The sequence below is a fragment of the Mytilus edulis genome, chromosome 6 (genome assembly GCF_963676685.1).
Source record: "Mytilus edulis chromosome 6, xbMytEdul2.2, whole genome shotgun sequence".
NCBI classification, from domain to species: domain Eukaryota; kingdom Metazoa; phylum Mollusca; class Bivalvia; order Mytilida; family Mytilidae; genus Mytilus; species Mytilus edulis.
The window spans coordinates 72,012,982-72,085,070 of NC_092349.1; the positions used below are offsets into that span (position 1 = coordinate 72,012,982).

The window sequence follows — 72,089 nt, forward strand, 5'->3', positions numbered from 1 at the left end:
ATTTTCTACTTTTTCGCTTGGCACTCGACATTAAGGAGTAGGAGCAAAGACAGGTCGGCTATGTGTCAGAATAATGCGTCTTCGCCATGTAGCATGTGTTCAAGCTGACAGTTTGTGAAAAAAAACACTATTAAAAAATCAGACTCTACCAGCGTGTCGGTCAAATACTTAGCAAAAAAATCACTTAGCGTGTCGGTCAAATACTTAGCCAAAAAATCAGACTCAGCGTGTCGGTCAAATACTTGGCAAAAAAATCAGACTCAGCGTGTCGGTCAAATACCTAGCAAAAAAAATCAGACTAAGCGTGTCGGTCAAATACCTAGCAAGGTTGGTATTCATATTACATAAACATGTTATTGCTCCGAATATGCATTTATTTCGGCGCTGGACGTTTAACACTACAGCAATCAATCATTAACACCATTTGTCATTTTGTTAATATAAAATAAAACAATTGTATGATGCATAAGATAGTTTACAACTTGTGTTTTATAACATCATGAGGTAAGATTTATATCAAAAACTTTATAAATTATTTAACACTAGAAAATCAAAACAGAAGGTCGAACCGAATTTATATTGGCTAACCTTTTTTTTATGAATGTTTCCATTATATTATTGGAAAGAGTAATAGTTACTTCGCTTTTAGGGTAACACAATTTCATATTATTTGCTAATGTATTTTTTTGGAACTATGAGTTTTCTAATTAGTTTGTTTCAACTCTTTTGATATTTATCGTGTTTCCTTATTCCACCTGTTTAAATTTTCACAGCTTATAAGAACAGTTTAGAACTTGATGAACATCCCTGTGGAATTCCCAAATTTCTTTTTTAGCGGGCTAGAATTTCACCTGTTATTGGTGACACTGATCTATTTAAGCATAAAATGATTTATATAAATTTGTTAACGGATTCAGTGTTTGCGCACTTGAATTTGCCATTTGATTAGGGACTTTCTATTTTGAACATTCCTAGGAGTTAATGTTTTTGTGATGTTACTTTTTACACGTTAAGTCCCTCTCATTCAATAGAAAAAATTATTGGGAGAATTTTGCATATGATATGCCTACTTCAAAATATTGCTGCAAAATAAATTATATCATATTTTTGTGGTGAATGATTTTGTAGCTATTCATTATAATTTATTCTGGTCGTTATGTTAAAAAAAATTCTGAAAAAAAAAGAAATGTGCAATTTTCTTGGAAACTGTTTAATTATTTTTCATAATATCTATTTATCATGTTTTGTTACTATAAATACGAACAACGATATATCTATGTATAATAAAGATTGCATATAACAGATGGAGTTTTTGATGGAGTTTTTGGAATAACATCATGAGGTAAAACTTTTAAAAGTCGTAAAATATTTCAAACTAGAAACTAAACACATTTCTATGTGTCCTTGAGGCTTCGTTTTTAAAAGATGTTCAACTTTTTCTATCAAAAGGACTTTTTTGACAGTACTTCGGTGTTGCGTGAGCATTTATGGAGTTACAAACATTATATTTACATTTTAAAAGAGAGGCAATATATATACGAAAGGGTCATTGAAACTCATAAGTAACAAATGAAACGGACAACACCATGGCAAAAAAAAAGAAGAAAAAGACCAAAAGACAACCAAGAGTATACAAATTCAACATAAAAATTAAAGACTTAACAAAACGAACCGACGGCGATCTCATGTGCTCCTTATTTTAACTGATCAAAGTTTAACCATATGTTTTAAAAATGCAAAAGTGGAATTCATGCGGCCGCCATTTGCATCGTTATTGTTCAATTGAGGCAATTTGATTTCTTTAAAGTCGTATCAAATCAGTTTAATGCTTATCTCTTGGGTTTCAATAATTTAATATTGTAATCTTTATAAATACGGGATATATATCTCCCAATTTATACGACATTCCCGTGCTTGCATTTCCTATCATGATTTTCTTGATAGAGGGTTGCTGCTCACAAGGTAGCTATTAAACCAAGAGTTCCAAATGGTGAAGTTGAAATCACCCCATCGTAAATTTTACGGACGCCACCACGAGTTGGTTGACCGTTATGGAATAACCGTTTCACAAATTATATCGGATATGTTCCTTACGTCGTAACTACAACCCCCTTCCCTTTCATGAATGTGACCTGCCGAATTAAAATTGAGAATGGAAATGGGGAATGTGTCAAAGAGACAACAGCCCGACCATAGAGCAGACAACAGCAGAAGGTCACCAACAGGTTTTAAATGCAGCGAGAAATTCCTATACCCGGAGGCGTCCTTCAGCTGACCACTAAACAAATATGTATAATAGTTAAGTAATAGACTATTTACCGGATTTGTTATAACATAAGCAACACGATTGGTGCCACATGTGGAGCAGGATCTGCTTACCCTTTCGGAGCACCTGAAATCACCCCTAATATTGGGGGGGGGGGGGGGGGGGGGGTGTTCGTGTTGCTTATTCTTTAGATTTCTACGTGGTGTCATGTGTTCTATTGTTTGTCTGTTTGTCTTCTTTCATTTTAGCCAGGCGTTGTCAATTTATTTTCGATTTATAAGTTTGACTGTCCCTCTGGTATCGTTCGTCCCTCTTTTAAGCTTTAAAAAACAAGGATTTCATAAGATTTTAAAAAAAGTGGCTTTTTGTATTACATATTATAATGTAGTAATAAAATTATGAAAAGTAGGGGTTAGTGGACAACATTTTTGATAGCACTTCATGGATAAAAGCAGAGGATTCCGAATAACTGACAAAAAGTCAAAAATTAAGACTAGCGAACATCATTAACGCAACAATAACCAAAAAAATTCGGATAGCGAAAATGGAAAAAAACATACTATAAGCAAAATCTGATTGGCGGGATTGCGGAGCCCCGCTAGGGACATATAAAGAAAAAAAATTATATTGTGCGCACAACTTAAATAAATTGTGCGCACAAAATAATATAGTATGCGCACAAAATAATATATTGTGCGCACAATATATTTACAACTTAAATATATTGTGCGCACAACTTAAATATATTGTGCGCACAACATAATATAGTGTGCGTTAAATTCTTTGACTTTACACATGATACGGGGCTTCAATGTCTTCTTTTTAAAGTGACAGAATGGAGAAATGCTTAAGGTTTTCTTTTGAAATGGGGCTAGATTACATGAAAATACTATAGCAAAAAATCATCAGTGCATTCGTATCTACTCCTGACATGAATACTGAATTAATTACGTTTATTTCGTCTGAAACTTGATTTACTAACAGATGCGTCGGAAACCTCCACTTTATATCAGAATTTATTGGAACGGTTTGAAACAGACTTGGCAATAGAGCGAGGACACTATCGAACCTATGTAGACTTTCTTGTAAAAAATATACAACTACTATTTGCACTCATGCACTATACTTTATTTCTGAAAATCTCAAGATTTTGTTTTGATTGACACAAGACTGACATGTTCCTCAATTCACGACTTTGATTTTGTTATGCTCCGTCAACGATAGAGATGGCCATTATATTTAAAAGTCTTTACGTCCGTTCATCCGTTCGTCTCTGTTTAGGTCCCTCTGTTTATGGTAAATGATTTGGTTATAGTTTATGATGAAGTTTTAGTGTCATCAACTTAAATGAATAATGTGGTTTCTCTAAACATATTGTAAAAGTGTAGAGTAAGTCAAATCCACTGAAAACTGAATACATGTACACAAGGTTTTTTTTATCATTAAAGATGACTATGTTTGTTCATGATTAAGTACAGTTTTGACCCAAAATGTACTGTTCGTTATTGAAATGTGACGGTGTGTTCAGTCTAAGAAATTCACCATGAAGTTGTGATCAAATAGAGATAAAACTGAGTACATATATAAATCAAAATATGCAATATGAGTGCCAATGAGACAGCTCTCCATCCAAATCATAATTTATTAAAAGTTAACAATTATTGGTTATAGTACGGTCTTCATTACGGAGCGTTGGCTCACACCTAACAGCAAACTATAAAAGGCCCAAAATGTCTGTAACAAAACGATTAACATATATGAACCACTCCAATAAACGACTACCACTGAATAACAAGTTTCCGACATAGAACAGTAAGCTAATTATGATTTAGAATTTTTTTAAGAGTTGTGTACAAATGTTTCAGGCCAAATTATAGATTCATTCTGATTAAAAGAAGAGTAGAGGGCAAGAGGTCACTGATAGTATCTATTTTTGATCGATTTCATTATACAATTTTACAGAATATTGTTCGTATTCATAATAATGAAACTGAAATGTTACGAAGCAATTTAGGAATAGTCAATGAAAAAGTATTCCTCAGTGGTATATTTTGAAAACAAACGAAACAATTATGATTCAATTTTTCCAAATATGGTCCGTTGGGGCATCATTTATTCAAAAACTTGTGGATCGATTGATCGCGATCGATGCGAGTACCAATGAGACAACATAATACATATACACCATAGTTAATACAAATACGGGTTATATTCTTCTCATATATTTTATACTGGTATGATACGCAACCCCTAACTAGAGCGATTGTGCTTGATATTCAAATAATTAAGACAGTCATATCTTTCAATCAGTTTAATTTAATTGAGGTGTGGAGCTGGCATGTCAGTAACTGCTAGTAGTCCTTTGTTAATTTATGTATCATTGTCATTTTGTTTCATCTGTTACTTATTCTGACATCGGACACGGACTTCTTTTAAATTGAGTTTTACTGTCGGTGTTGCTGTTTTTTTTTATCTGCATTGGCTAGAGGTACAAAAGGAGATTGAGATCTCACAAAACATGTTTAAATCCGCCGCATTTTTGTGTCCGTCCAAGGTCAGGAGCCTCTGGCCTTTGTGTTGGTCTTCTATGAATTATGATTTTAGTTTCTTTTATATATTTTTGATAGATAAAGAGAGATGTTGTATGAGTGCCAATGAGACTACTCTCCATCCAAGTCATAATTTATAAAAGTAAACCATTATAGGTCAAGGTACGGTATTTAACACGTAGCCTAGACTCACAACAAACAGCAAGCTATAAAAGTTCCCCAAAATTACTAGTGTAAAACCATTCAAACCGGAAAACAAACGGCCTAATCTATATAAAAAACGAGAAACAAGAAACACTGAAGAAGATTAGTATGACGTCCATTATCGCTGTACTAGTATTTTTGTTTATAGGCCAGTTGAAGCGCACCTTTGAATACGAGATTTTCTTGCTGTATTGAAGAACCAAATGTATCTGAGAAACAAACCTTATAAAACATGCGCGCCTTATAATTATTTTGTACATTAAATACAGTTAAACTATACCTTTATTATCGTATCTAAAAAAATAGACCAATTCTGAGATATTTAAGATTGACCAATAAACCCTGAAATAAAGTCAAGGTCAGACAAATATATATACATTACAATCATTCCATAAAACAAATAAAGTTCACTTATTCCTTATAGTATCTGAAAAACAGACCAAACAAGAATCAAATAACACGAGCCATGAATATAAAATCCAGGTCAGATTAATATTACTGCAAGATAGACAATTACACCATAAAAACATTCTGTACATCAAATATATCTAGCTAAATGCTTATAGTATCCGAGAAATACACTAAAACACAAAAAAATACTTTATCGGACCACTTAACCCTGAAAATGAGGTCAAGGTCAGATGACACCTGTCAAGTTGACATTTAGACATTAAAATCTTTTCATACAACCAAATATAGAAGAACTATTGCATTTGGTATCTGAGATTTCGGCTAAACCAGGAACATTTAACCTTGTTGAATGATCAATGAAATGAGTTCATGGTCAAGTGAAAACTGTTTTCCTAATTTTGGGCACACAATATGTTTAAGTTGTGCGCACAATATATTTAAGTTGTGCGCACAATATATTTAAATTGTGCGGACAATATATATTTAAATTGTGCGCACAATATATTATTTCGTGCGCACAATATATTTAAGTTGTGCGCACAATATATTATTTTGTGCACACAATATATTATTTTGTGCACACAATATAATTAAGTTGTGCGCACAATATAATTAAGTTGTGCGCACAATATATTAAGTTGTGCGCACAATATATTAAGTTGTGCGCACAATATATTTTTTTTTCTTTGCATGTCCCTAGCGGGGCTGATTGTAACACGTTTAATAGGTTATTTATTTCTTTAATCAAAAATACTATATTTTGAATTGCTTCTGATACGGATAGGATTTTTGTTCAAACTATAGCAGTTTTAAAACAAAAGGTTTTTTTTATTCTATAACATTGAATTTCCAATTTCCAATTTTAAAATTTGAACTTCAGGTATATAATCTCAAATGTCGTCTTACAGATCTGCAATCTATTTTTTTTTGTCAACAAACATTATTAGACACCGCTTATTGTTGCTTTTTGACTTATTTATTGCTTATTTTGTGAATGATCTTAATGAATTAAGACAATAAATAATAACACTAACAAAGAGATATAATCAGAACAGTCATAAACTAACTGTTAAGGTCAATGTAACTGTTTATTGCAGACAAATTAATGGTATTGGTGTTTGGTCAATTATAGTACTGTTTTGCCTTCTGAGTGAGATTTCTGAGGCTAATCGAAGAAGAAAAAATGTGTACAGTCGTACTGTGCAAACCAACGTAAGTATTTTCAATTGAAATTAAAAGAAGTTAACCCTAGCCTTAAAACATAACGATTGAGTCTCTTTATACAAACCCGAAGTTATACTGATTTCCTATCATATTCAATCTAACTAAAATATGCATCTCTGATTTCGTTATGCTTATTCGACGGAGCGCGCGAGTCCAAATATAGATCTGAATTCTAATCAGATTGTATTTGATTATTACACAAGACAATAATTTGTGAAGTATAGTGAAAGTACCGAATTAGACTATTTACCGGATTTGTTATCACATAAGCAACACGATGGGTGCCACATGTGGAGCAGGATCTGCTTACCCTTCCGGAGCACCTGAGATCACCCCTAGTTTTTTTAGTGGGATTCGTGTTGTCTATTCTTTAGTTTTCTATGTTGTGTCATGTGTACTATTGTTTGTCTGTTTGTCTGTTTGTCTTTTTTATTTTTAGCCATGGCGTTGTCAGTTTATTTTAGATTTATGAGTTTGACTGTCCCTTTGGTATCTGTCGTCCCTTTTTTTTAATATGCAGAAATGTAGTTTATGCATAAAAGAGACATCAATAAAAATACTACATTAAACCAAAATATATATTGATGTCAAAAACTTAAATTGCTGGCAGCTTCAGTTAAATGTCCTGGTAGGGTGAATATAAGTTTGAGCACAAGTTACTGAAACCTGTTTGTTGCTCAATGCCGTCAACTTCCAAGCAAGGACCGAAGCTCATAAACTCGGCAATCTGTGTTAAAAGCAGGACTTCGGGAATGTCCGGAGAACCGACAACCTTGCTTCGGAAGTTGCAATGTCGTCTGTTGACCTCTGAATGTCTTTGGGTTTGCGTCGTTTTAGAGCTAAATCATTGACGTATTCTCCAAATCTGTTTTTTTCCATATCATCTTATAAAAATTAATTGTGAAAGTTTTGGAATAAAAACTTGTTTTATATTTCATTGTTGTATATTTTAATTGCATAATACACCATTGATTGATTCTACCTCGACCATAAATGACTAATGATACATATATATGTACCTTCTAGGCAGGGACGACGAATAGAGAAAATTGTGCAAACATAGTGGCTTCATCTATGTTTATAAATAGTAAGTATAGCCGATCTTACATCATCATGCATATGTATTATGTAACTATGAGTAACATCATCAGGATATATTTCATAGAGATTATGTACTCCTGTTTCTGTTATAGGTATGATGGTATGTAAGCTTCATATGAGCCAACACAAAGCCTGTAGTTTGGAAGAAATTATGTGTATTGGTCTCAAAACTATAATTATAAGTGTGCAACACAATCACAAATTGTCATGGTATTTCTACAATGTTCTAGGAACTGACCACATAGTTTTGAGCTATTTTATTCAGTGTTCGTGAATAGACGAAATCAGTTCACAATCGTATATAAAAACGTTGTGATAATTTAAAAAAAAATCAATTCAACATTTAGGTTTACGGAATGTTTAATTTATCATAGCTTTTTTCGATTCTACAAAGTCTAAGGAATTTCAATTTTGAATCACTTTAGACTTTATATTTTTTTTTGTCACCTGTATATTGCAGACTTGACGAACATTTCTTAGTCAGGCTTGATAAACTCCTCTGAAGCCAAACTTGATACAGAAGAAAAATCTATGACTAAAAGTAAGATAACAATCAAGATATTTGCCATTCTGTTTGTAAAATGTCGTTTGTCCTTTTGAAATTATAACATTGACAATCTTTAAAAATATAGTTTACATGGTTTGTTTAAAATTCATTCCTTGTAATTGTCATCAGAAAATGTTAGCAAAGTAGCGGTGACGTCTGTGAAGATCTGCTTTCCCTTCCGGAGCACCTGAGATCACCCTTAGTTTTTGGTGGGGTTCGTGTTGTTTATTCTTTAGTTTTCTATGTTTCTATTGTTTGTCTGTTTGACTTCTTCATTTTTAGCCATGGCGTTTGTCAGTTTAATTTTAGATTTATGAGTTTGACTGTCCCTATGGTATCTTTCGTCCCTCTTTTAATCCTAGTACCTTTGATAATTATTTACTTAAGTACTATTTTTTCAGCAAATAAATCTATTGGAGTCTGTGGAAGAAATAGTGAGAACCCTTATGGTAGAATTAACACGAATGAACCAAGGTATCCATCTGTTTTTAGTGACCTCACAAGGAAAGAAATGAAAGGGTTACTTGACTATTTGTATTCAAGTAAAGAACTAAATCTCACCAGATTTAGAAATGCGACTATAAGGAGTAACTATCTTTACCTAGCAGAAATGTTTATGCCATCTAAAGCAGCAGTGTTGAACTATATAGATGATGGTTATAGTAAACCACCACGAGAGGCTCATGTTGTCTTAATAAGAGGTGGAGATCCTAAACCAAATGTTCTTGAAATAGTTGTTGGACCACTTCCGTTTCCTAACGGGCACCGACTGTATCCGTATCGACGACAGCCAATACCATTTTTTCAAAGACCATTTACATCAATTGAAAGCATTTCTCAAAATCTGAAAGAATACATAGACAAAGAATTCGGAAGACCACTTTATGAATTATACGGAGGTAACCTGATCAACTGTGGGAAAAAATGCTTAGATGTGGGTCTTTTTGCTGAAGTTCCGATATCAAAGAATGATGAAAAAAGCTTTGCCTGGTACAGTTTTAATCAAAACTCGGAACATAAACTTTTGAGACCAGTTGATTTTTCGGTATATGTAGAAATCAATTTTAAAATGTTCAAAATCTTAAAAATTTGGTTTAATGGAAGACTTTTTCAAAATTGGAAGCAAGTGAGAGATTTTTACATGCGTAATAAACAAAGAATTAAGAAAATACGTTTCCCTGAAGAATCTGATAATATTTCATTAAGTATGCGAAGAAGGGGACAACCACCGTTCTCTAAACCATTACGAAACCCGTCACAGATTTCACCAGATGGAAAACGGTACAACATCAAGGGGAGACAAGTGAAATACATGTTTTGGAAATTTGATATAAGTATGTCAATATTTACTGGACCACGTCTTTTTGATATACAATTCAAAGGTCAACGTATAGCATATGAAATTAGTATACAAGAGTTAACATCGTTTTATTCAGGATATAAACCAATGGAACATTACTTTAATTTCTTTGATGTTAGACTATTGCTAGGCTTGCAATCAAAGTATTTAGAACCTGGCGTAGACTGTCCCATTGATGCAACATACATCGGTTCATACTTTGTAGACAGAGGGTCAGGCATCCCAATTTATAATGCACGTTCATTTTGTGTATTCGAACTTAACACTGCAATGCCGCTGAGACGTCACCACTCGGAGTCCTCCCACAGATTTTACGAGGGAATGGTTAGCGTCGTTTTAACTGTCCGAACCATTATAACTGCTGGTAACTATGACTACATTATAGATTATATGTTTTACCAGACTGGTGCAATAGAAGTGAAGGTCAGTGCTTCGGGCGTTATAATAGCAACATATCATGGAGGACAAAATCCGTACAGTTTTGAAATCAGTGAAAATTTAATGGGTCTAATTCATCAACATTTATATCACTTTAAAGTTGACATGGATATAAAAGGAAGGAATAACAGATTTGAAACTCTTGATATTGAAAATGATGTCGTTGCTAGTAATGAAAAACCAAATTCAAAAATTCATCAAATTAAATTTGCAAGAAAATTGAAGGCTACTGAGAAGCAGGCAGCATATAAACACAACTTTCAGCAACCCAAACTTCTAGTGATATCAAATAATGACATAAAAGATAGATTCGGCAACACACCCGGATATAGGATATTGAATACAGGATTGACACATAATATACGACCGCCAGGAACGGGAAACGAACTAGGAATCAGTTGGTCAAACTATCAAGTTGCTATAACCAAACGAAAAGAAAGCGAACCGGTAAGCAGTTCTATCTACCAGCACACCAATCCAGAACAACCTATAGTAAGGTTTCAGGATTTCATAGACGACGATGAAAACATTGTTGATCAGGTAAAAAACACATAAAAAGTAATTTAAACATGCTCAGTATTTTAAGACACAGTTGGTTTTTTTTTAATTTTTTTTTTGGTTTTTTTTTTATATAAAATTACTTTTTTAAATTCGCTATAAGCACTTTTTTTTACAATTAATTGATTAACAAATACTTTCAACAGAAAAAATATTAATAAATTTGGACAATTATGAAGATTACATATTTGTGCTAAAGATGTCTCTAATTATGACTATAACTTTTTTTCTACAGGACATCGTGGCATGGATTACAATGGGGTTTTATCATATTCCTACAAAAGAAGACCTACCAATGACACATACTCCTGGAACAGTACAAAGCTTTTTCTTACTACCATTTAATTATTTTGATGAAAATCCAGCAATGTCATCTCGAAATGCAATTAGAATTGACCCTATAGATGTTAAAGGTGAAACAAAGTCAGTGAAGGTTGAACGCTATGGTGTACGAAAAGCAAACGCTTGTTCATGTATACCTCCAAAGAATTACAATGACAAGGTGATTATGGACGATCCATGTCTTGTAGTGCAATGTTTGTAGCCAAATAAATAAACAAAAACTTTTTTTTTTCAAACGACACGTACTGTTGATTCATTTATTTTCGTGGATACCAATTTTCGTGGATGAAGGAAAACTTGAATGTTCGTGGACATTTAATTTCGTGGTTTCACCGAAGTCTTCATACAAGCCTTTAGAAAAATTTGTCATTCGTTGAACAAATTAATTCTGTGGTACACCTTTACCCACGAAATCCACAAACATTGGTATCCCACGGATAATAATGAATCCACAGTATTGTGTTCATATGTGATTAAAAGTGAACGTCATTATTAAAAAATAATATGCAAAACGTAGAAGTAAAATACGAAAAAGACAATTAGATCTTATAAGTCAATTAGACTCAGACAAGATAATGGCTACTACAAGAAAATAAAATGACAGGGAAAAAAATAACAGTCTACATAACACTTAATACAGATAATAAAATCATCCCATACTAGTATACCAAAATTTCAATTGCACGTCATGAGCACGTTTGGTCTACTTAAGACTCATTTGCAACGCTCGGCGTTTAACAGGTCGAATTTAAGAGCAACGAGGAACCCTTTATTCCAAAAAGATTACCAATTACAGCTTGTCATGTAGTAGAGAAGAATATAAAATAAAAACCCACTGATGAATGACTATTTCACATAGTAAACTACACTCAAAAACTCATTACTATATCTGCTTGGAACATGAAGTTTCAATTCGCTATGTCAATCAAAATGAAAGATTCATGTTTCACGTGCATATGTTTTCATCAAACAACTGACTAGCGCAGTCTGAAAAGCATTCCTTAAAAAGGATTTTCATCAACTTGTTTTGCAATAATGCGGAATAGCTACTTCTATATACTTCATCAAAAGGTCATGCAAAGTCACTGACAAGCAGAATCGACACAGAGGTATGTCTAGACATTGGCAGACATATCTAGCTTAAAGAGAGTTATTGGTTATTCAAAATCCAAACACAAGGAACACATGCATTAGAATTAAGAGGCACATAATGAGTCTGTCGCACGAGGAGCAGACACAAACCGAGATACACACATTCATAGTAGTTCTATAAATAAACCCAATCACTACAAACCATTAAAGTCTGAAATGGCCTATATCTGTACTCGACTGTACTGATTTTTACTCGACCAGTCTGAATTGGTCTGACTTTTACTTGACATTACTCGACCCCAGTCTGAACCATACTTGACTGTACTGAATCGTACTTGACCCTTATCTTTGCCGTTGAAAATAGTCTGCACTATTACTCGACCAGTCTGAAACAGTCTTAACCCATTCTCGACTTGTACTCGACCTATTTTTCCAGTCTGAACCATACTTAACCAAAGGTCTGAACAGTACTCGACCAGTCTGAACCATACTAGACCAAAAAACTCTACTTTTTTAACTGTTAAAATAAATTTCTATTTAATGACATATATAACAACAGCCAACAAAATTTATAAAAAATTTAACCTTATATTAGAAATATATCTATGATTATATTTAGGATGAAAAAAAATATATTATATAAAACTTATATCAAAAAGGGATAATATTAAATAAATAAATAAAATTGTTTTTCTGATTAGTGGTGAAATATAAAGAATAACCTCTGCTTGTGGCAAACTCATAAATAAGATCACACCTGGTCAGAGGTAATAAATTCTAAATAACATTGATTCAAAATTGCAACATCCTGTTTAAGTTAAATAACAAGGCCTTTAAAATATACATGTATGTACTAGATAAGTAATACACGAATTTAAGAAAATAGGGCTTTCTTTTTACCTGTAAAACACACATGTATTGAGGTAATTAGAACATATTAAAGTGCTTTCTGTATGCCATGTTAATTTGACCAAAAAAAATACTTAAATTAATTGTAATAAATTTTTACTGTTATTTTGGAATACATTTCTTTTTTTAAAAAGGTTATCAAGGATTGCTATGGAAATTCTATTATCATGATTACATTAAATTCTTGGTTTAATAAAACAAAACAATTAAGCTCTCATTTTTTTTAATTTATTCAGTTGTTTTATATACTATTTTATATATAGATTTTTACGCATGTGCAAGAAGTGAAAGTCATAGAAATATTAGTCTTAAAAAAAATTAGTTTTAAAGTAATTTCGTGCTATTTCTGTGGATTATTTTCTGCTCTGAAGGATTATTTTAGTTTTGGAGACAATTTAGCAAAAGAAGTTTGTAGAAATATTTTGTCTTTGTGCGATATAAAGTGAGTTGAAAATACACAATGCAGGTGAGCGACGTCAATAAAATAAACATGATCAGCCAAGTAAATCCTACTCATGATCAACTGGATTATAATACTTCAAACAGTGACGGCAATACACAACCAGGTACGTCTAGAAAAAGGCAAAACTCGGAAAAGGACGATATCGAAAATAAAAAGCTGAAAGTAACTGAACAACTACAAATCCCTGTAATGGGAGAGTCCGAGAAGTTTCTTTTTTCTGCAATCCAGAATTTGGCAACCAACATAACAGTTAGTTTTAATATGCTGAGTGATAGGATGATCCAAATGGAATCGAGTATTGAAGCGAAAATATCTGCCAAAATCGAGTCTGCATTGGAAACTAAGGTCAAAGAAGAAGTTGGGAAATTTAAAAAAGACATACAACAAGATTTTGATCGTATAAATGAAAAAATCGACAATGTACAGAAATCATACGACGATCTTGCCAAGAATAAAGACAATGGAACCATAAACTCTTCAAGAGCAGCCAACATTGTGATTAAGAATTTAGAATATGATGCCCGCGAGAAAGATGACCATCAAATAACTGTACACAAAGTACAAGCACTTTTTAGAGATGGTATGGCAATTCCCGACGTTAAGATAAAGTCCGCCTCTAGAAAGCAAGGAAGGGAAAATCACAATGGCATAATCATTGTTGAATTAGATGATGCAGCTCAGAAGAAAACAATATTTAGCCAGAAACGTAAACTAAAGAACAATACCGGCTATAAGAAAGTTTATATTGACAATGACTTGCCTCTAGAAACAAGAATTGTCCAAAACAACATGAGAACAATCATCAAAGAAATGGGAAAGGAACAAGATATCGTATTTGTCGGTAACAGATTGGTACATAAACGGCACTAGGACAGATTGCGGTTAGGTGTGTGGAACTGTCGAGGATGGTCAACGCGCAGAAACGACAATTCGACGTTCAGAAAGTTAGTTCTCGAACACTCTAATTGTGATATTCTTGCGATTTGTGAATCGTTTCTACGAGAGGAAGAGCAACTTTGTGTCCCAGGATATAAATGGTTAGGTCATAACCGTACGAATCTGCATAGAAACGCAGTACGAGGATCTGGTGGAGTGGGTGCTTTTATTCGTTCAGAGTTGTTTAACTCATTTGATATTGAAATAATAGATAAAAGTGTTGAAGGAATATTATGGATATATTTTAATTGTAAATATAGTGATCTTACTTTTTCTCTTGGAATATGCTATTTACCACCAAGTATATCGACACGACTGAATGATCAAGAAAAATTCTTTGAAAATCTTTTACACCAAGTCTACTGTAATCAATTGAAAGGAAATACGATTATTTGTGGTGATTTTAATGCTAGATGTGGATTTAACACGGATTATATTGAAGGTATTGACGATGTTATACCTAGATCGGTCATTGATTCTATCGAAAACCATAACGGAGATCTATTTAGCGATTTTTTATCAGATGTCAATTTTGCTATGCTAAATGGTCGTTTAGGCGTTAACGATTATACATATATATCACCAGCCGGAAAGTCTGTTGTGGATTATTTTTGTGTGCCGTATGAGCAATTAAACCGTATTTTAGATTTTAAAGTATTACGAATGTCAGATGTAATTGATTCTGTGAATTATCACCCGGAAAGTATCCCAGATCATTCCATCCTACTATGTGATATTAAATGTGTTATGAAACAAAATAGTGAAAACTACGATTGTAAAGTCAGTAAAAGGATCAAACGCAATACCAAAAACGTTCAAAATGATTTTCTTACCGACGAAAGTGTGCAACAAATGGTTCGAGACACAATTGCGAAAATAGAAAATTTTATTCACGTCGACCAGGATATCCAAAGTGCTTATAATGAATTTCAAGAGCTTGTCCAACGTGAAATGAGCAATAGATGACCAGTGGTGAAACAAATACAAAACAAAAGGTCGAAATCCTTTTATAAACCGTATTGGAACGAAACACTACAGAAACAGTGGAATACTGCTTGCGAATATGAAAAACAATGGCTGAAATTTCATGGATCTCCACAACGTAAAAAACTCATGAAAGATAGATACTGCTACGAAAGGAAAACTTTCGATAAACTTAACCGGACATTTAAAAGAAAATTCAACATTCAGAAAGAAAGAGATTTACAAGAGCTGCTGAATTCGAATTGTAAGCGTGATTTCTGGAGAAGTATAGGAAAACTGGGTATTGCAAACGAAAGAACAGAAAATATACCATGGGAAATCGTGAACCCGGATGGTACGGTAAATACAGACAGGGATGACGTTCTCAATACTTGGAAGTCCGATTTTGAAACATTGTACGCAAGAAATGATGACAACGACGATCTCGATAATTTAGTCAATGAGGGAAACATAACTGATTTACCTGATCTTAATAATAACATAACTCGTGATGAAATAGTTAAAGCCGTTGAACATACGAAATTACGCAAAGCAGCTGGATATGATGAAATTCCATCAGAGGTGCTAAAGAATGAAAGTGCGATTGACTTACTGCATGTTATATGCAACGGTTGTTTTGAACTGGGTAAAGTGCCTGAACAGTGGACATCTGGAGTTGTAAATCCCATATTAAAACCGGGAACAAACGATAAACGCCTTCCAACAAACTACAGGGGAATCACGATTACATCCGTACCGAGCAAAATCTACTGTAGTGTCTTGAATTTCCGTTTATGTAAGCAGTTAGAGGACAACGATATCCTGTGTGAAGAACAAAATGGCTTTCGTCCAAAACGCAGCTGTGAAGAGCATATATATAGCCTTACTTCAGTTATAACAAACAGAAAAATATCAAAACAGTCTACATTCGTCAGTTTTATAGATATGAGGAAGGCGTTTGATTCTGTATCTAGAAGCCTTTTATGGTATAAACTACGACGTGCAGGTATTCAAGGGAAATTCCTATCCGCCATACAGTCACTTTACGAGAATGTCAAATGTACAGTCCGCGTGAATGATAGATACACTCCATGGTTTGATGTTGACTGTGGTGTGAAACAAGGGTGTTTGTTATCACCGGCAATGTTTGCGATCTATATTAATGACTTGGCCGAACGCATTAACAATCTACAGTGCGGCATTCGTATAGGAGATGATCTTTTAAGTATCCTTCTTTACGCCGATGATATAGCGCTTATTGCACCCGATGAAGATAGTCTGCAAAAAATGTTGGATGTTGTCTCCGATTGGTGTAGTCAGTGGAAGCTTGATGTTAATCCGTCCAAGAGTAACGCAGTGCATTTCCGAAATCCATCTATCGATCGTAGTAACTTTAACTTTACTTGTTCCAGACAAAACATTGCCTATGCTACATCATATAAATATTTAGGCATGTGGTTAGATGAACATTTAACGTTCGACAAAGCCGTACGTGAACTATCAAAATCAGCGAGCAGAGCACTCGGTGCGTTATATGGCAAATTTATAAGCGCAGGTGGAATGACACACTCTGTATACTCCAAGTTGTACTCTTCTATGGTTGAACCAGTGTTATTTTATTGTTCGGGAATATGGGGCACAAAAGTGCATTCAGTAATAAACTCTATTCAGAACAAAGCAGCTAAATTTTTCATGTCTGTTGGAAGGTACACTGCAAATACTGCGATTCGAGGAGATATGGGTTGGACCTCGTGTTTTACGAAACAAAGAACTGCATGTATACGATTATTAAGTCGGATATTGCGATCTGATGATACGCGTTTAACTCGAAAGATTACCGAGTGGACTAAAAATCGACGTAAAGGATGGTATGTTAAAGTGAAACGTTTTGCGGAAACCGTTGATGCCACTGCTATTCTTAATGATACATTAATTTCTACAAAAACTGTTATGCGAACAATAAAGGAACGCTTTGATGTGGTTGATAACGATGCATTCAAACAAGCGTTATTTGACGATTCGAACAATGTAAACGGAAATAAATTAAGGACATACCGTTTATACAAAACAAACGTTAAAACTGAGCGATACCTTAAGCTACAACTCCCCAAAAATGTGCGTCGAACTGTTACCCTGTTCCGTAGCGGGTCTCTGCCGCTGGCGATCGAGACAGGACGATATGCCCGACCGCGAACACCAGTAGATGAAAGACTATGCCGACTATGTAATAGCAACGATGTTGAAAGTGAAAAACATTTTTTGTTGTTTTGCCCATTATATGACGATATTAGATTTGAATTGTTTGCTAAAGCTAGAACTTTAATTGATAGCTTCGATACTTTGGATATGGACAGTAAATTTATCGAAATAATGTCTTGTGAAGATATACAAACTTCTTTGTCATATGCAATTTTTAAATCTTTTCAGAGACGAAAACTATTTAGCACATGAGAATTTATCAAGCAAAAATATTTAATGTTTTTCTATTTATATTTATAAACAGTGATTTTAACTCAAATTATTTAGTCATTTTGGAAAAACTTTTACTTTTTTGTAAGTTTATCTGTGATAATTAATATTTTTCTATTGTTATTTCTTATTTTTAAAGCTCAGTATGAAGATAAGTTTATCTTTTTAAATCTTTTTAAAATTTTTAGAATTGGAATTTTTGAACATTTAGACTACAATGACTTGTTTAATGAAACCTTTTAACTTTTTGATTTTAGAAATGTTTGTACATAAGTGTCTCGTAAGTCTACATAAGGCTGGGTATTTGATCTTTTTATTTTGTGTTGTTTATGAAATTGTGTGTATATATGTCTGATCAAATATGTGACACTATAATAAAATAAATCATTATTATTATTATTAATAATAAAAAAAACCATTCACTGCATTATTAATTCAACTCAACTGAATCTTTACTAGGTTTAAGTTAATGGTGAAAATAGTCCAGTTACCATAAAATACTTCCGAAGTGTTCATAAAATTTTGAATAAATATTGAAAATATTAGTCATTTGTTAGTCACAATTCATTTTTTTAGATTATGTGATCAGCTTGTTTTATTTATATTTTAAAAGTTGATATATATTTTTACTTAAGTGTTGATTAATATTGTGTTGACGTTATAATATGATTGATTATTACTGTTTTGAATACATTTTTAATTTCAATTTGTTGTTCAAATTTCATTTTTATTTAAAAAAAAATCCTAAATTGATAAAATTCAGTTGATAGATACAAAGAATAGGTCTAGGTTGGTTAAGACTTGGTCGAGTATGGTTCAGACTAGGTCGAGTATGGTTAAGACTTGGTCGAGTATGGTTCAGACTAGGTCGAGTATGGTTCAGACTAGGTCCAGTACGGTTCAGACTAGGTCGAGTATGGTTCAGACTAGGTCGAGTACGGTTCAGACTAGTATAAAATGGTTAAGTACTGGTCAAGTACACATTCAGACTGTTAAGTACGGTTCAGACTACAGTCGAGTATTATCAAGTAAATCTCAGACGAATTCAGACTGGTCGAGTAAAAATCAGTACAGTCGAGTACAGATGTAGGCCTTTTCAGACTTTTAATGGTTTGTAGTGAATACAAATAAAGAACGAAAAAGATAACTGCTATGATTTTTCTTCCGATAAGTACGTTTAAGGTACAGAAACAGTTAATAGTCTATATTTTAGCGAGCAAAAATTATGTATTACTGAAAAATTATTACACAAGGGTTTTCGATATCACAAACTAGTCAAAACATTCACTAAATTTTATCATCGGTATAAGGAAATCATTCGTAAATATAACTCAACATGCAGACATCTTATACGTTCAGGTATTTCAAATCCAATCTTTTATGGTAATATTCTTTACAAAGCACAAACATGTCAGTATTCACCTCAAAAGTATAAACAGACTTATTAAGAAGGGATAAAGTTACGATACTGTTGTCAGGTCATTAACGATTGCATATTTTGGCTTTAATATTGATTCACTTATAGGGTCTTTGCATTGGAACTAAACACATTTATTTAAAAAACAGTCGTTGGCATGACATGGGTTATGTTCTTCTCATATATTTTATGATAGTATGATACTAAACCCTTAACGGGAGGGATTGTGCATGATTTTCATATGATGAAGACATAATCTTTCAATCAGTTTTATTGAGGTCTGGAGCTGGCATGTCAGTTAACTGCTAGTAGTCTGTTATTATTTATGTATTATTGTCATTTTATTTATTTTCTTTTGTTACATCTTCTGACATCGGACTCGGACGTCTTTTGAACTGAATTTTAATGTGTGTATTGTTATGCGTTTACTTTTCTACATTGGCTAGAGGTATAGGGGGAGAGTTGAGATCTCATAAACATGTTTAACCTCTCCGCAATTTTGCACCTCTCCCAAGTCAGGAGCCTCTGGCCTTTGTTAGTCTTGTATGATTTTTAATTTTAGTTTCTCGTGTATAATTCGGAGTTTAGTATGACGTCCATTATCACTGTACTAGTATACACATTTTTTAAGGGGCCAGCTGAAGGACGCTAAGGGTGCGTGAGTTTCTCGCTACATTGAAGACCCAATGCTGGCCTTCGGCTGTTGTCTGCTCTATGGTCGGGTTGTTGTCGCTTTGACACATTCCCCATTTCCTTTCTCAATTTTATATCACAGAATATGGTAAATAGTGACAAACAGCTTTGGCTCATTGAACCTTTATTGAAAATCGAAAAAAAATGCATTTGTCTCTTTTAGTAAGAGAAATATTACTGATTGAATATCTTTGAAAATAGTTGAACAATTGTACAAAAATCTTAAAATCGGTGAAAAATGTTTTTATATTTGTCTTAAAACCAACAACTTCCAACTTGGTAAGATATAGGTTAATGTAAAACGAAGTCTTCGACACTATTATGAGCATTAAAACGGAAACGTATGTATCAAAAACATAAGTTTTATATTTATTTTTAAGAAAATTCGCAAAAATTATGGGCTTTCTATACAATTGTTTACCTCTTTTGAAAGAATCAATCAGTAATACTGAAAATAAAAGCTAAACATGCATTCATTTTTTGAATGTCAGTTTATGTTTAACGAGTTGAATGCAAACTTTAATCAGAATCTGTGACAAAGCCCATTTACTTTAACTTGACCTGCAACACTAACTAAATGACGGAGGGATTACAAAAAAATAGCTATCAAACAAAAACACATTCTACCCTATTTGTAAAGCACTGATATTAATTATTGAGGTTATTAAAAGGATAGTTGTCTCATTTACAATCATACCTAATCCCCTTACCTTATATCATAAAACTTTTATTACATTCTACAAAATATCACGATATATTTAGGTGTATAAACGTCATGACAAAACATGAAGTCCTGAAAATTAAAACATGATAACAGTTTTGATCGATATGCAATCAAAACATTATTGTTTATACAAGATGGTTTTCCAGGGAAATCAATTAGCAAGGTGTTTTAACCGTGAAATTACAGAAGTGAGCTTTATTTTTGTATCGTTATTTAGTTTTTAATAAAAGAAACTAAAAGAAATACAGAATTTATCACGGATAGAATTTACGTTGAAACTATGATAAATTTTTCATATTGCGGAGAAAGAAATTTACGTCGTGTTTCGAAATGCGGAATTCCCTCTTATGAATCTCAAAACAAATGACCCTAATAATGAAGAACATCCAGATGACGACAATACCTAGTCGAGTGTAAGGGAATCGTACAATGTACAACAATGTTTCAATCACGTTCAAATTTTGTATGATATTATTTTTGATTTTAAATTTGCTATCTTTACGCAGGAATTAAACGATGGAAGTAAAACAAAACCCTTGTTAAACATTTCAAGCAACACGAGGATACTGATGTAAATACATTCAATAGACTGAAATTGAAAGTTAAACTGATGACTCGGACACTGATACTTCGTACTTTATTTTGCATTTTTTTATTCATTTTTATTTGACCGCCACTGATGAATCTTTTGTAGACAAACCGCGCGTCTGGCGTAAATACAAAGTTTAAATCCTGTTATCTCCAATGAGTTTATTTCCGAGGTCGATTTGACAACTGAGGATACAAAAACCAAGGTTAAAATATTTTTAGGGGGCATTCAGGGGATAACCAAATACTGAAATGTCAATTGCAAATGAATACGAAGAAACAAAACAACGATAAAGCTAAGTTAAATGGTGAAAAGACAAGGCAAGCTTGTAGTGTTCATGATACAATATTTTCACACAAATCATGACAAAACTTTTAATAAATAGATTATTACAGTATTTGTATATATCGGTTTACAATTTACCACGAAACAGAACTTTTACATGCAAAATATCTGACGTAACGATTCATTAACTTAATGACAAATCGGAAATCGGAATAAACAGACCAACTGCCCAAACGAGCCCTTTTTCATAGTTCCATAGCCGGTCGGATTATACAAGTTTTGACTGTATATATAATTATGACGTTGATCGGTACTTATATATACATCCCGGAATTGTGTTATTGTATATTGTCAAATTTGAATTCTTGTCTTTCATTTTTGTATGTGTACTTTGCCTATAGCGTATTATGTGTGTCTTTGTTGAAACAGTTATTTTTTTTATAAAGATTTATATTATAATTTTGACTGCTGTACTCAAATTGTTGACGTCTTTACCCATAACGTCTGTTTATTTTGCTAACACCTTGTTATCAATATTATCAAATTAGAGGTTTAGCTAGCTATTAAACCAGATTAATTCCACCATTTTCTTTATTAAGAAATGCTTGTACAAAGCCAGGAATGTGACAGTTGTTTTTCCTTTCGTTAAATGTGTTAGACCTTTTGATTTTGCCAAACTAGAAGGGACCATCCTGTTTGAATTTCCTTTGAATTTCGGTATTTTTGTAATATATTTTTTTCCATATTTTTTTTTAAACTACAAATTTCAGGACATTAACAAGAACAGATTCCTACCCATATTTACGAATATATGTTCTACTATACTATGTATAAATACAATTAAAAACTACATGCTGTCAAAAAACGTTATGCTATAAGTTTTTTTCATGTCAACTTAAGTAAATACACAAATCTCTCAAGGTACATAATGACAATTTCACACATATGTAATTTTGAAATAATTACATTGTCTTAGGTTGTTCTCAATCTTAATATAGCGATTTACGTAGCACAAAAATACGCAGAGGTTACTCCAACTATTTTGTAACAAGTGTAAATGAATTTTATGTTTTTCTACAATGTACGAATATCTATTTCATCATTTATTCTTCAACTTATGTTTTTTTTTTACTTCACAAACAGTAGAATTTGGATAAAACCGCCGTTTTCTGTATACCTTTCTATATATAGTTTCATGTTATCCGTACACCTGTATGCAAGTTGAAGTTTTAGATAACCATGAGACCAGGATAAACCAAATGTGGATTGGGAAACATCTTATATTAACCCCTTTTATCTTTGCTGGTGCGAGGGCAGCCTTGTTATTAGCCTGATCTTGTTTTCAAAATCGTACAAGAGATATTGTAATCTTGATGGTATTTTTTTAAATGTACATGTACCTTGGAGTTTCCAGGTACTTTTTTTTGCACATAATACAGTTCAATTACAAAAAAGTACTTTTTATTCACATTTTAACCATTACAGACACAGCTTATCTTTTCTATATTGGCAAATAAAGTTGATACCAATTACTCGAAAAATGGTCTGAAACCCTCCCCTAATCTGCGACAGTGGTTTAACAGTACAACACGAGATTATACTATGAAAATCAGTTGAAAAGGTCTTGAATCAACAGAACGATACAAAGTAGAAAACATCTAACGAAACCAAAGACGTCATGGCAGCGTATCTTTACATCCCGCAACAAAAAGACAGTTAGTAAAAATCAAAAAGTACTCACAATATCTGACAGAAAATTCAAACCTAATATTAACTAATAAAAAATCATGCATCTATGACTAAATTATCAATTAGTACATATTCAACATCAAATGGATTCAGCATAAGTACGTCATTAACAGTCAGAGGTTGATTGGTTGATTGGTGTTAAACGCCACTTTCAATACGATTGTTCGTTCGTTTTTTTGATAGAGGAATCTGGGATGTTTAGGGGAACCATCGATCTTCGTTCGGAAAACTGACAGTCACAGTCAATTAAGATCAAAATCGAGTTTATATGCATCTTGCGGGATTGGAACTCACAACATCAGTGTTGTACAGTTCTATGCTGTCCGTTCTGGACCTAACTTTTTAAATGCATATTAATCCAAAACCCCGATTTAGATGCAAAATGTAAAAACCGGTTGATGCTCGATTGTATTCTTCTATCGCATTGGTGTTTAGGTATAATTTAACTTGAAACGTGTCTATGTGTGTGTGTGGGGGGGGGGGGGTATGGTGTTTTCGTCTGAGTCATCAAAACGCGACCATTTTTATTTTTTTTCGACTCTATCAATTGAATTATTTTTAAATTTTGATATTTTTTTTCATCATGAAACTGGGGTTCAGAATATTATTTTAGGACCCCCCCTTATTTTCCCTAGAATTAAATGGTTCGTTACTTTTATATAGATATTATCTTCTGGACTGAGATACCGAAATAGTGCACCAAAATGACGCGAATGTCCTTAACTTAAGTTACTTGTTAAACATAGATATAAACAATGTTTATTATATGTAATAAATCATAGTTTTGACATTCTTTTTACAACCATTCTAGTTATATAAAAATCGGTAAGACGTTAAGATCATCATAAAATAAAAATTCGTATGCAAAAATGTATATGTGTTTCATCATATCGTGTCAAAGTTTGCTTTTTTTTCAAAACAAACCATGTAGGTTGAAGTGAATGCGGATAGATTTCTACACAAAAAGACATTCACTTTTTTTCAACCTTCTAGTTATAAAAAAATCGGTAAGACGTCATAAAATAAAAGTTCGTATGCAAAAACGTATATGTTTTACATCATGTCGTGTCAAATTTTTTTTTCTCAAAACAAACCAATTTACATCGAAAGGAGATGAATGTGAATAGAATTCTACACAAAAAGACATTTTAATTATGTTGATTACAAAGTGTATTTTTGAAACTTTCCCATGCATACATTACTGTTAAATAACTAGATGTATCTGAAAAAAAATGCATTTTGTATAGGAGAAATGGTTGTGAACATTTATTCTTGAATTTGATTTGTAAGTCAAAATGAGTTTTTTTACATAGAATGATCACGTTTGTTGAACATTTCCACACCTTTAGAAGCTGTTAATATGCATGCTTTCAGCTGCATAACGGAAATCAATGTGAAAAGATCTAGTTTGTTCCTGACATTCCGTCCATGTAATTTGTTTCGATTGAATTGTTTACATTTGTCATGACTTACAAAGCTGTATGGATTTTCGTCATTATTGAAGGTAGTACTAATTTTTAACTTCTATGGCATGTGTTCTCTGACGGATAGCTGTTTAATTGGCAATTATACCACGCCTTCAAATATTTTTTTTCAAAACAACAAGTAGACCACATCAAACTAATGACTGGGCAGCACAAACCCGACCTTTAACACGGCCAACTCTGGATAAGGAAGCAACTCCTGATTTAATAGTGACAACATTCGTACTGTGCATTATCAACAAAAAAGATGATAAGTCGTTAAAATTATTTTTGCAAGCTAAGATTTGTTTTAAACTTGGTAACAAAAGGATAAATATCTGATATTATTGGTTGAATATATTCGCTGAACAAAAGCATACTCATATGCTTTTTGTTGGTTTTTGTATCTTCATTTGTACTTGCAGCCATCTTGTCGGAAATTTACATATAAACTGTACTGATACAACACAATTTTACATTAAGGTATGAGTTTCAATCGTAACCACATAGTAATTTGTATGTAAAAACCGGACGCTTAACGAAATGTTACATGTAATTAAAAAATATTTTATTTACATTTAAGTTATGATATTGAATATTGGTTTCTGTTCTTTTCATCACCTAAATTCAATGAATAATGATTCAATTGTGGGTTGTTAAGATGTATCAGGACAGCTACAAACCAAACTTTTGACTATGTGCCACTGTATTAGTACATATTTCTATCTGCAGCTTGAACCTATCGAGGGATCGAAGAAAAAAGGATGTATCTGTAAAATGCATCTTTCACCTGACTGTGTAGTTATTGCCCAGTTTGAATTTTATTCAACGGCGAAAACATTTAATATCTCCTTCGTATAGTTCATAGTTTATTATCATTCTATGAGTTTGACTGTCCCTCTGGTATCTTTCGCCCCTCTTTTTCACACAATTAGGTTTCTATTTCAATTAATTCATGTGCTTATGTAATCTCATTTAATAGAGCGTATCCGTCCTTGTGTAAATCAATACTGTCTTGTTAGGACTTCGGTATGGTAAATCAATTTAATGAAGTCAATCCATCTTATTTGTACGAGTTGTTTATTTTTTTCAGTATATAGATATAAATAAAAAATAATATATATTTTCACATACAAATTTCTTATTATAACTAGAGAGTTATCGTATACAACACCATGAGGTAAGTTAAAAAAATTTTAAGGTTAGTCATAAGATAATTATATTAATATTTGAAACTAGAAAAATAGCTAAAGTAAATTGATTTTTATCCTTGTTCTTCATGTTCTTACGGATTATTCAGATATGGACTTGCGACCTCAATTCACAGTTTTCAGTATTAAAATGGCTCACCATTTTTTGCCACTTTGAATAGTTTCTTCACAAACATGACAAACGTTTTACGAGATTTTAACATCTGTAATCTGCTGTTACCTTAATTAACAACCACTCCCTCCCCTTATTAAACTTGTTTTGAGTAATATTGGCTTATTAATATGCATAATACCAGTCAGAAATTCTTCACTTAAATTTAAAGCAAAACAAAAGTAAAAAAAATAAATACCAAACTCCAAAGTATATTCAACAAGGGGGAATCCATGAAAACTGACAAAAATCAAAATCGAAACTTTATTAAACAGCGAAATAAATGGAAAACATATTTTACGACTTTGTACATGCATTTTCTGAATGACATACTATGATTAAACAATTTTGTAATATGTATAATGCAAAACGGGGACGAAAATCTTCACCAATGACTTCAGTTATTATGAGGGTTATAACACAAGGTTTAACACACAATTTTTTTCTTCAAATGTCTTGTACTAAGTCAAGAGTATGACAGTTGTTATCAAATAGGTCGTGTTTTGTGATTTTACTTTTTTCTATGTATGTTGCATTTGCGTTTGCTTTTGTTGCACTTCGGTGTTTCTGTTTTTCCTTTGCATTCCTCTAAAGTTGTTGTGTTTCCCTCGGGTTTAGTTTGAAACCGAATTTGTTTACTCCCAATCGATTTATGACTTTTAAACATCGGTATACCACTGTTGTCTTTATCTGAGACAACACACGGAGACATGGTTAGATTAAACTTATAAGATTTTGTATAGATACTAATTGTAGGTAACATTTATTGATATTTTCTAGAAATGTATGCATGAAATGCTTATTTTGTACTTTGTGTCAAGCAAGACTCCCTTGCACATTTTGAAAAAAAAACCATTCTCCTCATGCAAATATTGCTTCGCCACAAATATGTGCAATTCTTTTCATGTATGAAATGTTTAGAAGTCGACATATCCCTTTTTAAGTAATTTAGTAAAAGATGTATATTGTCTGAAAATCAACCACTTACTGATCTATTTGCTGCCAAAGTTTATGTATATTCCTTCAAGATATGGAATTATAATTAAATGCTCTAATTTAGATATACACGTGTTTATACTTTCTTCACACAAAAATAAACTTCGTCGCAATCGTTTATTTCAGACCACCAAATGGTAATGGTTGGTCGTTTATTGTACTTTGTGTGTTATTAATTGAGATATCAGAGGCTTATCAAAGAAAAACAGTGTATGGACGTACATATAGAAGCAAGGTAAAATTCATATTGATGGCAAAATGTAATTCGGAAAGAAAACATCAACATATCTAGTCGTAATTTTATTCAAAGAAACAGTTACATTTTTGATATCATAAAAAATGCATTAACACCAATTCAAAACTCAAATGTAAATAAGATACGGAAAGACCATAAAATTTTCCACTTGTTTTCGTTTCAACAGTTGTCTCCTTGGCAATCTACCAAACATCTCCTCATTTTTATAAAAAAAACATTGAATTCAAAATTCAAATGTACAAAAACTATAACAAAGAATCAAACAAAAATCTGTTGTAGTTGACTGTATATCATGAATGACTTTTTAAAAAAGGATATAAAACTTCAAATATATGTCTTTAGTTTTTTTCCAAAAATATAATGAAAATATACTTTCATTTTACATACATTTATCTTTAAATCCGTAACAAATTTTACGTACCTGTAAGAGAGAAAATACGCATGTATGAATTTAATGCTTCACTTTTACTCCAATATCAGCAACTGATAACTGATATGACTTGACACAGATTAAAGCAATAATGCATGTGTGTTATTTTCTAGCCTAGTAAGAGGAATGACGGAAAGTGTTTAAAACCACAGCTTTACATTAAACCTGTATTATTGAGAAGTGAGTATCATATGATTAAATATCAATCTTACGATGCAGTTACGTAATGTAGTTATAGTAACACTGGAAAATGTATTAAACTATTTAAAAATAACGTTGATTTTATCATCCTCTGTAAAGTTTGAACCCAAATTCGTCTGGAATTTAGAGATATGGTTATAATTGAGATATTCATATGTAGTAAATTCAGCACTGTTCAGAAATAAGGTGGCAGTCAATCAATTACTGTTCAGTAGCTTTCACGTAAATCATAATTATGTTGTTTTGTACAGGTAAATACTAACTGAAGCACAGTCTGAACATATACCGGACAATTTTTAATTGAATGCAAACGAACTATCAAACAGTAATACACTTATCGCAGTTAATAAATATGATAATTAATCATGTAAATTGAAAGACTTAACATAGCGTAACAATTTATTGTTTTATCTTTAAAGAGGTGTTTATGTAAAATTGATCGCGTCAGGTGCAAAAAGGTTAACTGGAGGTTTTAAAATTGCATGATAAATCTACCTACATAAAGCATTTCCAAGTCAAAACACAAATAAAGAAAAAAGATATTCTGACGGCTCAATCCCGTTATAGAGAGACCTTCATCCTGCAGTAATTTCCGGTTGTTCGGGTTTCAGTGATTTTTTTTTAAAGCATATTAGAAATTATTCAAGTCGAGTATTTGCTTTTGATTTCCGAAAGTTTGTGTTTTGATTTTTTGCAACACATTTATAAATCATATCATGTCACTTCCAATTTGTTGTCTCTTCTCTTTTGTCAAAATATGTAACACCGCACTTTAGTGTACTATCCAGTACAAACCTCTGTTAAAGACATGATAAAAATTACCATAAACAAGTTATGAGGTACGAAGAATTAGTTTTTACTCTTTCTTAAATGAATTGTCCTTTTAAATATATAAATATATCGCCATAGCATTATGGTAAGTGTATTGAAATACACATATCATTTAACAATTTATGGATCTTACGAAAGCATAATTTGTTATTGAAAAGTCCACTTTATTCACTTTAAGAAGAACAACAAATGTTTTTGTTGTTATTTATTAAGTGACCATCTTTTCAAATTTAATATTGCCATTGACATTAGTGGTCGAGTTTGTAAGGTTCAATTTGTACAGAACGTGTGACTTGAATTCTGCATAGATATGCCAGTTTATTATGCAGAAGTTCTATGGTTCTATTTGGGTACCAACACTTACAACACTCATAAAACGTTTCCGCCATTTATTGAATAGGATAGTGAAGTGGCGTTGATCAACATGCTTCTGATGATATTAAGTTACACACGCAATGTAATGACGTTACTATTACCATAACTATAAATAAACATATTGCATTTGAATGTTAAATCTTGTTGATAATCGTTGGTATTATTTGTATACATTTTCTCTTGTACATTAATTTGAAACAAAAACTATAAATCGTTTTTTAAAATTGTTTTAATGTTGGAATTGTCAATTGCTAATATTTAATGATTGCACCCGTTATTATATAAGTATATTTTTTACAGGAAACAAATCTGTAGAAATCTGTGGAAGAAATAGTAAGCATCCATATGGTAGAATTAATACGAATGAGCTGAATTATCCATCTGTTTTCAACGACCTCACTAGGAAAGAAATGAAGGGTCTACTTTACTATTTGTACTCAAATAAAGAACTTAATCTTACAAAATTCAGTAATGCGACAATCATGAGTAACTATATATACTTAGCAGAACTTTATTTGCCACCGAAAGCAGCAGTGTTGAACTATATAGATAATGGATTTACAAAACCACCAAGAGAAGCTCACGTCATCTTAATAAGAGGAGGAGATGCTAAACCAAATGTTCTTGAAATAGTTGTTGGACCACTTCCGTTTCCTAACGGTTATCGACTGGTTCCTTATCGACCACAACCAATTCCATTCTTTCAAAGACCGATTACATCTATTGAAAATATTTCCCAAAAACTGAAGGAAAGAATAAACAAAGAATTCGGGAAGGCACTTCATGATTTATACGGCGGTACATTTATTAACTGTCATAATAAATGTTTAGATGTGGCTATCAGCGTTCAAGTTCCGATTACAAAGTTGGACGGAAAACGTTTTTATTGGTACACTTTTTATCAAAACTTTGAATATAGCATTTTAAGACCAATAGATTTTGAAGTTTATGTAGAAACCCGTTTTGAAAATTTTCAGATCTTGAAAATTTGGTTTTATGGAAGAATTTTTGAAACATGGAACAAAGTGAGAAATTTTTACAGAAGAAATAAACTCTTCTTTAATAAAATACCTTTTCCAAGAGAATCGATTAATATTCCACTTACTATGAATCGAAGGGGAAAACCACCCTTTTCGAATCCATTACGTAATCCTTCACAAATTTCCCCTGATGGAAAACGATACAACATCAAAGGAAGGAAAGTAACGTACATGTTTTGGGAATTTGATATAGGTATGTCAATAATTACAGGACCACGTTTATTTGATATAAGATTCCAAGGTCAGCGTATAGTATATGAAATTAGTCTACAAGAATTAGCCTCTTTTTATTCTGGATACAAACCAACGGAACAAAATTTTAGGTTTTTCGATTCAAGATTTTTGCTGGGCTTGAGAGCAAAATATTTAATGCATGGGGTTGACTGTCCAAATGATGCAACATATATGAGTACATACTTTTTAGACGGAAGCTCCGAAATTCCAGTTTTCAATTCACGAGCGTTCTGTGTTTTTGAACTTAACACGGGACTTCCATTAAGACGTCATCATGGGTATTCATCGACTTCGTCTCATAGATTTTACGAGGGTATGGTTAGTGTCGTATTAACTGTCCGAACTATCATCACCGTCTTCAACTATGATTACATTATAGATTTTATATTTTATCCCACTGGTGGAATAGAGGTTAAGGTCACTGTTTCAGGTGTAATAATAGCAGCATATCATGGACGTAAAAATCCATACGGTTTTGAAATAAGTAAACATTTAATGGGCTTGATTCATCAACATTTATTTCATTTCAAGGTAGACATGGACATAAAAGGAAAATACAACAGATTTGAAACTATTGATATTGAAAATGATGCCGTTTCAAGTCCTTCATATACAAATTCAGATTCAAATATTCAACAATTGAAATTTGCAAGAAAATTGAAGGTAACTGAGAAGGAGGCAGCATATAAACACAACTTTAAGCAACCTAAAAACCTTGTGATATCAAATAATTATATTAAAGATAAATTCGGCACCACACCCGGTTATAGAATAGTGAATAAAGGTATGACATATAATATATACCCGCCGGGAACAAGGTACGAACCAGGAATTACCTGGTCACGCTATCAAGTTGCTGTTACCAGAAGAAAGGATAATGAGCCGGGAAGCAGTTCCATTTACCAAACTAATAAGCCAGACGAGCCTATAGTAAGATTTCAGGATTTTATTGACGATGATGAAAATATTGTTGACAAGGTAAACGATCGTTAATTGTTTATAATAATGAAAGACCACATGTCATTTTTTGTTTTTTTTTTTCAATATTTTTCGTCATACGTTTTGGGTAATGAAATCAAATGTACAAGTTTTACAGAAATAAGTGATGTCTCTTTTGAGTCGAAAACAAATGATTAATATTGTCCCAAGAGAATTTGAAAAATTAGCTATAATTTTACTAATAAGACAATAACAAAACCGCAATTCGTATTAGGATTTCATTGACAATGAATACATTTTAATTGGTCATATTAAAATAATGCGAATAGTATAATATATAAATAGCACATATCTGAAAGGGTGATAGAGCAGATTGTTACCCGGAGAAAACACTGTCAACCGTGGCGAACTCCCTCGTATTAGCCAATCGAAATATGGCATTTCAACGTGAACTATAATAATAGCAAAATATCAACATGTCGTGTAAACTTTTAAAGAAATCAACGTAAATTGGCTTGGCCTGGTTATTTAAATAAGGTGAACTTATTGACGATGAAAAAACAAAGTCGGTGATTGATGAACATTACGGTGTAGGTAATGTCATTAATTGTATTGCTCTGCAGTATAACAATGACCAAGTTATATGTTATATTTGTCTTATCGTGGCATGTTGAAAGCCGAATAAACGAAACAGTTATATGTTGATATCAATATTTTGTATATTTAAACGGATTTGATTTGACCAGAATGAGTCACATGTTAAACATTATTTTCATAGGTAGATTGAAAATGTCTGACAGAAAAGAAAAAAAAACAATTTTCTTTAATGTTTATTATGTGATTTTCTCATTTTGCAACCTTTTTGATAATGTTCATCTATATTACTTACTAAAATGGGAAAAGACAAAAATACTACATGGAAAATTCAAAACGTAAAGTCCTTTATCAAATTTCAAAATTAAAAGCTCAAACACACAAAGTTGATAGAAAAGAATTGTCGTATTCTTGACTTGGACATGTTGGAAGATGCATTTCCTTTTGTAGAAAACGGCGGATTAAACCTGGTTTTATATTCACCTATTTTACATCAGACTTGTATGACACAAACTTTTTTATAGTTGTTTTAGAGGAACTCAGATTAAGGTTATAAGAGGTGTAAGCGAAGCGTGGACTCTATTTTCAAGATTTATCCAAATTAAGTTAACGAATACAAAATAAACAAAGCACAATTTAGCAATCAGATTTTAAAAGTTGATCAAAATATTGCAAAATTCATAGATATATTCTGATTTAAACAAATGTAAAGTTTAAGATAAATGAAAGTCATCCAATGTATAACCTTAATTATGACGATAATGTTATAATTTACAGGACATCGTAGCATGGCTAACAATGGGATTTTACCATATACCAGTAAAAGAAGACCTACCAGTCACTCATACTACGGGTGAAAGTCTCAGCTTTTTCTTGCTACCATTCAATTACTTTGATGAGAATCCCGCTATGGCATCTCGTAACGCAATAAGAATAGACCCGATAGACATCGAAGGCAAAACGAAGTCGTTAAAAGTAGAACGTTACGGTGTAGTTGATGACATTAATTGTATACCACCGAAATATAACTATGAACAATTGATGAAGAGAAATCCTTGCCTTGTTGTGGAATGTTTGGATTCTGAGAAAAATAATAGAGTAAAATCACATGTTTTCCAGGAATTTCGTTGGCAATAATTAATACATAATAATCTGTATTGACATATAAACAAATTAACATGTTGTAATAAAACAAAGATTACATGGAAAATTAATAGTTATCAAAGGTACCGTGCTTATATTTTGATACGCCACACGCGTGTTTCGGCTACATAAGACTCATCAGTGACGCTCAGATCAAAATTGCTAGAAAGCCAAACAAGTATAAACATGATAAAGTTGATGAGCACTGAGGACCCAAAATTCCCAAAAACTGTGACAAATACGGCTAAAGTAATCTATGCCTTGGATAAGAAAATCCTTAGTAGGTCGATAATACGTACTTTTGCAAACAGTTAATTTATAAAAATCACCATAGAATTAATGTTATGGCAACATCGAAGTGCTGACTACTGGTCTTGTGATACCATCGGGGACGAAACGTTCATCAGCATATGTTTGGCAAATAAACGTTAACACCACACACTTCAGTATTGTGTGATATTTAGCATATGGATATATTGTGAATAGTAAAGTTTAATATAAACGCTTGAATATTTTCAATTGGAAGATTTGGTAAGGCATATTTCCGTTCGTCCTTTTTATTAACCAAATATAAATATTCAGTCCTTAGATATGAAATGTAACAAACAAAATTAAACACCCCAAAAATGCAGTCTTGATAATGAAGACGATACACAAGAGCAAGTAAAAAAGCAAAAAGAAATACACACTGCTCAATTATTAAAACAAATACCAGACACCAGTATTTTTTGTCTAAATAATGAAGAAGATACAAATAGACATTTTAAAAAAGATCGATGATAGCTACATAAATATACAACACCATGACTTAAAACAATTACCACACACTAGTCATCCATGAAACACTATAAAGTAAACACATTGGCAAAACGGCGAAAGATACCAAAGAGACAGTCAAACTCATAGATCGTAAATAAACTTACAACGTCATGGCTAAAAATTAAAAACACAAACAGAGAAATCAGTTGATAGTACACAAGACACAACATGAAAAAAAAATAAAGACTAAGCAACACGAACCCCACCAAAAACTGGGGTTGATATCAGGTGCTACATGTGTTACTAATCAATATATTTAGTACATAAATGTATATGAAATATTCAAATAATTATAAGAATACCTTAATATACATTAATATTTGCATCATATTCAGGTTTTTGTGGCGTGTTTAGGTTTTTAGCATAACGTTGTAAGCAGTAACACTCTAGTTAAGTTATATCGAATACTACCAAAGAAGAAAGTATAACAATTCGGCAGTTAACTCTGGCTAGTTGAATATTAGATAATAAGTAGGACAATTTCACAAATTTTCCATATCAAACTTACAGTGTGTGTGGATTACATAACAATCAACGTATACAATATGGCTACTAGGGTCATAGTTATACTGTTTGCAGAAGCATTTGTGATTGTAGCTTTAGCCAAATCAGAAAAGGTCGATCTGTATTCTGAAATTTTACAAATTTACAAAACGATGAAAGCGCAAGGAATTGTAATGAAAGCACAAGGAGTTGAAATCTCTCATTTAAAAGACACGGTTAAGAATCAACAAACAGAAATTGGAAGACTAAATGCTATTATAACAAATCTGCAAACAGTAAACACAGAAATAAATGTTGGAGCTATCCAGACTGATCATGACAGCATGTCACATGACAACGGAAGTAAGCCTGAAAGTGTGAAAGTAAGGGACGAAGGACATCATGATGAAATTTGTAGTCACTTCGACATGATTTTTGTTCTTGAAAAAAAAACCGACCTGTAGAGTAGAAACTAAAAACTAAATGACAGCGTTAATACACATACCCCGGGAAAGAATGTATGACTCGAAGTTCAAACTCTGCCTGCGGTTTATTAGATCAACACGACGAAAATAAAAGGACACTCATAACAAAATTGATTAGACTGATCAAACAGTTTGCATACTTAAGATTTATTTTCTCTATTTGAAGTGAACTTTGATTGAGTTAAACCTTCCAACTGATATTTTTAGTGTGTTTTTCTATGTTGTGGTGTTATACTATTGTTTCAGAAAAGGGAGAAGGTTTGGTACCATTAAAACGTTTAATCCCGCTGCACATATTTGCACCTGTCCTAAGTCAGGAATCGGATGTACAGTAGTTGTCCTTTGTTTATGTCGTGTTTCTCGTTTCTCGTTTTTGTATAGATTAGACAGTTGTTTTCCCGTTTGAATGGTTTTACATTAATAATTTATGGGGCACTTTATGGCTTGCTGTTCGGTGTGAGCCAAGGATCCGTGTTGAAGGCCGCACCTTGACCTATAATGGTTAACTTTTATAAATTGTTTTTTGGATGGAGAGTTGTCTCATTGGCACTCATACCACATTTTCCTATATCTATTTGAATAAGCGAAAGTGCAAATAACCCCCCATTTCTTTTATATTATGGGTGTCGCCCTACAGTTCTTTGGTTTGCGATATACTCTATATTTGGCAAGCCTAACCCAATTTCAACTTGACCGCTTGTACAGGCAATGTCCTTTATTAATGCTACAAATGAGTAAATATCATTGAGGGTAGGCCAATTTAAAAAGGAATTATTTCCTTTCTCCTTTTATACATCAAAATTTCTGCACCTGTGCACGAAGAACACTATACAATTATGGCCAGTTGAAAAGGTGAATATCCAAAATTATCAACACGAGAAGGTTATTTCATTGAGGGCACAGCCCGAAGTGAAATAACTTTTAAGGGTTGACAATTTTGGATATTCATCGATTCTAAGGGGCCACAATTGTTTTATTGTACCGAACTAACAGTGGAAGGGCATTTCGAACACCTAGTGTCTATATTTTTAACATTTACACAGACTGACGTTTGAAAATACCTTTGTGTTCGAATTTCTCAAATTTACAACAAAAGTAGAATCTTTTTGTAAAATATTGATGGCCCTGAAAAGGACCGTTTATAAGAGATATCATCGGCTGCTGGCACTCTGAACTCTATTCATGTCCAATGCCTTAATTCCTCGTCTGTCGATGGGCTTCCAGTGTAACGTGAACGCTGCCATTTTGTTTATTTACGTCTGTAACGTCATTTTCATGGGAGGGAGCTCAAGTACAAATCAACAAACTCAAAAGGTTATTCACCGGTGAATAATAGGGTTATTCACCGCTGGTGTAAATTTCTAGGGTTATTCGTCCTTCCTTGCTATTGAATGAAAATTAACTGAATTATTCCATATCACGTGATAACGTTTCACCCAATAGAATTGTTTGAAATATATGTAAGGTATAATAAGAAGTTTTGTCGACCACCATTTTTATAGTTTTATTGTTAATATTCACCCCATGCCACATGTACCGAGTTCTAGAATAGTTTTATTGATATACAAGAAATATATTGGTGTTCATAAACGGGAGGTTATTAAGACAGAAAAAGAAGAAGTATACCTAACAACAATATCATTTTCATTTACCTGTGTATAATATTATTACAAATGGCGGAATATTTTTCATGGTTGATGTTTTCATGAAGTTGTTTAACATTTCACAGCTGTGTTATACTTTTACGTTAATTATTCCTCCCTTATTTTTATTAACTTTACATTATTTACATTGTATCATATATCACATTTATTCGTTCAGTTCAGTGTATGTTAATTTGTGTTGCTACAACTTTTGATTGAGTTAATCCATGTCAATTTATATCTTATAGTGTGTCTTTCTATGTTGTGATGTTACACTATTGTTTCAGATAAGGGTGTGTGTTTGGTATCAGTAAAACGTTTAAACCCGCTGCAATTTTTTACAACTGTAATGTGATGTTCAGTAGTTGTAGTTTGTTAATGTGGTTCGTTTCTCGTTTTTATATAGAAAAGACCGTATGTTTTCAAATTTGAATGGTTTTACACTAGTAATTTTGGAGCATTTAATCGCTTTCTGTTCGTTGAAAGCATAGGCTCCGTGTTGAAGACCGTACTTTGACCTATAATGGTTCACTTTTATAAATTGTGACTTGGATGGAAAGTTATCCCATTGGTACTCATACCACATCTTCTTATATTTATTTACATCCTCGAATAACTGGAGACACTACCGTATTCCTATCCCTGCCATATTGAAAACTATAGATGAGAAGTACTCATGTTTTTGCTGTGGCTGTATATTTTCTTGGATAACTTGATATACCTCCAATAGATTGAACAGAAAATGAGACTAGTATTCGTGAATTGTTTTAACGTTTCCATGAATAACTAAGATTAAGTAATTTTGATTATCAACTTCCAAGAAAACATGTTCTGTGTTTTCTTGGAAGTTGATAGCATCCTTAAAAAGTTTTAATCATTTAAATACAATATATTTATATCTGGAAGGAAAATACTTTGATCATAAGTTATCCTACTGGATAATAAAATTCGTAGTCAGTTTTATGGGATGTGGCGTCCAAATTTAAAGACCATAAAAAATTTAATAGACGTCCACGTAGAGTAAACTGTTCGGTCATATATTTTTGCAAATGCATGTATTGTCATAAAAGAAAAAAATCTTGTAAATGAAAAAACCCTCAGTCTAGGTGACTATAATCCGATAGGTGTCATTCAGTTGAATAACATCCGGAAAACAGACAGATCGTAAAACAATATGTATAGTTTGTATGGCAAGTCCTTTTTTAATCGTCCGTTAAATTATAATCAATGTGTGATTTTATGCGTGAGACGTGCTGCTTTTCTTTTGTATATCGGTAAATAGTACAACATTTTAATTCATTTTCAGTAAGCCGACTAATAACACAGGCAGATGTATTTGTACAACCTTCAACCGTTGCTTTTTATGCCCATCTAACTACAATTTAAACAAATGTTGGAATGCATCATCCAATAGTATTTGATCACGTGATTTTAAATATTGGTAAAGGATATAACAAATATACGGGAACTTTTACCGCCCCTGTAAGTGGAATATATGTTTTCACCTTCACTCTCTATCCAAATCGATATTGCTCCATAGCAGTGAATATCTTCAAGAACAGTGAAGTAATTGCTCAGAGTTATATAGAGATGACATCTGGCATGCTCAGTGGAACAACCCCAGTAGCTGTCGTTGATATGAATGTTGGAGATACTGCATTTGTTAGAACCAGTTCCATTCATCAACCACATGGGGATATTTTTAGTAATGAGGGCGTCAAAAGTTCATTTGCTGGATGGAAAATAGCCATAGCAAATTAATAATTTCATAAAGTATTCACAACACAATAGAGCTTTTTTGGTGTGTTTTTTTACTTGAAAATATGAACAATTCAGCTTGCCTATTTCACCGTTTCGTGTTGTATACTCCTTATCGTCATAGTTTCATTAGGAATAGTTTTTTTTTGTAAACAAAAACAAAAAAAGACATTGACTATATATTATACACGAATTACAACCTTTCAAAATAGAATAACGAATAAGAAAACAATTTGTAAACTGATGAGCAAGGAAAATATGACTCGTCCTACGATAAACATGATAAAGAAAACACTTCTAACAGTTTGATGCTTGTGTCAATCTACTACATGTACTACAAATTAAGACTCCTTAGTTTAAACATATTTATTTATAGTGGATTTGGAAACAAGTTTTGCAATTTATATTAACCCCTTTCCACTTTGCGGGTGCGAGTGCTGTCTTGTAGCGGCATTAGCCTGCACTTTTTCGAAGTCTACAAGGGTGTCTTTAACGTGCAATAGATATGGCACTCTCTTAACACGGGTCAGCTGTTTATCGTCCCCCGACAGACTACGATCGTTTCCTCAAGACCATACTCGGTAATGGTGTCAAGGGAGAGCCGAAAATTCAGCCCCTGAAATTTTCATACCGGAACGGGAATCGAACCAGAAACCTGTGTGTTAGTAGTCTGATGCAATAACCACTACACCACGGCTAATAGGACTCCTTAATCATTTTAAACTGGTCTGCTGAATAAATAAAGGCAACAGTATTATACCTCAGTTCGAAATTTATAAATCGATTGAGGAAAAACAAATCCGGGTTTCAAACTAAAAGTGAGGGAAACGCATCAAATATATGAGGAGAACAACGACACAACATAAACACAACAATAAAATGAAACAAACACACAGAAACGGACTATAATATAACAATTGCCATTTTCCAGACATCGTACAGAACATCTGAAGAACAAATGGTGGATTTAACCTGGTTTTGTGGCTATCCAAACCTCCTGCTTTTCTGGCAATGTTAAATATAACATTAAAATGACAACATTACATGACAGGACTACAATTCAAATACATGGGAGAACATACAGGACAGGGAAACACACAAATAATAGCTATGAATAGATACCAGTCCTATAATTTAATACACCAGACGCGCATTTCGTATATATAAGACCCATTAGTGACGCTCAGATAAAAAGTTCAAAGCCAAAACAAGTACAAAGTTAAAGACCATTGAGGACCAAAAGTTCCAAAAAGTTGTGCAAAATACGTCTAAGGTTATCTGCCTGGGATAAGAATTTCCTTTGTATTTAGAATAATTCTGCTGAACTATGTTATTTAAAAGAGGGACGAAAGATACCAGAGGGACAGACAAACTCATAAATCGCCATGGCTAAAAATGAAAAAGACAAACAGACAAACAATAGTACACATGACACAACATAGAAAACTAAAGAATAAACAACACGAACCCCACCAAAAACTAGGGATGATCTCAGGTGCTCCGGAAGGGTAAGCAGATCCCGATCCACATGTGTTGCTTATGTGATAACAAATCCGGTAAATAGTCTAATTTGGTAGGTCACATTCTTGAAAGGGAAGGGGATTGTAGTAACGTCGTAAGGAACATATCCGATATTATTTGTGAAACGGTTATTCCATAACGGTTAACCAACTCGTGATGGCGTCCGTAAAATTTACGAAGTGATGATTTCAACTTCACCATTTGGAACTCTTGATTTAAAAGCTTACTTGTTCGCAACAACCCTCATTCAAGAAAATTATGATAGGAAATGCAAGCACGGGAATATTGTATCAATTGGGAGATATATACACCATATGCAGGTGCTGCTGGAATATTGCTACTTAAAATATACATGGTTACGTTTAAAGAGTTGTATTTGACATTGATTAGCTGATATTTGAAACAGATGAACAACAAAAGAATTTCAATTTAGTATATGCATGATCATTCATTATATTTTATAGTATAGTTGAAATAAAATCGACTTCGAGGCACTTGGTATGGTGGAACCTTTTTCTACAACGGAAATCTGTCTTTTATTCATTTTTTTTTCTTCCTCATTCACCTTATAAGAAATATAACCCTAGAAGAAATAAGGACGCAATGGGAGAGGACTATATTTTCATACATATGACATTATATTAAACGGTCTCGATTATATAAAAAAAGGGATACGAAACATACAAGCAAACGATTACCACTTTATTTGTGTTTTTTAGACAAATCATGGTTTGGCGTTTAGTCTGGTAGAAAAAGGTATAATTATTATTTGTAATTAACTTTGAACTTACTTTCATTAAAAACGATACAGTACATCTGTATAATATAAAAATAAGATGTGGGATGATTGTAAATGAGACAACTCTCCACAAGTGACCAAAATGACACAGAAATTAGCAACTATATATTACCGTACGGCATTCAACAATGCGAAAAGCTTATACCGAAATAACAAATGTAATATATTTCAAAGGAGAAAACTAACGGCTTAACTTATGATCTAGAATGGCTAAGTAAGTGATAAAGAGAGAGAGAGAGAGAGAGAGAGAGAGAGAGAGAGAGAGAGAGAGAGAGAGAGAGAGAGCGAGAGAGAGAGAGAGAGAGAGAGAGAGAGAGAGAGAGAGAGAGAGAGAGAGAGAGAGAGAGAGAGAGAGAGAGAGAGAGAGAGAGAGAGGGTTAACACGTCGAAAAAGGTAAAAACATGTGTAGTAGAATTTCGTGGTTTTGTATCCAACAGTTAGTTCGTGAGGATTAATTTTCGTATTTTTAAGTTTAGAAAATAATTATATTAATGTCACTTTATAAATAACAATACACAATAAATCTGATCTGAACTTTCGCCGCTGGGAAAATCAATAACTGCATTTCATAGTAACAGTGTGCACTTACCAAGTGTTTTAACCTTCACAAGCTAATTTGCTTTTACACACCTTTGATGTTTTATCCAAGTACAATGATTGTGTGATAAACGACTTGATGGCATTATAAACGCATTGGCCTGTTAAATGACCTTGATTGACAGTGCTTGATTTATTAATTTCTGTACAAACAAAGGATTATGATTATCATCTGTTTTAAAGAAAACCTTTGAATATCGTTGTCTAATCAATTAACCTATTTATTTCATTGTATGCATTTATGTTCATCTTTTATATAATATCAATAAGATTTTGCAGATCATAAAATAATGTAGATCTACAGTTACATTTTCGTTGGGGTTATAATTTCGTGGATAATTCTAATCCACTTAATAAATAAAATTAAATCCCCCACGAAAACTTCTGCATTTACAGTTTCATATTTCAAAATGTAGTCCTCTCCTATTTGTTTCTTGTTTCTTCTCGGGTTTTATTTTTGAGAAATAAAGAAGATCATATGAAGACAGGTTCTTGTTGTACCATGTCGAGTGCACCGCAGTCGATTATATTTCAAATATATAATCAATATGGACAAATGAAGAGATAACAACATGCAATCAGTTATAATCTTTTGTTGGAATTATCAAGAGACTGTTATTGTTTACCAAACGATCCAACCTGAATACCCCCCTCCTCCTTTTTCTGTTTTTTTTTCTTTCTGTAGCTCCTTTATTTGTGTATTGAGTTCCTTGTGTTTTTTTAAAAGTTACAGAAACGTAATTTTGCCTCGATTTTCTTTCGAAACAAATCTTTTATAAAACGATCACTGCTAACAAAGTGCGAATCGGACACAATATGGATTTGTTTGACAGAAAAATGCGGTAACATCTTCCTTTATTCTGCTTCCCATATTCATCGTCGTTCATAATAAGTGTTGCATTTCATTTATTTTTAAGCAATAATATCAGACCTGAAAAACAACAACCTGTAAATCAACGCCGAAACCTGAAAATTATATAAACTTTCATAGTTCCCTAGTTCATGAAGGTTGTTCTAGATTTGCACTTTGTAAACAGGTTTAGGCTGTTAATGACCCTTGTAATGCGGCATGATATATCAATTTTTATAAGCATTACTTTATTGCTTTTTTCATATTAATTGTTATTGAAAATGATGTTAGGAAGAATAAGAGCACCACCAGAAGTCAATTTTGATAACCTAAAGACGGACGAGGATAAATCTTTTGAAAAAATAAATTTATAAAGAGCAACAAAAACAAGACTTACAACGAGCATACTCAAATTATTGAATTAGTGCGAAAAGAGACAACCCAAAAACATGCGAAAATGGATGTGATATAAGTATTCGTAGTGTTAAAAACCAATTTGAAAGTGATTTTTTTCCTCAAGAAACCGTTTTGATGAGTAAATAAATATTGTATTGGAAGGTGACTTCAATAAAATGTTTTTATAATTGTCATTTGTTCTTGGGTTGTATTTTTGTTTTTACGTGAAGAAAACAATTGGGGTAGTTAATAGTTTTGTTTATATTTCATTTACCTGTAAGAATCAGTTATGCTACCTTGAGCTGTCCAATAAAGCGCAAGACGTAGAAAAGATACATATTGATTTTGTAAACGAATTTTGAATGTTAAAACAAGTACACTGAATGTCATGGTCTATTGTGAACTTGGAAGATTTCCAATGTTAGTAACCAGGAAATTACGTATATTTAAATATTGGATTAAAGTATTGAATAATAAAAATTGTATATTACATGGTTGTTAAAATTATTTTTATGATATGTGTTTAAAGAATCCAAATGACAAAAATAACTGGGTTTGTAATATATGAAAGGAATTGTTCCATCTTGGTTTAAATGATTTGTGGTATTCACAAAATACTTTATGTAAAGATCATAATATGGTTATTAAACAAAGACTTTGTGATATTGTCAAACAAGAGTTTGATGCTACTTTAGAAAGTTCATCAAAATGTTTTTTGTATAGATATATGATATCCAATTTTTCCTTGTATTCATATTTATGTAAACTTATACCTGAAATTTATAAAAAGTGTATTGTTAAATTTAGATTGTCATCGCATAATCTAGCTATAGAGAAGGGAATGTATTCCAATGTTAATAGAAATCTTAGAACCTGTACATTGTGTATTGATGATATTGAGGATGAAATGCATTTTATTTTATCATGTCCATTATATTCTAATTTGCGTGAATGTTTGATAAAACCATATTATTGGCGTAAGCCATCTGTTTATAAACTATTACAATCATTAAACACTACTAATGTAAAAGATTTGTAGAACTTGGTAAAATACATATTTAGAGCACTGACGCTCAGAAATTTCTGTTATCAGAAAGATGATTTGTAATTCATTTGTTACAAATATTTGCTATTTGGAATTATATTTATATGTATTTATTTTTGTGTATTTAATACTTCTGTCTGTTTAACATGATCGTATATTTTAGTTATCTATATTTAGTATATATTGATTATGCATGTACCTATGTGTTGTTAAAAATTTGGTTAATAAAGAATTGATATTAAATATTTTTTAAGACAGAGGAGAGCTAGTCTTAAAAATATTGGATAGCTAAAGGTAATAATGGTTTCTTACAGGTAAATGATAGTCCAATCACTGAAATAAAGAACGGGTAAAACAATAGAATGACTTCACAATAATGTTTTAAATGCAGTAGAAAGGTAGATATTATCGACTTATTATCAATAACAATAAACTCAATATTATCTTTAAAGTGGTAGAAGATCTTTAAATTCCACAAATACAACTGTTAACATAATTTATTTCTAACTGATACTAGAACTGTAAGTATAAATCATACTGTTATCCGTTTAATGCAGATGTTATATTTTTTACGTAGATTTGTGTTGTTCTGGTGTTATAGTTTAATTGAAGGTTTTATAAATCTATCATCTGGTACTGGTTTTCAATTAGCACATTAAATATTTACTATAAAAATCAGCAGCATGATATGATTGCCAACCTGCTCGTGTATGCGTAGTTGTGTTAATATGTATGACTGATGGAAGACATTGTTGATACACGACAGTTGCAACATGCGGAGCAGGATCTGCTTACCCTTCCGGAGCACATATGACAACCCCCAGATTTTGGTAGGATTCGTGTTCCTTAGTCATTAGATATTTTGTATTGTATTTTTTTTTTTATTATTGTTTGTCTATTTGTCTTTGTCTTGTTTTGGCCATGGCGTTGTCAGTTTATTTTCGATTGATGAACTTGAATGTTCCTCTGGTATCTTTAGCCACACTTTGATGATGTGTCTAGTAAAGTCTGCACTGTTTTTTCATAAAGTACAATTCAGTTTCTATTGAATTTCGATAAACGCAGATTATAAACGAAAATTCTAAGTACCTGATGTTGTTACTGATATACATAATTCTATCGATGAACATACTACATCGGCAACTAGTAGTTAAAAGGTTTTCCATCAACTGCTTCAACATCGTATGTATGGTTAAAAGGGTCAGGTGTCGCTTCAGCTTGAGTTTTTGTGGTTTTCTTGATTTTTTCCTTATATATCAAGGCCGTTCTTAGTAATCAAAGTCTTTGATCGAATCATATCTATGACTAGATAGATTTTTAAATTCTGTATTAAGTTCTGATTATAACATGGAATGTTGCATACGATTCTAATCTTCCTGTTTAGCATTCCTTTCTGAATTGCCATACTAATAATGTCTTCTATTGTACAACTTCACTTTATTACTCTTTTATCATTAGCCTGTCCTCCTATGTTGAACTGAGAAAAAGGGTCATTTTTTTTTCAACCTCTCAATAAATAGGTTCTAATTTGGATAAAGTCTAGCAGGCTTGCATTTGAACCAAGTTGCACAGTAACAGTTCCAGCTTCAGCTTTGAATAACTTGCTTGCAGCATATATAATTAATATCATCTTTGTCGTGTATTCTTTGCATTTTGTTTGAACTGTACAAATATCTGAATGCGTGAGGTACAAAGAGGAACCAAAAAGAATTCATATCAGTGAAATGTTTAATCCATTCACTTTTATAATTACACAATCATGTAAATGATGTGTACATTTTGTTATTGCTGCCTCATTTATTTCTCCCATCTTTGCTATTGCATAGACATATTATATACAACCTGACATATTAATACTAATATTCACGAGAACGGTTTGTAGAAAACTTGGAAATAAAAACAAACTGATATTTTTCACTGTAGTATTTTCTTAAATAACAAGTGTAGGTGTAATACCACCATTGATTTTTCCCTATTAGTCTTTGTTAAATTGGCACTTTTAAAAAAATCGTACAGTATTTACCTTTATTTCAACCAAAGAAATACTTTGCATGTGGAAAGTTCAATCCTTTCCAGTGATACAGTGAAAATGTCACACTACATTTCATTGCATATAAGAAAGTAACCACCTCCGAGGGTAGACAACCCAACTTTTACACTGTTATTTACTGGTTACCTGCTTTGGTAACTATGTAACCTTAACGTTCCAAAATATTTTATAAGACCATCAAATAAAAAAAGAATGATGCTTTCAGACACCCAACATACATATTTACGACTCAGAAAAATTTAAGTGCATTGAAATGCAGGGTTAATTTTCTACAACTGTCAAATTCAAGGGAATATTTTTTTAGGCCTACTTTCGTATGCAACCGGATGTGACGTACCATGATTTGGTGGTATTACACCTAAAGAACACCTAAATGTCGAATAAACTTAATGCAATTTTTTCCCCTCCAATTGCAAGTTATTTCAAGCATAACTGTCAAGTTTTGTCTCAGTCAGAACTATAGTTTCAGAGAAAATCACTATAATGTAAGGCCATATCATACGGCAATTTCAGTCTAATTTCTTCGAAAAATCCTAATTTCAGTGTATCATTATAAAATGCAGTGTTGACTAATATCTGATCATAAACTCATGATATATGCATTCAAACAATTAAATAGAATACAAAAGACAACTTTAAGATGATAAACAAATTTATTGCACCTTTTAGAGTTCATTTGAAGGTCTGTTTTGGTCTGTTTTGGTCCATTTTTCCTCCTTCCTTCCTTTTTCATCAAAACTTGATATCTTTTGTCTAAATAATAAAACAAATGTGATTATTTTCCCACAAAAATGAAATAAATGTAATGTTAAATCAATAATTAAAGTGTTTTAGCTGAAAGAACTGTCTCTATAAATGTTGACAGTCTACACGGAAGTTTCTATAAGCCCTTATGTGTAACTTGAGTTTTTGGTCTGTTCCCCTAGTGTGAGAAATAACGGTTTCCTTTCAGTCAATCATTTATTGCTACTGGTATCAAAGTCTTTTTATTTACTCATAACAGTATATTTCTAATAGATTTACACAAAAAGTCCACTTTCTTGTATTTTACATTAGAAAATGGGGAGAAAGAGTAATAAAAAAATACCTCAAAATGTTTTTAAAAAGGGTTATGTCCCTTGGAATGCTGGTACAAAAAATAATTGGTAAGAATTATAAAGTTTAAGTATGTGAGACTGGATTCTGATGGGTATAAATCCAGGACAAATAAGTGTTTAGATGAGTTATTGTCTGTGTAAAATGTAGACGGCACTATTGCAAATTGTAAACTTTTGCGGCGAAAAAAAAAAAAAAAACAAGATGATAGTTGATACATACTTTAATGCTGAAGTGTCATCTGCAGACCAATTCACATATAAGATTTTTCAACAGAATGCTCTTCAGAACATGGTTAACACTGAAATAAAAAATTCACATGTATAAACAAAACAAAAACTGCAAGGGTAATTTAAAATTTACCACAGTAATCTAAATACAGCTTCGTCTGTCCACCCATTTGACTAAGAAAACACCCGTATACCCCCATTTCAATGCAATTTTACCTCAAACGTACTTTCTGTGTCTAAATCCATTCCGAACAGTCCATGCATGTTTACAATGTATGAACTGGTTTATTAATAACTTTTAAAAATGAAAGTACAATAGGGTCACGAGTGCACATTTAGTTTCCCTAAATAGGTGTAATACCACCATTGATTTTTCCCTATTAGTCTTTGTTAAATTGGCACTTTTAAAAAAATCGTACAGTATTTACCTTTATTTCAACCAAAGAAATACTTTGCATGTGGAAAGTTCAATCCTTTCCAGTGATACAGTGAAAATTTCACACTACATTTCATTGCATATAAGAAAGTAACCACCTCCGAGGGTAGACAACCCAACTTTTACACTGTTATTTACTGGTTACCTGCTTTGGTAACTATGTAACCTTAACGTTCCAAAATATTTTATAAGACCATCAAATAAAAAAAGAATGATGCTTTCAGACACCCAACATACATATTTACGACTCAGAAAAATTTAAGTGCATTGAAATGCAGGGTTAATTTTCTACAACTGTCAAATTCAAGGGAATATTTTTTTAGGCCTACTTTCGTATGCAACCGGATGTGACGTACCATGATTTGGTGGTATTACACCTGTAATACCCGATTGAACAATTAGCAAACTAGAAGTGAATGCACAAAATGTGATATTTTCAATTTTTACTCATATTGTTTTGTTGAAAGATGATTTGTTAAACTAAAAAGTAAAACATGTATTTAAGTGCAAGGTATCAAAGTCTGTTAGTAATCATTCAATGGTGCTGGTCATATGACTTTCTTGTACATTTAGATGCTGTACTGGTGGTCGTTTTGCTGTTTTAAATTTGTATATGTCTTAAACATGTTGAAAAGGTATTAAGATAATGTCACCACACAAAAGCTGATAAATAAAATTGTAACTCAAGTACCATAACTCTTAAGATTTAAATCAGTTGTTTAAATTAATTGTTGATAAGTTGTTCTGTCGACATTTAATTACTACAACCCCTTAAAGATCTGCCATCGCTTCATGTCAAATAAGTATTTATGTATATCTTAAATTCTGTCATTATTAGGTTCTCCTTATCAAATATAAGTATTAGGATATTTATGCTCTTCAACTTCGTACTTAATTTGGCTTTTTTAAAACTTTTATGGATTCGAGTGTCACTGATGAGTCTTTCTAGAATCCTGGTACCTTTGAAAACTATTGTAGACGAAACGCGCGTATGGTGTGTGTGTGTGTGTGTGAAATTTAGTCTTGGTATCTATGATGAGTTTATTTAGCAACATCCCGAATTTTAAATTTTGTCAAAATGCCATTGCATGACAATCTCTTTATGTGTCAATTCACCCATTAGTTAAATTTGAGGCATTGGAAATTTTTTTTCTTGGTCGACGAACTGGGGATAACGCAAACTTTGTACTAGATACCGTAGGATTATTAACACTTAATATTAGTGAAATCATTTCAGCAGTTTCAGAGGAGAGAATCTTCTAAAAGATAAGACGTTGATGTACTATGTGATAGAAAAAGCTCCATATCGACCGCTTTTGTGTCATTTGGTCGCTTATGAAGAATTGTCTCATTGGCTATTAAAACACATCTTCTGTTTTATATTTATATTTGATGATTATAATTTTCTTATGTATTCAAATAATAAATCAATACTGGTCTCATATGAATTTAAATATCATTCATTCAATTTAGTATAATATAACAAGCTAGCTTTTTGTACTCACTTGTTCATGCGTTAATAAATCAATTTACCGTAAATACATTTTATCTGGTCAATACTTTGACGTAATCACGTATCGATATTCTCAGTGAATGATACAAAAATGGGTTGATATATAGACAAATGGAATAATATAAACTGTTTTGTTTGCAGTAACCACCATGTGTAGATATTTAGATATATTATCATAAAATATATTTTGAAATGTTAACTCTTCTTTCCGCACTAGACACAATGTGGACAGTTTGCTAATGTTTTTGTTATTCGAGGGGCTGTCAAACATGGCTTCGCCATTCGAGAGAATAACAAGTGGCTGCATATAACCTTGATGTTCACACATGATCTACAAATGCATATAACGTTTCTGATTCTGGATTTGGTAACAAAACATTCTGTACGTATGTATAAACTAATCATATAATTTGAAATGTTTACTTTTCTTTCCGAACTGGACGCAATTTGGAAAAAGAAATGTATAGTTTGCTAAAGACTTGCATCTAGAAATAGACAATTCATGTCGGTTGAAAACAAAACTTTACGACAAAAGAGATGATTTCAGCTTTCCAATTGTGAACTTTCCATTTCTATATAGCAACATAGCCTGTATACGGAGTATATATCTCCCAATTGATACGATATTCCCGGGCTTGTATTACCTATCATAATTTCCTTGATAGATTGTTGCTGCTCACAAGGAAGCATTCTAGTTAAAATCAATAAGTGCAAAATACAACTCATCTCCCCCTAGCTATTTTTGGTTTTAGTTTGTTACTACGTTATTTTATCTGGTGTCTTAAAAGTAAACATGATTTGTCAGATGGCTGATATATATTCTTGATAAAGCACTTCATTAGAATATATTTTAAGAAAACCAAGCGATGAAACGACTTCAACTAGAGTATATGATAACGAAGAATAGGGGCGAAAGTTAAAAAATCATATTCTAACTCATAACATTATTGCATAAGTTAAAAAACAAACTGACAATCCGATAACAGAAAACTAAAAACCTCGAAAAGACAAACAACAGCTCACGCAATACAACATAGAAAACTAAAGATCGAACGAGTTGAATCCGATCAAACAAAAGATAGGATCTCAGGTGTTACAGAGGGGTAAACATCCCCTGCTCCACATAAGCGACTAATAATATTTAACCTGTAAATTCAAACAACAGTAGAATCACGCGGTGAGCATGTCTACTGCAAAATCGCGCAAATAAAACGTTGATCAATATAAACTAAGATTTATATTGGTAGCCATCAGAAAAGCTTAAACATAGAATAAATGTTTGCATGTACAATACGCTCAGGGCTTCATAATTCAAAGCTTGTAACGAATGTTTGTTTGACTATATGATAAGCGTGTTATCATGTGATAAAAAAACACTAATGTGTTACCTAAACCTATCTTAACAAAGGTTAGAATATTTGCTGGTAATTGTTGTCAACATCAAACGAAATATTGTTATTTACAATAATTTTTGTTTATATCAAATTCAAGATGACATTCAAGGTCACATATTCTTTTGTCAATTAAATAATGAAAGGTCAAGAAATGTCTCAATTAGTTTTCAGATTGACAAATAGTGAGCATAAAAAAATTAGAAAAACTGAATAACAATATTCTTTACTCCTTGGTGCTATCCGACCATAAGCACCTAGTTATAGACACAATTTGAAATAGCTAAATTGTATATGAATATGTACTAAACAAATTTATTATACTAGTTTTCTAACAATATTTACACTTAATTAAATCAAATACTTTATTCAATATGTGCCTATCTGCATTGGACATAAGCCAACACATTGGTGGCTGTTTAACTATATTTGAAATATTGAGAACTTTTGAACTTCAATGAATACGACTTATCTATACAATGCATTGCATGAAGTACTTTGTATCTACCTCTTTGAGAAGTATGATTACTATTAATGATTTCTGTCATCTTATTCTATGATTCATCTTGCCCATAGACAGATAGGGTTCAAAACTTGTATTTCTCCTAAACAGTCTATGTGTGATTAATTTATTTCTAATGACGTATTTATTCTGTCATCGTTTGAAGATTAATTCCCACAATATGCAAAAGTAATTATACTTTAAATCAAAGCTGTTCAAATTCAACCTTTTAAAATTGTATTTCACGAATAAATATTTGAGGTAAATCTATGTTTACAAAATTGACCTATGAAACTTTAAGAACTATTTCTTCCTACACATCATTTTATGAAGAAACATATGATATAAGTTACATAATCATGGTAACAGGGAAAATTCGACAGGACAGAGTGAATCCAGTTTGTCATTTAAATTTCTATTCAATGGAAAACATTTTGGAAGTTTTAATTACTACTTTTGATTCATGAAAGCTATATTTCTTATCATTTATTACAGTTAGTACTTTTATATCTGGTTGTAGATCGTTGCGTTCCATAACATCGATGTATTCATCACCAATGCACTGTGAATGCTTTCTCTGTTCTCATGGTGTATTTAGCCATCTTTTATTTTCGGTCGATTGCTTATGGTATATTGTCATGAACGTGGACAGTGTTATTATATCTTTATCATTATGTATTTTAAGCATGTTAAGGAAATATTCGAAATCCTGTGATATCTTGTATAGCCAATTGTTCAGAGGTTTTTATGAATTGTTTAGGTTTCCTAATCATGAATGTATAAAATAATCTGTCAATCTCTGCTAAATTACTAATTCTATGTTAAAAGTTGTGTTTTTGATAATGACCCTAAGGTAAGAGAATTGACAATTCTCTAGAATGATTGTCTAATCTAACGAAAGTGATCGAAATGTTGTTTCTTCTGCCAATTTGAAAAAGCATTTGAACATGGCAGCAGCAAGTCTACTTTCTTTAACGGCAGTTACTATTATTTGATGGGGATTTGAATACAGAGAGGACTTCAGACAATAATTTGTTATATGTACTTTTTAAACGTGAAAAGTATAAACAGATATTAACTATAACTTCAACGAATAATTGGAATCTCATTAATTCACCTGTTGCTGCAAAATGTGTGCTTTTTTTTCTACGTCCAGGTAAGATTTACAGATTTTGGATTGAACTGAATCAGTTTGCATTTCTCTGCATAACTTGTCTAAATAACAATCCACTTTGTAAGTTAGCTTTTGTTAATCTTAAGAGTTACATAGCTGGTAATAATGTGTGATCTAATATATGTTGTAAAGTTTTAGTTTTTGATAAAGGACCCATAAAAGTTCTATATATTTTTAAAAGGGCTTAATTTTTCGCCTCTGTAGAGCTTACCGAGGTTATGTTGTTATTCTAGTTTTATCATTAGGACAATTATTCAATTTAAATATTGAGATATTCTTGATAAATATTCGGCATCAACTTTACAAATAATACACGATAGATTGAAGCATTGATTCTGGGTACTGACATTGTTTATAATCTTAATAACGTGTTATATTATTCTTCTATTTATCTTTTATAATTATATTACATTTATTGTTTAGTCTAAAACTCGAACAATATCATAGCTAGTCACATTTACTTTATCGAATTGATATCCCTAATAGTTTTAACTAATGGGATCCCACTAACTAGGAGATAAACATAAAGCGACTTATTCATCAGGATAAGAAATGTTTAAAACAAACATCTTAAATGAAGAACACCGGACTAACATGACTTAGAAATAATGCAACATACCAACTGTTTTTCTATATTATAATAAAATTTTTGTTTTTAAGGCAATGATAGAAATTTTGGGTCAAAAACGTGAAATTAGGAAATTGTGACAGATCATTTTTCATAAAAACTGTCAATATCACTCTTCAAACATCGATATGACACAAGTCCCAAATTATAGTCTTTAAATAAGATTTTGTAATTAAGAAGACAATAAATAAGCCAAAACATTTTCTTATTTTTTACAGGTGGATATCCTCGTATGACACAAGAAGATTTCATCAATAAGCAAAAATATGTTTTTGCTCCTTATATTGGTAAAAATCTAATTATATTCACTCATAACGACTTAATTGTAAAGTTATACAATATAAGTAGTTTCAAGTAGTATTGATGTTATTTCAACATCTTACCTCCATAGTTAATACTTTTTAATTCCCTCAATATCAGAAAATTGTATGATTGTATGATACTTTGATAGAGAGATTAATGTGTCTGCTATTATTGTGTCTGGACTTTATGAATGAACACCCAACATGTGATATCTTTTGAACCGGTAATATTTCATAAAATGCCTGCTTCCATACTGTCATTCCATAGTAGGAGTTACAAAAGCTATGGATATCAAACTATTTATTTAGATTGAATCAGTTTGATTCACATATAGTCGATTTCAAAGAGTGTGCCTAGCAATGTGCTCCTTTAGGAGAGCAAATTGTCTTGAAAAGTCATTACGTGTTTCAGATTGAATGATTTTTTTAACAATTGGTATTTTTGTTTAGATTATTGGAACGTCAACCGGATATGACTTTAAATGTCCAGCTAAAGCAGAATGGAAACTAAAAGCAAATGTAACATGTTCCTTGGAAGAGAAATATGTATGTTTGTTTAATGTACTTGAAAGGAAATACCAGGATAACTGTTTAGGGTCAGACCGAAGTAGTATAGGTAAATACAAAGATAAAAATATGTGGAAGGATTACCAATGAGACAGCGATGCACTAAAACAAATGAGTGTCTATTGGTCCAGCTAGCCGAAAGAGTAGTTAAATTTTCTCTATGGTTCCGGTCATCCATTTGTGCAGGTGGTAGTGACATATGGCGCAGAAATTGTTGTGCATGGGTTTTCGGATTGCAAACGCGCGTATACAATCAATCGTTCGAGAATAAGAGACCGTGATTAATATTTTAAGATGCCTTAAGGATAATGAGTGAGAATGAAATTGTTTGAAAAACAAATTTCCATAAGACAGACACCAAAACAATAGGGTGTAACACTAACAAAACGGAATAAAGCGTAAATCAAACTGAAATTGCTGACTAACCATATTATTTGTTTCAAAAGGAAACAAAACGTACAAAAGCAATTTACAAGTAAACGGCTAAATCAAATATATACTTGAATGTATTATTTCTAAATTAAACTAAAACGGAGATATATGAACATCTGCTAATATTGCCTGGCCTTGTGATTAGTATCAGAGTTTCAAACACCCACTTTTTATCGTATTTTGTGTCATTTATTTTCTTACTTAAATATGTTTTTGTTATTGTTATGATTAGAACTACTTTACTTAAGAAACAGTTTACCTTTGTCTACCCGTTTCTCTTATTTATATGTGCAACTACACAACAAACATTTTAAATAAAAAGTCGTGCAAAATCATCTAACCACTTCATTGAATTACCAAATGTCGTTAAACCATACATCAGTGAACCGACTCCTAGCGTTGCAGGAAATTCACAGGTAGAAAATATGAAAATGTGTATTTTTGGTAGCCCGTAAATAGAATGGGCGGAAAAAAAGACATTTTTTGCATTTTTTTTTAGTTAGCCGGAAGTAGAGCCACTGTCTAAAATCAATTCGACTGAAACGTACGAACAAGCAAAACCCGAATAGTATATTTATTTGTATGTGTCAAGAGAAAGTAGACAGAATGTTAATCGTGTCAATGTTTTGTCAATAACATATGGTTTCTTATCATGTTACTTTGTTTAAATGTGTTTTCAAGTTTTTTGTTTAAATGTTCTCCAATCATTCAAATCATTCTAATCATTTACTGTTCCGTATTTTGTAATTGATTTGATTGTATAGCCCAAATTTTGGCCACCGTGATAAGTTAATCAAATTATCTTATCTTATCTTATCAAACATAAGACATTTCAAAAGAGATTACTAACAGTTTAAATCAAACTTTGATCGTTTAACGAAATTCAACTATGACAGATGGCAATCGCAGTTAAGACGGGCACATAATTTATATAGCGTTGCTAAAAGTATATGAAATGAACAACCTTTCCGTAAATTGAGTCGTGGCGCTACAGCTCAGTATAAGAACAAAAGGAAACAAAACAGTTGAAGGTGTAATATCAACATTGATTTTTTCCTACAAGTCTTTGATAAAGTTGCACTTTTGAAAAAGAGGTTCAAAATTTAACTTTGTTTCAATAACGAAAAACTTGACTTGATTAAAATGTCCAGTACCTAATTAAAAAATACTTGACAAAATTACCGTCACTAAAGTCCAACCAATTAAATGTTCATCTCTTTTTTTTCATCTGTAAACAAGCTTTAGTAACAATGTAACCTCAAGTTTACATTTTTGAGGCCCCTTTAATATAGATTGCTGTTCATCCAAGGCTCCGTGTTGAAGGATGTTCTTTGACCTTAACGGTTTACGTTTTACAAATTCTGACTTGAATGGAGAGTGGTCTCATTGACACTCATACCACATCTTCTTACATAAATATGCAAGTGCAATGTTGTATATGTTAACCTTAATTTTCGAGGTATTATTTATACGACATGCTCTAACAAACACAGTATATTATATTTTTTATCGTTGTGCCAATAATATCATAATTGGTATCAGAAACGACTGATAAAAATGAAAAGTAATGATTTAATCTTTTATTACATTCTTTTTTAAAATTATACAATGATACACACAGCTGGAACTATACTTCACATTTGCTTATCTTGGATGTTATTCATAACAATCGATAAAAACAAATATATTGAAAACAATTATTTGTGATGAATAAACAGCTAAGTCAGATATTGTAGTAATTTGAACGAATAATCGACTGTGTTAGGTAATAATAAATCATAACAATAAATTTCAGTAAATTCTATTCAAATTGAACATTATATACATTTACTGAGGACAATTGATTGAATAAATAAATTTAAAAATAATATTGATAAATATCGAAAATATCTAAAGGTATGATTCATAACAAAAAATGTTATAGAAGAAGAAGAAGAAAATTATTGATTTCCAATTTTGAGCCCCAAAGGTCGTAACCATTACAGCCCTTGGATGGTGTAAACTTCCCAAGAAAACGTGTATGATGTAATGGTGTATGGCATATGGTGCAGTGGTGTAAGGTGTATTATGCTATGGTGTATGGTGTAAGGGGAATGGTGTAATGGTGTTTGAGGAATGGTGTGATTGTGTAACGTGCAATAGGGAATGGTGTGAATGATGGTGTATGACATTTCATTGGTTGAAAATGAAGTTCTTTTTATTTTATTTTTTCGAATGTTAAACATAAACAATAATAATAATCTTAATATTTGAAATTTAATTGCATTATGGGTAATTTCGGATCATGTAGATAGAATGGAGAATGGTATATGGTGTAATGTATAAGGTGTATGGTGCAAAGGTGTATTGTGTATGGTGTAATGGTACAAGGTGTATGGTGTAATGGTGTATGGTGTAAGTGAGAAGTTTACACCATCCACGGGCTGTACAACATCAATATAATTTTTTCAATGTTATATAAAATACCAAACTAATCAAATGTGTAACTCTAGCTCAATGGGAATAGAAAAGTAATTTTCTGGTTTAAGCATTTGTTATTACATTTTTTTTATTCGTTGACAGGAAGTAAGTTAGTATTCCAACCGCTGTTCAATCTAGCAGAATGTGATGTCAAAACATTTCAACCTATTGTGTTCAACACTCACGGAAACAGTGACTGTCTCCTTTTAAAATCAAGGTGTGACGAGGAAGGTCAGGTTGTTTACAGCAATGGTTCTTTAAGCAACGATACCGTTTGCCGCTGTGACTACACAGAAGGATATGCGTTTGTGTCAAAACCCAAGAATAGTTGTTTCTGTAAACCCTCTGAAGAAGATTGCTCGTGTTTTAGAGTAAAATGTTCAAAACTTTCACCGGGTGAGTGTTAGAATAAATGAATGATATCGACAAGATAGATACATTGTAACTATTTCCTATGTAGTATTTTATCCAATTCTACCTTTTTGGGGGAGTTTCAATATAAATTGTAAAGTCAGGTAGAATTACTTTCACAATTGTTGGTACATACTCATTTTCCAGCTATCATCGAGTTTAAACACGAGGAGCAGATAGATGATAGACAAAACATGCATCTTGATTTGAAATATTAAAAGGGAATTGTGCCAACTTATTGTTATAATGATAAAGAAATTATTATAATTAACAAATTTGCGTTTATCTCATATATGATGTTTAACTGAAAATAATGTTTATTTTGAAGATTATCAATGCCTTACTGATGAAAAGGAAACATCGAAGACAAAATGTGAGGAATTATATCCACATGTGTAAGTTATGTCTTTGATTAGAAATATAACTGTTTCAGATTCAAAATACATGTACTATAAAATAAGGATTTGTTCATATTGCAGTGGAACACTTTATATAGTTTTCGTTTTATAAATCATCTATTTATACAAACTTGTTGTATGTAGTCAGTCTGTATTATTGTCTCATATTGTATTTTTGGTAGTCTCTTATCTTTCCTGAAATATTGTAGATGTAAATATTTCCTGTAGTTTAAGAAGGTGGTTGTTTATTATTTTGTTGTTGTCCAGTGGTATGCAAACACTTCTTTTATAAATGAATAGTGTCAGTGAAACAAAACAATGTAGGTCACCAATGACAGGCTTACTAAATATTTTAAGTTATATTCATTTACCTATCCCAAAGAGCAAAGTTTTATAATGTAAGCCTTCCATTGATGAAAAGAAAAGTTAACGATCACATGCATCAACCTGTATTTTACAGCTGTAATTTAGGGTAAATTATTTTCTGTGTGTATTGATGAGAAGTCTTGAAGTTCAATAATTGGTTCAAGTAAACTCTCCTAATAAAACAAATATCAATTAAAGTCAAGACAGCAACTCAACATATTTGAGCATTGTACACCAATTACCAGCTCAAAACACAACTAAGGGATTTCTGTGTGTTAACCAAGACATAATCCTTGCAAGTCACTCTGGCTTAAAGCAGGAAGATATGGTAGAATAATAATTTTATTATAAACAATCAAAACAGTTTTGGCCCTTAAGAAACACCCAGCATACAAAATGAAATTTTGAGTTCCTGTCTGAGCAAGTCAGCTTGCAACCTTCACTGAGAGGAAGAACCTGCCTGCCCGACAATGCGCCAGCCAGGAAGTGGAGTGTCTCCACAGAGAGGATGAGAATAGACATCTCATCTGCAGCCGGGTTGTGCAAGGTCTGCATCAGGGGATAGCCTATGTGCTAGTAGAGTAGCAGGGGTATATCAAACTGGCGCTGGAATAATTTAGATAAAATTTGTCCCAGAAATGCTTGGGGATGAATGAAATTTTAGAAATGACCAGTGATAAAATTCCATCAAGGAAATATAATACGAAAAGAAAAATAATATATATCACTAGTAAAATTGCTGAAATGTTTCCCTTGTCATGAAACATTATTGAAGGTGTTAGGAAGGTGGACGGTGGGTGGTAAATTGAATAATAGCACTGTAAACTATATCAACTAGTCAGACTGCTGTGAACCTAGAAAGTGATTATACAAAGACCATGCATATGGCTTCACACACAGATTGGGTACATCAAATCATACAGTGGGAGGAGACTGACCTCACTTGTCCTCCAGAATGATATACTGATTGCTGTGCAATAAATTTTATAAGATCTGTTATCATAATCTGCATTTCCTCACCAAGAGTAATTGTTTGTGACATGTATCTGATTAGGACAAGATTAATGTTTGTCCTGGTGAGACTTCATGACCTCAAAGTGTCAAATACCATAGAAATTTTTCTCAACCAAAACAGGTGGTCAATGATGCAAATGTATCAATGATGTCAGCATCTTTCACCAGATAATAATTATACTCTTGTTTGTATAAACAAAGCTTATATTACATATAAGTTAAATATGAAGAGGACGATGCTATAGCTTTAATTTTTTCGTATTTTTTGTTAGAATTTTATGAGATATATCTTCAGACCTGCACATTCCTTCTGATTATTTCTTCATAGAATTAAATTAAAAAACATATTGTAGGATTTTTTTAATAGATTGAAACCTAACGTTTAACGTAGTGTTCAATATTTTAAAAGGATTGTTATCGATGTTATTCGATAATGTATGACCATACATGTCATTTAAGATATATACACTCTATGCAAGATAAAGGAGATTTCTTCTTCCGATTCCTGTCCATGTTTAAATATTCTTACAATGTAAATTAATAGAAATCGTCAACATTGATATACGTTCAAATGTACGTAATTGAATTTCATCAAATATATGGATTGAAGTAGCTTAGAATATTAAAATTTGACGTTCGTCATTCTTTTTTATCTATCATTTGATTTTTATTCATGAATTTTAATTCAATTTCTTTTTTTATCAGAAGAAACAAGATTTTTTTTAACTTAGTGACATATTAATTCATATTGTAAAACATTTAATGATATATTCGATTATTTAATGGTGGATATGATTATCCTGCACGGAAACAACTGATTATGATTCAGTCATGATTGATGCTGGTGCTCATTGAAAATATGAAAAAATGACAAAAAAATCTTATTTCTGACCATTCTTGAATAATAATAGACACAACGAACTAGTTGAAATGTTCTTATTCTTGTTACTAGTTCAAAGGCAAATAACTAAACAAAATCTAAAGGCAGCAGTCACACACGCAAAGTGGAAAGGGAATACTATAAGTTGCAATAACTTATACCCAAGCCACTATAAATAAATGGTTAAATTAATTAAACAATGACCCTGAGGCTCTTAATTGCATCAGAATGCTATTTGTAGGAAATCTGAAAATGATATTAATATGCTCCTTGATTTCGCTTTCTTTACTCAAAGCTATACCAAAATAGTGATACTATTACCGAAGTACTTCTCTTAAAACTGTGCATGTTTCAAATTAATTCATGTTCTGATTCTATGGTAGTAAATCCTTGCTTTGTGCTGGTGAGTCCTAATACGATGCTAATGATGTTGACAAGATATCATTAGGATTTCGTATCACTACAGAATCAATAGAAATAGGCAAATAATTGTGTTTAATTACATTTTATACTTCCGTTTACGGTACGTATTATGGTATACTATTTTCTGTCCGTCTGTTCTAAACATTAAACAGGGTTATTATCCAGTTATCAAATAATAACTCAAAAACTTTTTCAGCGGTTTCCAACAATTCGAACGATTGCTACGATATTCACGGGCTGGTATATCCTTTCATGATTTCCTTGATGGAAGGTTGTGGGTCACTGGGAAGCTATTCAACCAAGAGTTCAAAATGGTGAAGTTAAAAAAGAGGGACGAAAGCTTAAGATACCAAAGGGACAGTCAAACTCATATAAATCTAAAACAAACTGACCATGCCATGGCTAAAAATGAAAAAGACAAACAGACAACCAATAGTACACATGACACAACATAGAAAACTAAAGAATAAACAACACGAACCCCACAAAAAACTATGGGTGATCTCAGGTGCTCCGGACGGGTAAGCAGATCCTGCTTTATTCTTCATAAATTTTACGGTCGCCATCGCGAGGTGGTTAACCGTTATGGAATAAACCGTTTCACAGATGATATCATATATTATATGTTCTTTCAGTCGTTACTACAATTCACTTCCCTTTTCACCACGACTGTGACCTACCGAATTAGATTATTTACCGGGTTTCTTATAACACGAACAACACGACAGGATCTGTTTACCCTTTCGAAGCACCTGTGATCACCCCAATTTTTTATGGGGTTTCGTGTTGCTTAGTCTTTAGTTTTCTATGTTTTGTCTTATGTACTGTTATTTGTTTGTTTGTCTTTTTATTTTTTTAGCCAAGGCGTTGTCAGTTTATTTTCATTCTATGAGTTTGACTGTACCTCTAGTATATTTCGCCCCTATCTTCCAAGAAACCTTTAGAAATTATCTACATCTATTGATACTCTAAGATTGTAAGTCTCCGTGTTATGGGATTCTATGTATTAAAATAGGGTGATTTTCCAGTTTTTGGACATTAACTCATACAATGCATTAAACAATTTTTGACGTGAACTACTTTTCGATTTTTATAAATTTTAAACTGTAAATTTCCGTGTTAGGGGTTTTTATTTCTTAAAAAAATAGGGGTAGTTTCAGGTTTTGGACATTACCTTTAAAGCGCTTTGAGGATTTTGTCAGGAGACTTCGGGGTGACTACTTTAGATCTATTAGAATAACATCCCTTTATTCTTTTTTTTTAATTTCTGATATGACATTGAGTAGATAGGGAACATTTTTCTTAGTTTTTTAGAGAAAGCAACGAGCATTATAATCTTTTATGATGAGCGGTTTATATTAATATGTTTTAACCTTGCTGTAAAAATATTTTTCAGATGATTTAAACTAAATATTTATTGAAAAGGAAAATTATACGCATTAATATAGAATTATTCAAATACACTTTGTAAAGTTATGCAATGTCCTCAACATGGATATACATAGAACTGTGCATTCCAAAAGGACCGAACCATACAAAACAGTTGTACATGATATGTACTCGACCAGTTCTAAACTATTTTGATAAGTCTGAGACAAATTTGAATTGTGTCTGAACCATAATCGACCAAGTCTGAATCACACTGGAGCAAGTCTTAACAATCCTTGGATTTTTGAATCTATCTCTCTTATTTCATTCTTTTTAGTGACCGAACAATTTCTTTCTCTAAGCATGAAATCTGACCAAGCTGACTATAGAAGAATTGATTTGAAAGAAGAAAAAGAAAACGACATGTGAAAATAATTAAATCAATGTTAAACAAATTGTACATTCACGGTTTATAAAACACAGAATTATTGGTCAAGTAAGGTTAACTTTTTTGTGGAGTATTGTTCAAACTGTGGTCTTTTGCTTGAATATTGTTAAAATTGAATAGGGCGAGAACCGATAAAGTAAGGTACAGGTCAGAATGGGTTTAGTCTGCTTCGCCCAGGTAGAGTATGTGTTCAGACTTTTCAGTATGGTCTAGATGAGGTACAATAACAAGTTTAAAATTTCTAGTACGTTTGTTATTGAAAGCGCATCACATTTTGAACATGCAGCCATGAAAATATTTAATTATAGGATTATTGTTTTGGTATTATTCGGAGGTTTGTTTATCATGACCACAAAGCTATGCTGGTGATATTTGAATTGTTGTTGTGATGTAATGAACTTCAAATTACTAAGAATACTTATTTTTGGTCAATAAATTAAAATGTACATACCAGCCTTAACATTGGTCTTCTTAAATAATACAGCCACCAAACAAATGCTGTGTTTTTCAATCAATTACAAGCTTTCTGTTTCATTGTTTTTGAGTTTTGTTAAATGTTAAAAAGAACGAGTAAATAGGTGCACATAACTAGGACATGTTTTTTATTAGCTGTACATAAACACAGTAAACCCTCTTCCCGACAGTACTGTTTCAAGGTTGCATTTCGTGTGCCGGAAAAAAAACGACGTCTCGAATTCTTTGATATCTCATGCCCAACAATGACATTATTTGATATATGACGTCATTCGATAATGACCGTTATATTTGGGACCCATTGTAGAAAAATATTAGACAGTGGAAGATGTGGTATGAGTGTCAATGAGACAACTCTGAAATCCAAGTCACAATTTATAAAAGTAAACCATTATAGGTCAAGGTAAGATATTCAACACGGCGCCTTGGCTCACACCGAACAGGATGTTATAAAGGGCCTAAAATATTACTAGTGTCACACCATTCAAACGGAAACACCAACGGTCTAAAAAAGACAAGAAACAAGAAACGCTTATGAACCACATCACAAACGACAACTACTGAACATAGGATTCCTGACATAGGACAGGTGCAAACAATTACTGCAGGTTAAAACGGTTTAATTGTACCTAACCTTCACCCTTAATAAATGAGGGATGAATAATTAAAGTAAAAGTGTTATACTGCTATGAAATGCTAAACCATGTCAGTAATCATCAACTTTGGAAACAAATTACGCAATTTTTAATACCAAAATTATACACAATTAATTGAAAATAATTTTGTTGTTAAGTTTACTTCTTCTTTTGTCTGTATAATCTTCCGTTTAGAAACACCAAGAAATTTCTTGTATATCATTAGAATTATTCTAAAACTTGGAACATGTGGGGTTAATATCAACAATTAAACTATAAAATTGGTGCTCGATAAAACTTCGTGTTCTTCATGTACAGGTGCCGGAAATGTGATGTATATACATTATAAAAGGAGAAGGGAAATAATTTGTATGGTCATAGTACGAAGAAGCAAACATTTATAGTAATTCCAAACACTTATCAAAGCTTGTATATAGACCAGATATGAGTTAACATTATATATATAAAAAAAACACATTACAAATAGTATCAAAGAAAAAGTGATAAGAAATCTGCGTTAAATTGATTTGCTCACCAAATGCTCGTTTATTATTATATTAAAATTAGATAATTCGAGTTGATATCGAGTAATATCCCATTCTATCCCATCGGGATATTGAGATCAACAAATAAGTTTTATTTAGCTGCAAAAGTTGAGTGCATAAGGGAGTTATTGCCTTTTAATTAAGACTGTTACCTTTTCCGTACGTTTTGACTTTAATCGTAACTTCGTGACAAATAGACAGAAATGAAAATGATACAAAATCAACATTATTTCTATTTCAGTATATAAGTTATGAGAGGCCTAAATACCTAAGTGATCGATATAGGTTCTTTTGCTCATCCAGATTGTTTGCCATGAATGTTATATTTAAGCGCATTGTATTTTTAATACATTTCATGTCTTTCTCTACACAAACGATACAAACGGTGAAACCAGCACACGTTGAGATCATGTGTATCCCACCTACGTTTGCAGAGTTTGCAAAGACGTTGACAAACTATGCACTTGTTGAAAAAGCGTCTACAGTTTTACATTTGTCGTTTGTTAGTACAATCGCTGCATTTCTTTCTAACTTTATCATTGAATCAATCATTTACGCATATGTATTTCACTAGAAACGATTGATTCCGACGAAAAAAAAAATGTGTAATCCGGAATGCCTTACTTAACTCAAAGTAAAGTCATAAATTATTCAAAAATAGGAATTGCCCTCCTTTCTTTCATTGTTTCTATTTTAAAAAAGTTGTCACATCACTGTTCAAACATTTATCATATCAAGACGATGAACCGACAAGTATGTTATATATGAACAGATGAGCGAAGTCCTGTGTGTCTAAAACATCTTCTACAGAAACTATTTTCTCGCGTTTTAAGTTTGATTACAAACAACATGTGCTTGTGTTTTTGACAGTTGAAACAGGGTCAGTAAACACTGATTAAACGATGAATTTATTTCTACTTTTGTAACGTTTAACAAACTTAAAAAAGCGGCATACAACGTTTACAAGAGTTTGGTAAGAAAGAAATACACTCTATGTAGTTTGGATGACGACTCATATTTTTAGTAAATTGTACATCTAATTACTATTATGTTTTTTAGATCATACAAGAGACAAAATCGAACAGCCCATCACAAACAAAGTGGCAGGAAACGTAATTATATAATGACTATCTATTCTTAACTGTATTCTGTAGAAGGTGTAGTATTTTTACTGACAAATTTATATGACTAATGTAAAACTGTTTTGTTATATAATGTATTATTAGTGTGTCTGGTTTTTTCATAAATAACTTAATATAAGTCAAGCAATTTGATGTCTAATTTCTTAAAACAAAATTCATTAAATTACGGGACCAATATTTCAGTAAATATTAAGATAATAAAACCAATGGCATGCATGGTATAATTATATGTACAACATAGTATTTAAATATTTAAAACCCGAGGTGATTGTATAGGTTTCAATCTTCTTACGCACTCAATTTTTTATTAGTTACTGTAATGATATAAAGGAAATATATTTAAAAAAAAAGTATTATTTCGTAGTGTCCGACCAATTAAAACATATTCACTTATCCCGTAAGTGAGCATACAAAATTCGACAAATAAATATACGAGACAATATCATCTTTATTCAACAAACACTGGTATTTGACTTAAGTTGGGTTTTTAAATGGAAAGAAAAGGTATCAATTTCATTTGATCAATTTTTGCAGGATCTATTTTTTTCGACCTAAACATTTTGTCGCTCTTAACAGTCTCTTGTATACGAAATGTGCGTCTGGTATACCAAACTATAAGCCAGCGATCGTTAATGAGTTTAATTGGAACTACTGGGAAAGATGGATATAAAGATGCTTTTTTTTGTTAAAGAAAATCAACTATTTTTATTTTCAATGTTGGTATAGTGTCACTCTTACGTTTTTCAAGTGTTTGTTTTAACCCTTTATCATATTCCACTACGTATTTGATTTTTTTTTATTTGTTTGTCACATGTCATCTGCATTTCACATATCATGGACCGTCTAAAAGTCAGGGCTGACAAGTGAATATATAAAAAAGACATATAAAGATATGATCTGATAAACTTGGGATATATACAACCTTACATTTTTAGATACACAGCTTTGAGTTACGAAATGATTTCTAGCTTCTCTATTTTTTATGGTTGAATTTTGGATATACATTTTCTGTCCATGCTTTCATTTTTTCAATTTAGAATCGTATAAATTTTAATTACAAGCGTTTTAAATGCGTTTAGGTGTTACACCATCAAATTATGGTACGTCACATCCGAATGCATACGACAATAGGTCGAAACAAATGTATTCCCTTGAATTTGACTGTTGTAGATCCTTAATCCTACATTTCACTGAAATAATAGATTTCTTGGTCATAAACATACGTTTTGGGTATAACAAAGCACCATTATTTTTTTTATTTGGGATTACTATAGAATATTTCGTAAACTTGAAGTTATATGGTTACTAGTTACAAGTCAAAAAGAGGCGATAGTTTGATTTGTTAACTTCTGGTGATTTTTTTATTCTTATAAACACTGAAATGTCATGTGAAATTTTCTATAATACTGGACAGATACTGGACAGAAAGCAACTGTACTTATGTCAAGGTTTTCTTTATTTGAAACAAAGATAAATTCTGCACAATATTTAGAAAATGAATTTAACAAAATGTGCAAGGGAAAAATATTGGAAGTTATACATGCAACTTTAACCTTGTCAATATTCTCAATTGTAAAAATTTCATGCTATCTAAGCGAAATATTAATATTTTTTTTAAATATTCTGAGTGGAATATTAGTAGATAGAACAAGCCACACTCAGTGTTTTGGGGAGCTTTTTTCCTTTTTCTTATATTCTGCTGTTTTCTAAATTTTTTCCTAAGCAATTAATTTTGAGTTATAAGTTAAAGAAAGTATTTTAAAGCAGTTACATAAAATAATTAACTAAAAGAGAAGCTTTTTTATGTGCCTCTGAAACGCGGCGTACTTTTAAGTTTTACGTAAGGACTTAGTGAAACCTCCTTGGAGACAGTAAACTTTGATATTGACAGTTTATTCAGCTTGATTACTCTAATTATTATAACATTTGTATCACAAATGAGTGAATGAGGTCTTCTCGTGGTATTTTACATCTTACATTCATCTTTTGTATCATACTCAATTGTTTGCAAGTAGATGAGATAAATATTTGATCATCTATTGGTCTCTACTATATTCTCTCATGATGCGGCTTGATTTCGATTGTTCGAAGAAAGTGAACGAATCGCTTTAGATATCGTCTTACTTTATATTAGATTTTCTCAAACTATTGCTCTGATTTTGACAAAACTTGACAGGAATGTTTGAAATATCCATTATTTCTAAAGAAAAAAGTCACATTCAGTTTTTTTTCAAAAAAAATAATCTTTCGGTGTAAAACCATCAAATAATGGAACGTCGGATGTATACGAAAATGGGTTGAAAAAAAATATTCTCTTAAATTTGAAAGTTGTAGGTAATCAATCTTACATTTCATTGCAGTGAAAGATTTCTTGGTCAAAAACATATAACTTGAGCATTTCAAAGCATCATTATTTTTTTTATTCGGGGTTATTATAAAATATATTGGAAACGTGAGATTTCATGGTTACTAAAGCTTGTACACAAGTGAAAAAAAGGTGAAAATTTAATTAGTTTACTGCCAGTGATGCTTATTTTCGTATAATCAATGAAATGTTATGCGGAATTTTGTCTATAGTACTGGCCAAAATAAAACTTTATTCATACCACATTTTTCTTAATTTGAAACAAGAATGAATTCTGCACATTTGTTTTTAAAGTGCATATTTAACAAAGGCTAATATATGAAAATCAATGGTTATATGACACCTTAAGTGTTGGTTCCATTCATTGTGGGAACAGTTTATCAAGTTATAAAGATATAAATATATATATATATACCTTGTTATTTTAGGTTTCACATATGCACGTCAAGTTACATATTACATTATTGCTGCAATCGTGCGTGAGTATATAATAGCGTTCATACTGTTACTGTTTTGTACTAGAAAAAAAAACCACATTTGTAACGCGATTTCGTCGAGATAATACATATATACCAGTAAATTGTTAGCACATACGTATACCTTTGTTTTATTTCAATAAAACTTTTATTTTTGATATTTTGGAAACAATTTGAATTAAGTATATTTCAAAATAATTGATAAAAGTAATTCATAACCTCTTTTTCCAGTGTATATAATCATGGTAGAGTTAAAGATTCACGTGGTTGGTAAGTAGCATCTTTTTAGTAATAAAAAAAAACACTCCAGGAAAATATTGGAGAAAGACCTTTCGTTTTGTAATATTTCAGAAAAAAACAGCCAATCCAATGAGTAATCCCGACTTCACTGCTATATAATAGTTAACGGATTTAAAATGTCCAAGTTTATATCAGTTATTGGTATAGTTCTAACAGTAACTATACTTGTTTACCGGCATGAAAAGATACAACTTTGCAAATCAAGCAAACAATTGCGTAGTTCAGTTTGAGTACGGTTTCACAAGGACTTTAATATAGATGTATACATGTAGATATAATGTTTGGAGCGTGTCTTCATTAGGGTTTAAAAAAAAGATTTAAAACAATGTGTGATCATTTACATTGTTGCCTATACGTAACGCATTCTCAACTAAAATTGATTATTTATTCTTCCACTGTAAATGCATCAATGGTTAACATGTTAGAATGTACTATGGTAAAGCTTGTGGACACAAATTGTGTAACTGCTTGTATAGACAATACAGCTTAAAATGCTTCTGATTTCTACAGTTCCAAAATGTATAAATTATTGTGATTAATTAATGTGATAAGGGTCTTTGCGAATTGATTTTCCTCTGAGTTCAGTATTTTTGTGATTTTACTTTTTACAAATTGAATTTGGAATATGTATAAATCAATGATTACACAGGAAACACAGCTACGACTTTTCATAATGAATTATTTAATTTAGCGATCAAGATATCTAAAAATATTATATCAATATTATCATTATTTAGCACATTTGATGATGAATAAAATAAATTATTGATTTTTCTGCAACAAACCAAGATGGAAGACAATACCGAAGTTTTTATTAGCTTGATAATCTAATTTTTTGAAAAATATAACATAAAAGTATCATTGGATTCATCAAAAGACATTGTAATGAACATAACTTTCAGATCAGTTAAAGTATAGAAGGTCAAGAAGAAAAAGCTGGGGTAACAGTGAAGTTGCCGAAGTTGATCCTAAGACGTCAAATCATTCTCTGCATCTTTTAGAATATTCAACAAATAATCCAACTGCTTTATTTACCTCTGGGACAAGTGAAACCACACTAACATCGGACGCAAATTCTTTCATGCCAGCAGTCAAATATTCTGTTGCAACAGCAAATCCAAGTAGTGCTACTTCTCTCCCTCAAATCATTGCATCTACCATTGAACCTTCATTTGACACAATCAACCAGCGTTGTATTCCAGGTAATACCTGACATTAACCTTAAATTAATGCATGTTATATGTTGCCCATTGCAAGAGTTAAGCCATTATGTCATACATATGACAAAATGTTCAGTAAAGGTTCAAAGCTTTTAATATGTAGAAGTGGGTAGTTTATGCATAATTTTCAAAATAAGAATGGGGAAAATCATAATGCTTACACTAAATTGAGGAATCGCCAATACTACAACTGCAAACAGGATGTTACAATTAGCAGGTAGACCTTTTTTTACAATGAGACAACTCTCCACCGATGACCACATGTCATAGAAGTTTACAACTATTTGTCACCGTACGACTATTGACAACGCGCAAAACAAGTACTGCTCAGATCTTAACCACGTGAGAAAATCAGCACGTTCTAAAACACTGCAGAATATTAGTTATTTTATTAGCAGGAAAAGTTCGATAACAAGTTAATATCAACATAACAAGACCTACTAGTATAACTTTTTTTCTGAAGAGGTCTTTTTAATTCAATAGTAATATTACTGAACTTTTACTTACTTACACACCATCACCAGTTAATAGCAAATTCAGAGTATAAGCATTCGCATGAGCCTTATTCGTACTTGCACAATCATTGACGAGTTTAAATCGGATTCAATTTATACAACAGATCAACAGACTCAGACTGATATATAAAAATTCATCGAAAAAGAATTGATTAAATTGCAATACACGGATTTAATTATCAAATTCTTCTTTCACTTTTTTACCTTTTAATAAATACCGTGCGAAGGGTTTATAAAACTATGGTATGAATTTATGTTTCAAACTTTTCACAAACATGTTGTTGTATCAAGACTCTATAAAGACCTCATTAACAATGTAGCAATGCATGTCCTACACACGAACAACTGTTTGCATTATATATTTGCCTCTTTTAATCTCAAACCAGTATTTAAGGAACGTAGTAAGTACACCTTTCTCCCCTCAAAAAATTATGTAATCTTATCAAAATAGCTTAAACATGTTAAAAGTAACATTTATAAAATCAAATAATATCGGTTCGAGTAGCTTATTTGAAATAAGTATTTGAAGAGATAGTCTTTCATGATTTATTTGTATTCTTAATGTATAATTCACGACTAACAATTAAACATGACGCATTATCCAACCGAAACCACAACAGAAACGTAATAAATAAATACGTGAATGTTGGATGTTTCAGATAACGTCGTATAACAGTGCAAATTTATTCTCGACAAAACATTCATATTCGTGACTGAATACACAAGACATAGACGTTAAACCATAATCTAAGTCATGTCAAAAATGTTTTTGGTTAGTTTAGACACATTCACATCGTAAAGGTTTACCAATTGGTGATGGTGTCCATAAAATTTACGGAGTGTCATTTTTAATATCTCCTCCGCATAACTCTGTAGGAGCAGTTTATAGCTTGCTGTTCGGTATTAGACAAGGCTCCGTGTTGGAGGCCGCACTTCGACCGATAATGATCTATTTTTACAAATTGCGACTTGGATGTAGAGTTGTCAAATTTGCACTTATACCACATATTTTTATAAATGTTATATCTATATTACCTTAATCTGTTTTAGTATAAATGTAAGTCAAGAACCTGATGTTCAGTGGTTGTCGTTTGTTGATGGGGTTCATAAGTGTTTCTCGTTTTTATGTAGATAAGAGCCTTTGGTTTTCCTGTTTGAATATATTTACATTTGTCATTTTTGTGGCACTGAAGCTTGCTCTTCTGTGTCAGCCAGGGCTATCTGTTGAAGGCCATACCTTGACCTATACAGGTTTACTTTACAAATTGTGACTTGGATAGAGGATTGTCTTATTGGCACTCATATCATCTCTTCTTAAATCTATATACAATAACCAGCTGTATGAGTTTAAATCTTGTTACATGAAGACACAACATACCCGTACCCTTTATTGTTTGATATATATATATTTTCATGACTAATGTGTCTTCTTGTAATTTAACATTTCTCAAATATTTAACTGGGAAATTGCCAATACGGAGGAAATACTAGCTGTCTTTTTTAAATGTTTTTATCTCCTCATACTTTTCATCTTGATTGCTTTTTATCAATTGTCAAATTGTTTCTAATTTCTACCCGTTTTGATTTCTATCGGTATGTTATTTACAGTTTTGTTAAATTTGATTATACATATTCAAATTGTAGGCATATGAATTTAGCGACCTAAAGTTTATTGTCAAAAGTAGTTTCACAGGCATAAATACCATAAAATTGTGTGTGAATTCTTTCTAAATTCAGATGTCTTGCAATATATAGTGTCTTTAAAAAGATAACACTTTTCAATCTGATGTGTGGTCGACTCGCTTTTTTGTTAAACCTCCTTCAAAACGCTTACAAAAAATAAAAGCTTGAAATAATTGAATAGTTTGAAACGAGCTGTATGACGAAAAGAAACTCTTACATAATAGATAATGCCCCATAATCTCTACTTTGTCTCTTGTAGCTGTAATTATGTTATCGACTGAAACTCTGATTGACAAATGTAAATACATTAACAAACTACTTACTAAATATTTCTTTTCAAAAACATGCAGTATATATATCTGTTTTTCGTATAATACATATTTTGATATAGTTTAGGGTCAAATTAAAGATAACATCAAAAGGTACCAGAAAAAAAAATCAAAAATGTTTTCCTATCATTCTGAAAACTATGTTCTGTATTTATTTTAGGTGGTCAAAAACCACCCTCACAAGATACCATACCATGCGATTTTATAGTGAGCAATACTGAACAGAAAGGTGATATTGGGCCCTATTTACCACTAACGTTAGAACATGATGAGAATAAAGATATGGACGAGTTATCTAGATGTAACAAAATATTACCAGTAACATTTGAGAAGACTTCAGAATATGACTCTGCTACTAACAAATTAATAGCTTGTAACATAATTGGCAACGAAGAAAGTAATCCTTTGCAGTTTAAAGATGAGAGTTTAGACGGTAGGTATTATTTTAGTATGTAAGGAAGTAACACAAGTAATGATAAATATATACATGTCTATTAAAGTGCAAAACAATAATGTTCTGAACTGCTGCATACTTTTCATCTAATTTGGTGCATAGAATACAACATTTAATTATTTATACCGAAGAAAACACCAAACCAAGAAAAAAGGATCAATACATACATACAAATAACGCATTTACCAAAAAAAGAAACATACTATTTTGATAAAGATAGGACTTTGTTAATTTCTTTAGAATTCCGAAAAAAATAAAATTGTAAGCATATGTCTTCAGCTACCGTAAGCTTATTGTCAAAAGTAGTTTCACA

At 31.9% G+C, this 72,089-nt stretch overlaps 2 protein-coding genes and 1 long non-coding RNA gene across 5 annotated transcripts; 2 read left to right on the forward strand and 1 right to left on the reverse strand.

The window, feature by feature from the left end:
* The first annotated feature begins 375 nt into the window (after window positions 1–375).
* Window positions 376–11,222, forward strand: LOC139528334 (putative amine oxidase [copper-containing]). Of its 3 annotated transcripts, none has more exons than XM_071324270.1 (5): window positions 376–504; window positions 6,528–6,642; window positions 7,681–7,741; window positions 8,704–10,640; window positions 10,894–11,222. In XM_071324270.1, the coding sequence occupies exons 1-5, from the start codon at window positions 500–502 to the stop codon at window positions 11,200–11,202; spliced, it is 2,427 nt and encodes an 808-aa protein (XP_071180371.1). In that variant the 5' UTR covers window positions 376–499; the 3' UTR covers window positions 11,203–11,222. The 3 variants fall into 3 exon arrangements, with proteins under 3 accessions (XP_071180371.1, XP_071180372.1, XP_071180373.1); XM_071324271.1 differs by lacking the exon at window positions 376–504 and adding an exon at window positions 1,220–1,342; XM_071324272.1 differs by lacking the exons at window positions 376–504; window positions 6,528–6,642 and adding an exon at window positions 8,216–8,296.
* Window positions 11,223–37,981: 26,759 nt separating this feature from the next.
* On the forward strand, window positions 37,982–38,344 carry LOC139526596 (collagen alpha-1(X) chain-like). Its single transcript, XM_071321757.1, has one exon. The coding sequence runs from the start codon at window positions 37,982–37,984 to the stop codon at window positions 38,342–38,344; it is 363 nt and encodes a 120-aa protein (XP_071177858.1).
* Window positions 38,345–46,234: 7,890 nt separating this feature from the next.
* Window positions 46,235–47,714, reverse strand: LOC139526800 (uncharacterized). The gene is made up of 3 exons (XR_011665181.1): window positions 47,354–47,714; window positions 46,918–46,996; window positions 46,235–46,353 (listed from the first exon to the last, which is right to left on the reverse strand). It is a non-coding gene; the product is annotated as an uncharacterized lncRNA (long non-coding RNA).
* Window positions 47,715–72,089: the final 24,375 nt, after the last annotated feature.

Bases quoted from the DNA above. Each gene is read 5' to 3' on its own strand.
- LOC139528334 (XM_071324270.1), top strand. The intron at 6,643-7,680 runs GTAAGTATTTTC...TGTACCTTCTAG, and splicing joins GTCGTACTGTGCAAACCAAC to GCAGGGACGACGAATAGAGA. The intron at 7,742-8,703 runs GTAAGTATAGCC...CTATTTTTTCAG, and splicing joins TTCATCTATGTTTATAAATA to CAAATAAATCTATTGGAGTC.
- LOC139526596 (XM_071321757.1), top strand. From the start codon at position 37,982: ATGCATCATCCAATAGTATTTGATCACGTGATTTTAAATATTGGTAAA.